This window comes from Phaseolus vulgaris, chromosome 2 (assembly GCF_051622355.1).
Source record: "Phaseolus vulgaris cultivar YP4 chromosome 2, ASM5162235v1, whole genome shotgun sequence".
Lineage (NCBI taxonomy): Eukaryota > Viridiplantae > Streptophyta > Magnoliopsida > Fabales > Fabaceae > Phaseolus > Phaseolus vulgaris.
In genome coordinates, this window is record NC_143499.1 from 42,907,369 (window position 1) to 42,962,034 (window position 54,666).

Here is a 54,666-nt window from a genome sequence, read left to right on the forward strand (position 1 = left end):
TGTTTCTTTGTAAGGCAAAAGAACCTCTCATTCTAATAGTTCGTGATGACTTTTGTTTGTATTGCAATTGATGGCTTTGTGCATGAGTCTCCAATGTCACAAGAAAGGGCTTTTGGGGGTGTGTGAGATTCTCATCATTCCAATTTTGTATCAATTATCCTCTCAAGTTCCTAAATCTCAGGATTCTATATTTGTTTTGTTCAAACTTTTGGAACTTCAAAAATCACAATCTTTAACCATCTTCATTCTAAATGTAAAGAGTCGTGAAGACATTTATGATAAACGTCTTGCTATGAGGAGGGAGATTGGTGTGTGCAAAGCTTCAGAATTGGATAATATTTGAAAATGGTGTTTATGCATTTTTTTTTTTTATGATCTTTCAAAGTGTGAATTTTGGTATAATCATTCTTCATCTTTGACGTTGATTATTTTTAATCAAAAAGTTAAGTGAGTTATTTTTTAAATCGGAAGAAAACAAAAGTTTAAGATAAAAAGTAACTTTCTAAAAGTTTTTCTATATAAGAGATCAAATTACTCGAATATAAAAAGTTAAAGATAAATTACTTGTTAGAAACATTAGATTAGGAAACAAAATGAGAAAAATAACGAAGAGTTCCATCTTAAAATTATTCTTGTAATAAGTTGATCCATCTTCTCTGAATATAAATTATTTTATTTTTATCTCACTTTCATAGTGGAGACATTTTTACCATAATGATGAGATTAGAAATCCTAATGAAATGTTAGAGAAACTTTGTATTTCATCCTTATTAGATGAGATTGAAAATAAACAAATATTGTAATTGTGGGTTTTACTTCTCAAGTCGATTAATGTTTTTTCACGTTAAAAATTCTGTGTCATTATTCTATCTATTTTCTATTATTTGTTTATTGTTTTCACAAATACACATCTTATATCTACATTAAAAGAGAGAGATTTAATTCTGAATTTTCTCAACAATAATTACTTAGTAAAAAAAATCCCTAATATATTTCCCACATAATATTGGTGTGGTTTTCTCATTTTGTTGTAAGTTTTCACTAATTCACTTAATTAAATTATTTTTTTCTCTTTAATTCTCCTTTTAAAACTGATATTTTCTTTTCCATAGCCACACATTTTTCTATATTTCTTTATAAACATATTTTCTGAACTTTCATATCAAATCAAACTGTACATGTTCCTCTCAATTAGTTATTTGATCAAAAGATGTCCTTAATTTTATTAACATATTTAGCTAATGCTTGAATTTCTTTTGTCAACATTAGGCCAACATAATGATATATTTAGAAATTATCATTAAACTTATTTTTATTAAATCAGCAATCTTTTGAAAATTTTAACTCCCTATTTTTTGACATTTTAATTATTACTATTATTGTTATCAATAAATAATTAAGTCATTTTAAACTTTTACTTTTACATTTTCATTTTTAAAACTGAAAGTTTCAAATGCTTCTATTTGTTTTAATTTATACTTTTATCATCGATAAATTTTAATATAAATACCATGCAAAATTTACTAAATTTTATAAATACCCATGGATTTTTTTTCCTGGAATGCTTTAAATTCTTATTATGTACTTATTGGGAAGTAACTTATATGTTTAAGGTAAGCCACAACTTTAAGATCAATTCGGAAGTTCTATTATATATTCTCACCAGCTTTTTACTCTATTTCTTGCAACCTCTGTCGTCAACCACAATTTGTTATTGGAGACCTTTCGGATGATGGTGTTTCGATTGTTTAATCATATTCCAATGTTTTCTACCAGAACACTCCTTCATCGACATCTACAACAGAAAGAAATGACTCTACTAAGGACTAATTGAAATATCACTATTCAAAGTTAGATAGAGTTGTGAGATGTTATTTTATGTTCAAGCTTTCTGGATTTCCTCAATCGGAGTTACAAATGCCTCTCTCCACTTGGTGAACTGTGCATCAGAGCTGAATAACTTGTGCATGGCACTTAATTCTTCAGCACTCGCCTTTTTCAATAACCCTTCTAGCACCAATTTCATCTCTTCAAAAGAGTCACAATGTCTTCTGCTGCTATCTTGTTCCAGCTTTCTCAAACCAGGACCAAGAAGTCTGGTCTTGACATCACTTAGAGAGTTACTTGAACCATGACTGAGCTTACAGTCATCAATGCCACTGTCTGAAGATTCAGAGACAACTTCTTTGTGATTCCAGTACTCGACGCATTGATGATTGGGATCCAGAGCTTCAATGGCCTGGAAAAGTTCAGAATGGATTGAAACATCAGAATCAGATCACCATAATCTAGTTCAACAAAACTGGTTAAAGGAAATATTCATGTTCTAAAACTTTATGAATATAATTCTATATTGGAAAAGATACACCCGTGATGTTATTTTAGCCAAACAAGGGTGAGTATCTTAAATATACATTTGTTAGCATTACCTGAATGATGGATGGTGAAAGGAATCCAAACATTTTATGACCATTAATGCTTTGTAGAAGCTCCAAGGGAGGAGGTTCTCTTTCACCTTGATTCCTTAGCTTCTTGGTTTCATGATTTAGTCTCTCAAGAACTGACTCCCAGCACTTATCTGCTGAAGTGTTTGTGAAGGCCTCACTTGGACGTTCTTCCATGCTAACCTGAAATATATTTTACTAAATGAGAAAGAAATATACTATAACAAAAAATGTGTCCATGCAAATATCATAACATTAAAAGTAAAATAATGAGAAATTTATTATAGCTTAGTTTCATTGATATTATTTAGCAGTGCCATGCAAAAACTTTTCGGTTCAATGAAAATTTAGCAGCAGATGAGTTTCTGGAGACAATATCCAAGAAAAAAGATGCAACAAAGAAGACAGTATAAGAGTTGTTCCTACAATATATAATGGAGAAACTATAACTTTAAAGTCTAAGATGAGAGAAGAGTTTGTTAAAAGTAGAATACCAGTGCAGCATGAAGAGACATTTTCTAGGGTGACTAGAACCATTTAAATAAAGAAAAGGAAGAATATAATAGCTCAACTCCCAAATCCTTGCAAGCTAGAAAGCAAGCACCTCGCCCCTCTAAAGAAAAACTGAAACCCACACAAAAACCTCAGAAAGCAACCTATCCCACAAACATTATGTAGATAAAGGTCTTCTCTGAAACTAGTTAGCATTGTATTTTTTTAGCAAAATGCACCATGATTTGCAGTTACGCCAACAACAAACCTAGAGAGAGAGAAAAAGGGATTGCAGAGAGATACCCTTTTTTTGTGAATAGGCCTGTACACCTTAAACTCCTATTTATATTATTAAATAGGTTATGTAGTAGATATATCTAGAAACAGAAAGTAATCAATATGATTTTAAACAGAAACAAGCTCAGCAATGATACCTTGAAAAGAGGCCCAAGAAATCCAGCATCAAAGACTTCAGAAACATAGTTACAAATTCTTGGTGGATCAAGAATGCTTAAGAACTTAACACGACTCTTGAATCCTACATAAATTTTACCAAAACAGAAAGAAATGTTAAACTCCCATAAAATAACTGAAGATATACAAGCCCAGAAAAGATCACACTAAATCTTACCTTTTGGATATATTGCATGCTTACTGCACCACAACTTACCACACATAACAATGCCCAAATTCACGGGCTCAACAGACACAATAATCTTCTGCATTAAGAAGTTTTGGTTTGTCAAAGATACACTTGTATTGGACGTTTCAACAACACCTATTTTAAATACGCCGTTGAGTTGTTCTCTCGAATCAGAATGCATCTGCAGATCCACCCCAAACAATTTATAACCATCTAGTGTACAAGAATTTTGAACGTCCCTTGAACATGATGAAAATTCCTTCTCCAAGGAAGCTATACATCCAGCCCCGGGTTTCATTTTGTCTTGTTTCTTTTTTACCTCTGAATAGCAGACTTCCCCAACATATGGAACACTCTTATTATGATGGTATTCAGCAGCATGCAGAAAATGATTTTCAGGTTCAACAAACATAACATCAATATTCAAATCCAGAGAACCTTCCTTCACCTTATTGTCCATCACCAATTTTTTTTCATTCCCGATATCTTTTTTACAATCTTTAGTGCCATACGGTGCACTATAAGTTTCGAGATGAAATTCTGAGTGGACTAACTCTGCAGAAATGTGGCTGTAAGAACTGCTAGGTATATTTGAATTTGACTTATCATTGGTTCCTGCACAATATCTTGAACTTTTCCATCCTTTGTAACTCTCTGCATCTTGTTTATAGATGCAAGCATCCTCAGCATTAACAGAAACCAGTCCGGTGTTTCTATTTGCCCACACTTCAATAGCATGTGCTTCTCCTTCTAATGCCTCAACCAATGTACTTAGTTCATTCATGGTATAACGAAACAGTACAAAGCTTTCGTCCATCTCACATGAGCAAAACAAATGTGAGTGCTTGAGGCACGAATAACTATCGGGCGAGCACTTGCAACCTACGGCAGATAGGTGCAAGTCATAGAAGCAAGAGAAACATTCTCTTTCCTCAAACAAATCAAACTCACTGTCCATCCTAAGTTTCTTTAAATGAGTGGGAAGACATTCAAGCCTCTCCTTTTCCATAGTTATCCTTGTCTGTCAGAAATAAGGGTAACAAAGGTGAAAAAAGTACTAATGGAATGAAGAACAGATATCTGCATAGGAACTAAAATTAAATAATAAATGTCAACCATAGTGCTATGAAGCTTTCTAAATATGTGGAATGGATTGTGATCAAAGATGAAAAGTATGAAAGAATCATTACCTTAATTGCCTTGGTAAGAACTCCATCTTTCCCACAAGCACTACTCCATTTTATATATTTTAGATTTTCTTTTTCATTAAGAGTTAGCCCTGCAAGGGCAGACACGGCTTCCTGAGCACATCCAAATAATAACTTGTCATGGGACAATGAAGTCTTACGGCACTGCAAACTATAAAGCTCAACAGCATTCTGACCATGCACAAGCCAATCAACAGGAGCCACATTTACAGCCTCTGCGCAATTGAAGCCACAATTGAAGCCACAGTGGTACGCCCTTGGAAAGGTGATAACAAATTCACCTGAATTCTGAACAGTGCGATGTACAGGCACCCCCTCAGATTTAAGAATTGAAGGAGATAATTGAGTCACCTGCTCAAAGATGAAAAATCATAACCACCAGAAATCATGATACAATTCCAAAATCTATGTACTACGCAGTGTGCTAAAATCTAACTCTTGTATGAGAGATGAATAGATGTGCTAAGAGAGTTCCGAAGATATAAGATGGTGTCATTTTGGACGAATTGTTGAAGTTCAGCAAACTACCCAATAAGAGAAAGGTCACAAAACCTTAAACTCAACAACAATAGAGTTGAAACTTATGCGCCATACAGAATTATACAATTAATACAAAACCAGGTATGAAACAAGTTCATAGATTAAGTCAGTAGACTGCATATGAGAACTACTGCAACAACAATAGAGCTGAAAGCTGAAAATTATGTGCCATACAGAATTCATCTCACAGGACATTTGTCTACCAGAACCAACAAGTCATTTAGACTATGCTTAGTCTTAATCAACACGTTGTCCCTACCAAACCCAGTGGGAGCTTACCAAGTAGACTCTATACTGAACTAGTGAACTTTGATTCTTGGAAAGACGAAGTATTAACACTTCTAGAAGCTTAAGTTATTAGGTGTAAATGCAATAACAATTTTATATCTACAAGATTCCTCTCACAAGGAAAACTAACGCTTGAAGTGTGCATAGTGCATAAATCCATCATACCTAGTGCAAATTGTACTTCATTACAAACAATGGGGGCACTAAGGATCAAAATCCTGATCACATGTTCATAGTGGCTCAAATACTTGGAGATCTCACATTGACTAGGAATAATGGATGCAATTCTCATCTTACAAGTCAGTTTTGTAAGGTTAAATTGGCATAAATCCACTTATTAAGATGGTACTAGAGTCTATCCTAGTCAAGTTCATTGGAGTTATTATGTCGCCTCTATCAGACTCTTATTAGACCACCTACAAATATCTAATCTTATGCTCGCGAGAGGGTGTGTTGGGGATTCTACATCTACATCGACTAGGAATAACGCCAAATTCTAATAAAAAAGTGGAGTGCAATTCACCTTATAAGTTTGTTTTGTAATGGTGAGTTAGGCATAAATCCACTTAGTCATCATGAAACTGACACTGATGATTTTAAAATGTCATCATGGTTTTAGTTTCTTAACTTTCACAAGTACATCCAAAGCTCCTAGCAAACTTCCAACAAAACAGAATAAACTAGAATCTGTGTGTTTATCAAACCTTTATATGGAAACAGAATGAAAGCAACCAAAAAACTGAAATCAGGGAACAAGAGCAATTCCGAGTAGTGTACCAATTCATTGAGTAGATTTGGTTGTTCTTCAAATAAATCAGGCAAGTGCTTTCTCATTGCATCTTCCAAACCTGGAGCATGGGTTCCAGGTACTCCATACCATACTTTTGGGTCACCCCAATGCAGATAATTAAGTGAATAGAGGTGATGGTCCTCAACATGCTTTTTTAAGGAGAAAGAAACAATAAAAGGTGTTAGTTTTTTCAAGATTGTATGAATATCTGAAACAAAAAGAAATGAAAAATTAAAGACATTATTACTTTTTTTTTATAGCTCAATATTTCAAACAAATAAACATAAAGCAGTGGAACTAGAAGTCCTGAGATAATTATGCAGTTTACAGTTACCCCTCTCTAGATTCTACTCAATGTCTAATACTAGTTCTAGCCATCTATGTTCTCCATTGATCCTTAAATTAAATTATAGTTTAAATAAAACAGGCAGATATTGAAATTTCAAACCCAGCTTTCATGAAGAAAAAAAACTTAACTCTAACTTTACAGACAGATACAGAAAGTATCTGTTATGCCTCAAACTTTGTTTCTTTAATAGATTATACATAAGGAAATGTAATTCTCGCTACTTACCCAGCAGAATGAGGAAAAGCACATTCCAACATACAGCCATGGAACTAGAACTCCTGATATATCACTTCCTTCAAAACACAACGCAGAACCTGGCAATCGCGGGAAGTTATTCAGATTCCAGCCAGACACAGCATACCTGTCTGAATCATTCTTAGTTAAGGATGATGTCTTAGGAAAGCCACTTCCAAGTGATCCAGTTTCCAGGTCAGCTCCATAATACACCTACAAAAAAAATGGAATAATATAGCATTTTTGCTTATTTATGTTATATGCTGGTAAGACTAAATGTGTTATCAATGAACCCGAATTAGTACCTCAACCTCATTAGTTGGTTGCTCTATTATTCTCCAGTATTCACCTTCAATGTCCTCCACAGAGGGCTCCCATCTCTGCCAGTGATTATAATCGCTAACTTTTCCATATTCATTGGAATCATTCAATCCAAAGTAGCAATCTTTAAAAACCTTAGCATATTGCTGAAAGTCTTTAAGTGTGAAGTCTGACCCTGATTGGAATCCAAACTTCTCCTCAGGCTCAGAAGCACCGTTAGCTTCAGAACCTGATTTGGCAGTTCTCCTACCTGTACCCATCTTTGATTGCTTTCTACGTTTTCGCTTCCTTCCCCTACTTTTCTTTCTCATGGGCTCCCTGTTCTGAAGCAAATCAATTTGCTGGATACGAGTGGGAAACTTTGCATTTTCCCATAAATCTTTCTCCTTAAGAGGGCATGGTGGTACCCAGCAAGCTGGAGGGACAATCCTACATATGCCATAAGGTTCAGCTTGGGGGCGAATCTTAGCTATGTAACCAAGTGTGTCTTCAAACTCCTGAGAAGAAGAGTATAAACAAAAAAGTTCATTTAAAATAAAATATAACCACCACCAAGAGTTATAATACTATGATAGTGATAATTATAAGTACCTCAATAGTTGGATAGAACACAGGAGCTTCATCAATTGTAGGCCGACATGCTTCAACCGGGTCCCATCTGGCTGATATCTGTCACATGACAAATATATGCATACGTTTAAATCATTTTTCTTCTGAATATCCAGACTGATATTCATAGCAAATAAGTTAAAAGACTGAAACCAGTATTTGACTTCGTTGGTATAACAAGACACCTTAACAGCACAACAGATCATGCTAAATACCTTTTTATGCTGCGGACTGGCAGAAGACTCAAATGTGATATCCATTTCTGGCTTATGCCTGAGAAGATTATCCTGTAACGTATCACATGTAAGAACGCTAAATATGTTGACTTAATAAAAATTGATAGGGAGAAACATCATAGTCTAGCTAAGTTTAACGGAAAATAGCCTTTCCTAAGGATTGATTCAAATACTGTAACAGCTTAATTCCAAGCATTTATGTTACACCAGCAAGAAATCATGTGGAAATTCTAGAGTATCTAGTAAAAGCAGAACAGCGACTCAATCATGCCATAAGTGCCGTCTAATCTTCTAAAACAAGTTATACAGCATCGATGCCCGTCACTTGCTTGCACTGGTTAGGTATCCACAGTGTATGCCATTAGACAGATTTTTAGGCTTCATTGAAGCCTCAACAAGAAGGACTTCTTATATGCATAAGCTTCCTCAAATAAATTTCCAAAAATCAGTTATCAGAGGAAGGAAAAAGGAGCAGTATTGACTTCAACATTGTTGGAGGTAGCTCTCAGAATTAAAACATAACAGGATGCAATCTTGTACAAACAAAATTTCAGTATCAAACGTAGAACCAAGACAGTTATGGTACTTTGGCATCATTCTGGTTACTTACATCGTAGTTGAATAAAAAAACACGGTGATAAAAAATATTCATTAAATTAAGTGAATCACATTTTTATGGCTAAAAAAAACGCTACCTCTCATTTCAAGCTTTAATAAGATAGACTCATAGAGCATTACAACAGTATTTTTAAATTTCAAATTCATGCAATGCTCTCGAAACCAAGTAAGTAAATGCAATTCAATACAAAAAAGGGAACCGACAAAAGATTAAGCAATTCTATACCAGACATAAACATTCGGAAAAGCTAAACAAACTAGTCACCATCCCCAGGATGAGAAATTTCCAATCTTCCAAACCCCAAAAACGAAATAAGTCATATAATGTGTAAAGGCCAGCCAACAGTAAAAAATTAAGGGTTTACAACTCCTGGGTAAAAAATTAACAGCATTCTTCTGGGGAGCAGAAATTAGCACATGAACTAAACTCTGGATATATCAAACATGACACAGCAATAGCTATCACAGGCGAATACACACAATCACAATGTCTTGACTATTAAACATAATGAGAAAAGACTAACAAGAAAGAAAGAAAGAAAGAAAGAAAAAAAGAAAGAAAGAAAGAAAGAAAAAGACACAAAGATAACATTAGTTTTGAAACTTCATAAACAAGGAAAAGATCTACAATTTGTGGTGATCCATAATAACAGAGGATAGAAAATTTCAACAGAGCAGCAGCACATGATTAAAAACGCTCTAGAACACGTACCACATTGTGAATGTTTAATAAATCACCAAATGGGAAAAATAAATGAAGGAAAGAAAAAACCAACCTCTATACGTGAAATTCTGCAGCCAATTTCAACTGTTTCATTCCATGCAAAATGCAGGATCAACCCAATTGAATAACTTAATGTGCCTGAAACAAGAACAGAGACCATTGTAACTAACCTTATCAGACTCCCAATCAACCAAATAGACATTTCACAGAACAGTTTCCCACTTATCTATTACCCAACTAACTGACCCAAACAAACCTTAAAAACTGCTAAAAAGAAAAATGCAAAATCAAATGCAGAACACAAACGTACTCAATGCAGCAAAGTTCTTCTCGAAAAGTTGTTTCCACGTTGTGAAGGAAAACACAGCAGTTGCGTACAAAAGAATTAACCAAGAAAAATCCTTCACAAATCAACGAAAACCCAAATGCAAATTCAATTGCATGTGTGTATGTATGTATTATTATTATTATTTGTTATATCTATGCATGTACCAATCAATCTAGCAAACCCCAAAAATTATTGTAAAATTGCAAAAAATAAAATCTACAAATCTTGGATTCTAAATATTATTATACCCAAAATCAAAGTTACAGAGGCAGGTAATATAAAAATAGAAACAAAAGAATAGAGTGAAATAGAAAATATATAATATATGTTGACAGGTGGAATAGGAAACAAAAATTAAATCAATATTTTTCAAAATAATGGAAACAGATACAAAGTCCCAGGTGAAAATTCAACCCTGGTTACACCTCCACTACACTACAAAACATTTAATTTCATTATTAATGATAATAAATATTTTCTACAGAATAAAACAACGACAGCATTAATTACTATTCTTTTTCTATTTAAAAAGTTAAAATATAATTACTATTTTACATAACAATATCTTTGCAAATTTAATATATATTATGTCATTAATAATTAATTTGAAAAAATTTCTGAAATGGAAAAATAAATCTTTTTGTATCTGAAGAGAAAATAAAGGGACACGAAAAGAAGTGAAGTGGCGTCTGCCGTGGCAGCAGCTAGCGGCTAAAATTCTACACTGAAAAACTCCTGAGTCTACTTCAACACTTTTGTTCTTATATTAATAACATTAATCAAATTCTCATCTCAAACACTATTAGCTTAATCATCTACTAATTAAATAATGCTTTCAAAAATGTGCATAAATACTTTCATATAACCAATCACTTGTCATTCATTCATTCAAATCTTAACATTACTAACATCTACTTTTTTTTAAAAATTACTTCTAGGGATTAAAAAGTAAAAATAGGGAAGAACATGGATAAAAATTAATTTCAATAGTGCCTATTTTTAAATAGAACTAATTATATTTTTATTGTGTCTAATTTTCTTCTCTACAAACTATTTAAAATAGGTTAATGAATAAAATTATGAAATATTTTAAAATAATATATGAATTTATTTATTTTGTGTAGGCGAAGGTTTTGTGCAGTGCGCGCAGTATTAACTGAAAACGACGAAACAGAGACACAAAGCAACGAAAGCAGAGAATGAATGGCACGTTTTGTTTGAAAGTGTTGTTTGTTTTACACGTTGGCTTCTCTACTTGCGTTTGCGACTTTTTTTCCGTTACTTTGCCAAATAAGTCCTTGTTTAGATAACTATCACATCTCTTCTATCCTATTATAACAGGAACAAGATAATTTGAAAAAAAAAATAATCACTGATAACTTATTTCAGAAATAAAATATTTAATTAAAATGAAAATTATATTATTTAATGAAAATAATTGTATAAAAGACTATGGATGGAACTTATCCTAATTCATTCTAATAATATCATTATCCAAACAAACATCAGTTAATTACAATTGCAAACATTACTAAGATTTTGTGTCACACTTGTCCTGAAACAGTTCAATATCCTTTCTATTCTCTTTGATACATTTGAGACAAAATAGAGAAGTGAAAGAAGGAGGTAAAATATAGGAGCAAAGATAGGTTATTTCATTGAAAAGTAAGTTTTTATTTTGTGTACTTTTATTATTATTATAGAAAAATAAATAAAAATATACTCATAATTATTGTTATTATTATGCTACTTTATAAAGGATATATATTTTTTAAACTATTTTCTTTTCTTATCTTGATTAAATGATTTTATTTATTTATTTAAAAAATAACTATATATTCTTTACTTAAAAATAATTATATTAATTTTGCAACAACATGTAGTCAACCCTAAAAAAAACTCTATTTCTCAAATTTATTTATTTTTTCTAAGATTTTGTCTTACTTCATCAGTTCTAAAATCTAACAACACCTTGTAGTAGACGAGAGGAAAAAAATATTTATACTCGATTTTCATATAGAGAAAATTAATATTTACTCTAAAGATCTCATATTTACTCAAATTAAGATTAAGTTATCAATTTTAATGGGATCAATCGAGATAAGTGATTCTCTCAACTTATTATATCATATACTTAAATTATGTTATGTTTGGATAACTTATTTTAGATCCCTGAATTTTGAAGTAACTCAACAAAAACTTCTTTGAAATATTATTACAAAATATTATTCAACATTTTTCAATAATTATATATTTTTAAATTATGTTGTTTCAATGTAATAAAAATATAAATACATATGTGTGGGAGGCCTTTATTTTCAGTAATATTAATTAAAAAAAATTAAAATAAACTTTATCCTATTGATATAATTACGGATGACAAAATAGATTGGATTTGTCATCATTTAAGCGAGATAGGTTAACTTTTTGAATCCATCAAGTATTATTGACCCGACTCGTCTAACACGTCAACCTGATAAGCCAGCTCGCCAACCCATCCTTTTTATGTTTGAGATTTTCAAAAAAGAATCTCATGCTTTTAAAATAAAAATTGGTGGTGGTCAATATTTTATATAGAGTTTTATTTACATTAACTTCTTTATAAATCATTTGATTAATTGAAATATTGTTGATATTTACTTTATTTTGTAAGGTATTAAACATTTTTTCATTAAAATATTAAAAAATGATTTGATTTTATCGTTATTTATTGTATTTTTATTGTAGAAAACTAATATTAATGATTATAATCAAATAAATATATATAAAAAACAAATAAAAATTACAAAATAAATAAATAAAAAATAACGCATCAGTTTACCAACTTATCCTAACAAAACGTGTTATTATTCTTATCCCATACAAACTTAGTGAATCAGTCTATTCCACCTCACTTTTAACGAGCCAAAGACAGATTAGACCAAAATAGACACAAAATGACTTGTTATGTCATTCCCGATGAAAGACAATACTAGTAATTAGTCCTTTTATTTTTTATTTTTTTAAAGTATTATTTCATTCAAACGTTATTCTTTCTCTATTTTAATTTCACTTCATCTTTTCTCTTTTTCATAGCACACCCAACCCAAAGTTTAATGTTTTATGATTTTGCATAAGTGTTTTGTATTATGGTATGGTCTATTTAAAAAATAAACAAAAATAATAAAATATTTATAAATAGTTTAGCTCATTAAAATTATTATGGATATGAAATATATTTTTCAAACAAAATATATCCGCATGCAAATATTTATTGGAATGCATACAAATTACTTTAGGAAGAAAGGCATATAATTTATGGTTAGTATTACAAAATTATGTGCTTTAAAACATTAAGTAACACCAAAAACAATAACTGAGAAAGCTAAAGCAGCAGCTGAACCTCAAAATGCCCTATTATTTTTGGGCCCACTAAATTTTGCCTATTAAAGAGTGATGAAATTTAAGAAGAGAATTTAATTTTTTTCTTTTTTAGTATAGTTTTATCCTCTAAAAAGCATATAATTTGAAGAACATGTTTACTTCATTTATGTAGATTAATTATTATTCCTACTTTATTCATTATCTAACATGCATATTTGATTATAATAATTGTTGTCAATTTAATATATTAATACACCAGGTTCTATACAGTAAACCTATAAGTCATAATCAATAATTAATTATATAAAAATTCAATATCTACATATATTATATGCAATATACTTCAGGAATCGATTATTAGTCCTTAATTAATTATGTGAGTGTCACTTGTTTATTTTTTCTATCGTATGTAAATTAACCTAATATCAAAAAGCAATAGTAAAATAGTTATTTATCCAAACAAATTTATTATCACATTTTTTATTATATCAAATCAATTATGTAGATTTGCAAATATTTTTATTCCTTTTTTTGTCTTTAAATCATATAATTTTACTCTTCCCTCTAATTTTTTTTTTTCATTTTTCACTCTCTTTCCATTACTCAATTTAGATGTTAACTTTACACAAATAAATAATTAAACAATATATACTTTAGAATAAAAACAAATTGAATTATTTAAATTTAATATCTATATTTTTCAAATTTTATGTTTGAAAGATACATATCATGTTTTTTAAAAAATAAATAGTAAAATACGGGCGTAAAATACAAAACACTTTTTAAAAATCTTATGACAAAATTAATGATAAATTAATGTCTCATTGGCTTCTTATATCATCATTCAATATAATATATTTATGAACTATCAATAAATTATACAATAAATTTTCCACAAATAAATTCAAACATAAACTTTGCATAAATGATAACTATGTATATGATATAGTTGTATTCCATAGAGTTCAAGAAGAAAGTAAAAAGTATAAAGAAAATTATCATTTTTATAAAACATTGGAAGCAATTCAAAATGATGCAAGAATTTTTTTCAAATAAAGAAGAAAGAATAATTAATCAAATTATTGACAGTAGTAGAGAACTATCATCATACCTTAACTTTGCAGATAGCTGATAATCATGTGATCTTCACTTGTGAATCTTGCTTGAGGATGATGATTCACTTCATAAAAAAAAATAGTTATGAAGAAAAATAAAAAATCACAAAAAATACACGAAACAAAAAGTAATAGAGTTTGCTTAAGAAAGATTAAATGTGTTATGAGATGTTCGAAAGGAGAATAAACAAACCTGTGATGAATTTTGAGAGTAGTATTTGCTTTTATTTTTTTCTTCACACACTGTAGCTTTTATAGATCCAGAAAGAGTAGGTTTGTCCAATTAAGAATTTATGGTTCTTTTTGGTGTTTATATTTTTTTAATGAAAAACTGACATAACTGAAATATTGTCATTAATGAAAAATTTAATTTATTCCATAAAAAATGAAAAAAAAACATGTTTTCATAAAAAAAAATGAAGTGGCAAAGTATACAAATTTAATATGTGAAAAAGTAAACAATTAGAGCATTTTTGTGCTTTAACTGATCACAAATTATTTTTAATATTATTTGAAATATAATTATATATAAAATTCAATTTAGATTGTAGTTAAATAATATTATAAAATAATTACTCTGAAACATATATTGTTTATTTTTAGATTAAGCGACAAATAGTTTACTGTTGATCTAATTTAAAAAAAACATAATAAATAAAAACCTTCAGCTTTTGATCCCTAAAAAATAGTTTTAAGGTTGGTACTAACAAGAAAATATTTTGAATTACTCAAAAAAGCTCTCCACATTAATTGTTGCAGTTTTAATTTCACAAAAACAATTTAAATTAACTAATGCTATCATTTTGTGTTGTTTTTTTTTAAAAAAAATTAATTAATTTTCTTCATGAAAATAATGATATTACTTTGACAAAAAAGTGACATGTATAAAAAAATAAGAGATATAAAATAAAAAGATTATATAAAACGACTTTTGCTTTATAAATTACTATTAAATAATGATTTTTATGGGATTATAAGATGATAAAAAAATGTAGGGGTAAATTTGTAATTAGTTTTAACATATTTTTTATTATATCGTTTTTTACTATCTGACCTGAAAAATTATTTTTCATGTCATAAGTAATTTGAAAGCATTATATTCTTATTATATGAAAACTAAATAACAATATTTTTGGATAATATAATCTAAAATATAAACATCTTTTAGAGTTATCTTAATTAAAATAGTTATATTTTTCAAATAACCATATTTTAAAATAATTATACTATTGTGTTAAATCTCATTTTATCTTAATATATTTGTTTTGCTATTTTTGTTTGCTAGTATATATGGTTGAAAATGAGAATCACTTCTGAGTTTTCGGATACCCTTATATATGTAAAAAAACATATTATGTTACAGGCTTTACAAATATTTATTTTAAAAATAATAATTATTTTTTTCAAAAAAAATATAAAGAGGAGTAACCTTAACTTTCTTTAAAATTATGTTTTTTATATGTATAATATCCCGTTACCTAATCTATATAATCATATTTGTGAAATACGTAATCCAAAATAATCTTGTTCCCAAAGTTACTTCATCTTCATTTAATTATATCTTTTATCTGCAAACGATCAACCAACTCACATGTATCCAATTAGTAATTTTGGAGCTGTAAAAAGTGAAAACCTTTTTAGAATATTTATAGACCAAAAGGACCTGTTACATGGGTTTGGTCTGGCCCAATTAAAATATAAGATAATGAAAAAAAAAATTAGAATATTTTTTAATATTGAAATAAACAAAAATATTAATATTGAAATGCAAAGAAAAAATGTCTACTTTTTAATATTAAAAGGAAGAGAAAAAAAAAATGTCTGAGATAACAAAATAATGTATATAACAAGAGGTTAAGCAGAAATCGGGAATCAGCTATTAAAGGGTGAAATGGGTAAAAAAATATTTACCAAAATTGTTAATTTTTTATTACTATTAGAATTTAGAAGTTAATGTTATTTGCTTAAAAGAGGAAGAAAACGTAAATTCTTGCATGAGTATAATTTTTCAATCATATATTTTTTATTTATAAAACTCAAATATGAACTTTGCGAGTCTAATTCTAATCAAATTAATAATATTTTTAAATTAGTAATCGATGAACATGCAACACATTAATAAATTTTCTTATATTTTTGACCATTTGCTTCGTTTAAATTCAAAGGTATCTTCTAGGAATGGAAGACTAAGAATCATTTAATTAAGTTTCACTTCTCTTTAAGAAATTTCACTATTACCAGATAATCAATAAATAAATATTTTGTTAAGAGATATTTAAATTTTGTATTTTCAATTAATCAATCTCTATCATCTTGAGTATTAGTAGTTTATTTTAGTGGAATGTTTGCTTCTAATACAAAACCTTAAATAAATAAATAAACAAATAAAATATAAATATAAATATAAACAAGGATTGTGAAGTGCGATAAGGTTAAAAACAATATAGGGTGAATTTTGTTTGACTTTTTCTTGCTTACGCATTGAGAACAAGTTTAAGATATTTCTGTATATCTCTCTCACGCATATATTGATAAAGACATATACAATATATTTACATGGATTTTATAACATATACTTTGCATGATTTTGCAAGTATGTTTGGAAAAAAATAATAGCACCTTATAAGGTAGGTTAATTTTGATTAATTTAATGAAAAATAAGAAGTTATTGATGAAATGAATTTAATTTTATTATATATAAATAATAGTTTAATAAAGAAAATAAGGGTAAGAATGTTATTATATAGATGTGTGAGGATTTAGAAAGAGGTAGACTAATAGTCGCTGAAGAAATTTCCGAAGTGTTTGTGGGATGAGAAGATGATGAGGAAATATTGGTAGCAGAAATTGAAGAGAGAGAGAGAGAGAGAGAGAGAGAGAGAGAGAGGGTTGGATTGATTTTCTTCTTCCTTTTTCCTAAGAGAATCTAATCTCAATCCTCAACCTCCTTATTGCGCATATTTCTTCAGATTTCTTCATTCCTCTTTCAACCTTTTCTCTTCCCCTTCACATCCTCGTTTTCTCCGAACAAAAAATAAAATCTTTGTTTTGTTTTCTTGTTTTTTGTTATTTGACTTGGTTGTCTGAATCGGTTGTGGCAGAAGGGTCGTGAGACACAGGTATTGTCAGATCTTTTGTTATTCCTATTACTTTTTTGTTTTGGGTATCGGAAAATAATTTGTTTTTGATTGTTTTGTTTTGTGGTGTTTAATGTATTCAAAGTTTGAACATATTGATTCCTGGGGCTGCATGTTTTCGATTTGGATCAGGCATTCGGTGTCTGGATTCCTGTTTTACTTGCAAAACAAATTAGTGGGGATTTGGTGGAATTGTGTGTGACTCGTAGGGGGTTGTATGGTTTCATTTTGGTTGATTTTGCTTGTGAATGGTCTTTAACTTTGCAGCGATGCAGAGCCAACTTGTGTGCAATGGTTGTAGGAGCCTTCTGCTTTACCCGAGAGGGGCTACCAATGTTTGTTGTGCATTGTGCAACACGATTACCTCTGTTCCTCCACCTGGTAAGCTCATTGGTGTTTCTGTTACTGAAATTTTAAGATCGGAGAACTTACAAGTTATATTTCGTTGTGTTGCCGGTCTTTTTATCTATTGGTATGAACTAATTATTCAATGTGGAACAAATGAGGGAGATTAGGCTAGAAACAAACCATGTACCTGCTGGATTTAGTATTTGCATGTAATCAGACTCCATTGATGTTTATTCTGAGGATCTTTTTACCATAATAATGCTCGTGCAGGGATGGAAATGTCTCAACTTTACTGTGGAGGCTGTAGGACGTTGCTAATGTACACTCGTGGAGCTACAAGTGTGAGATGTTCCTGCTGTCACACTGTAAACCTTGTTCCAGGTACTGCTTTTAATATGTTTCCGGACATTTGATTGAGGGTTGGTGGCTTAGTATTGCTTTTGGTGGATTGCATGTTAATTTGCTTGTTAATATGAATATTCTGTTTTATAATTGCGGTGATAATTTGTTCGATTACTTGGTGGTTGAATATAGTTAATCATGAATGGAGTTGCCAAATTCTGGTGAAGGGTTCTGCAAGGAGTGCATTAAAGTGATCCTTTTTTTTAATTTCCTGTATATTCTGTGTATATATTTTATCTTTATGTTGATTAAAGGTGGTGAAGGGGAGGGGGACTTAATGAAATGTTTGATTGTTGGACTTGAGGGAATGGAGGTTTTCCAACTTGATTATTAGAAAGAAGATTTCTCTTTTTGAGGTAGGTGATGTGACCTCGATTCAGTCTTCCTCATCTAGTATTGCCCATACCTACCTCTCTTCTAAATTCTTTTAAGATGGAATGAGATTGAGAAAACTATGTGAGATTCCTTTCACATGGCATTGCAGATTGTAATGGGTCATCTGGTTATTTTAGTTTGTTGTAAGGCTAAAAAAGGACGAGGGCTTAGTCCTTCTGGTTCTTGTTGCAAAATGGTTATGGTGATTTCCCTTGGAACTCATCTATCTTTGATACTGGAAGATTTGTAGCAGCCACTGTATTCACAGTAGTGGCTGCTGTTGGCTGGGGTTTGGTCAAAGGTTATGGTGGTTTCCTTTGGAACTCATTCATGCATGTTCAAGTATTATTCTTCCACCAAAGGCATGTTGGTGGTTTGGGCAAAAAGAAATTAAAGTCCAGAGCATAATTTTTTCACATACCTTAAATATTAAAATGACAACTTCTTTACTCTGCTTTGAGATCCTTCACCCAAACTAAATCCTAATTTCACCTTTCACACAATTTCTTTGAATCTTCTCCCTTTCTTCCAGAGACTTTGGATTTTAGTACTTCATTTAAAATTTAACTATTTTGGCTTCTTCAAATTATGTGGCAAACATCCACCATTGACTTTTTACTTGAGTTTCTGTTATTTCATCTAATCTGAATTCCCATTTTTTTATCCTGTTATTTACTGCTGGTTTTGGGGTTTATATTTATCATTCTCCACTCCACTTGTTTCAATGACTTTTTAGATTGAAGTGTTCATATAATAGTTGTTATCACCATTTTATTGTTATTGGGCCTTGTGTCATTTTACATGCACATATATGTGTGTGTGTGTGTGTATAGTTTTAGACGATTGTATTGTAGGATCTAACATCTCATGGCACTTGCCCTGTCTTATCCAAGGTATGAGCTATGGTTTTGGGCAACCTTGATTAATTCTAGGAGCTTTTGACCATCACCCTGCTTCTTGGTATAACTTTAGGGTTTAAACTCGAAGTATCAATTCCTTAGCCTTTTTTGCAAGGCTAAAATGAAGATGAACAAGCAGATTTGGTGAAAACAAAACCCAATATATCTTGGCACTGTGATTAAGACCTTGAACTCATTGGGTGTATTTACTGAAATGAGGTTTAGTTTTGCTAAAATGCTTTCCAAAATAGGTGACAATTGGTCCCCTAAGCTGATGAATGGATGTTGGACAATGGATAGCTAGGAGGAGGAGCACAAATGAAGTAGAAATGGATAAAAGGATGGGAATAATGCATGTCTTTGAAGCATGAAACAACTTTTTCAGTGAATTTCGAACCTTTTCTTTTAGTGAATTCATTTTCCAGCTTATCACATACAAAATAGGTTTGTGTCAGACCCCCCTCCCCACCAAAACAAAAAGCAGCCGCCCATATTCATCAATTCTTCCTTCATGATTAATCAATGAATATGTTGATTCTTTACATCTATCCTCGCCCCTTTTGTATTGCTTACAGTCTTGAGAAGAACAATCTTAGCCGACTGTGTAACTAAATGGAAAGCAGATGTATTTATAGTCAGCTATTTGTTAATCCAGCATTGAGTTTTATTTCTTCGTTTAAAAAAAATATACTTTCATAATAATTTTTTCATTGCCATTTTGAAATTCCAATATTAATAATTCTGAATGGCACATTAAATACTCTACTTCAGTCCAAGTTTAGTGTCATTTTCATTCTGTCCATTTTTTCTTGGCAACTGTTTGTATTGATGAGATGGGTGCAATTCATTTTACTACACTTTACAGCTTCCACAAGGACCTCATACATGCATAAAATGTTAGTTTGCATGTTACAAGATGGTGGATGCTTAGGCAGAGTTGCTTTAACTGTTTATGTTTTCTTATTCTAGTGGCAGTCCAATGATAAATTCCTTGTTATATTTTAATAACCTATGCTTCTTGTTCAATTAGTTGTTTACTGACTATCCGTTCATGGGCTTATAAAGCATCTAATCAGGTAGCTCATGTCCATTGTGGGAACTGCCGGACAGCCCTCATGTATCCTTACGGAGCTCCCTCAGTCAAATGTGCTATTTGTCACTATATTACTAATGTAAGTGTAAGTATTTATTGATAGAATTATGTTAATCTGAGGATCGATCTTTTAGTATAAAATTTGGTGTAGGGCAGTGTATGTTGCTTGTAGATATTTGTTAGGACTTAAACACAAGAGTAGAGCCCAACCCAAAACACTAGTTCATTAGGTGGGAGGGAGAATCTCAAGGCTCAAGTAACTTATCTTACTCAATGTGGTACTCCTAACAATATTCATGTATGACCTATGTTTTCTAACAGGAAAGGCTTTCGTATTTAGATAATTTGAAGATATTTAGCTATTCTGCTATTTTGTACTGTTACCTTCTGTGCCCGTGTCATTCTCCAAGAGCATGGTCATTCCAGTAATCTCATGTTTTCTTCAGAGATTGGGATCCAGCACTACCTCTTGGCTATAACTTTCTTGAATCTCAATCAATGGTTGATGCTTATGTAAAGGGTTGATATACTGAATATATAATTACGAGATTGTCATTCTCCTTCAGACTTTTCAATTTACTGAATATATATATTTGTTTGTTTAATTTTTTTAGTTGCTTTTTATATTGTTTCGTCACTTTTGCTCCTCTTTCTGTCTTTTGTAGACGAACAATGGACGGCTTCCAATCCCTGTCAATAGACCCAATGGGACAACCAATGCTGGAACATTACCTTCTACTTCAACAGTACGCTTTTATTCTTATATATATGTTTGTGTGTGTGTTACTTTTTGTGATTATTTTGTTCTGATTATGTCATTAATTTTCAACCTTGCAGTCAATGCCTCAAACTCAAAGTCAAACAGTAGTAGTAGAAAATCCAATGTCTGTGGATTCAAGTGGGAAATTGGTAATTGTTATTGCTTTTAATTTTTAATCTGGAGATGATTTTCTTTCTGCATATTTAGTTCTCCCGTTGCTTTTTAGCATAGCGAGTTTTCCCTAAAAGAAGTTGGGATGTGAATGTGTCAGGTGAGCAATGTTGTTGTTGGCGTCACAACAGATAAGAAATAGCAGCATCACACATACAAGGTACAGTACATGTCACGAGGCATTATCGCAGTTACTGTCACATGAAGATATTGTTTGTGTATATGAATATATATATGATATTGCAGCCTGCAATGGTTCAATTGGAATCAATATTTTTCCGATCCAAGAGTTGGATGGATATGTATGTATGACTGTATATGAAGCGGACAGGTTGTGAAAAGGGCATAAAAACCTGTTTTGTGTGATTGCCAGAGCCTGCTTTGTCGTTTCCTTGGTACTCAATATCCAAATCAATTAGTTCATTCAGATTATATGTTCACTTTCAAATCCTAGACTACCATTTCTTTTATGGCTTCTGAAGCTTGTGCTTTTCTTGGTGATATGTGTTTAAATATCTGTTGATGTTGTGCAAGCATTGCTAAGATAAAATTATTGATATGATACATTTTTACTGGTCATTTTGAGAAAAAGAACTTGGATAATACCCAGCGGCTTCGGAAACTGAGATATAAGATTATCTTCATTTGACTTTTAGGTAAAGTCGTTTGGTAGAATCACGTTAATGGTATTTCATAGATAATGTTTTTTCTTTGAATTTGTGTTTCAATTAACAAATGCAAAATCGATCATGCATTGTGTTAGAATTTTGATCAATTTTTGAAGATTTTATACATGTTAATCGTTAATTTGAATGTTCATGAAATGTTAGGATATGTAGTTGCTTATTTCGTCGACTATCTAAGATAACTTGGGCTCTTTGCCCCCGTTTTTACATAAAATAAAAAAATCATTGTTAGTTAATAAGTTAAATCATTATCTGTTTGGATTAATAACATTTTATCCTTGTGGAATTTCTCACTTTCTTTAACTTATTTTCACTTTTATTGGTTCATCAATTTTTTTATAAAGCTTGGTTAGAATCATAACCACTAAGAAGTATTTTTTTTTTTTTCGTGAGATGATACTGAAGTGGCACTTTTGTGTTCCTAATTTATGCTCGTATTTCAAATACCAAACTAAACCTGTAAGAGGACCATTAAACAAAAAACTATCTTCCAAGAATGTATGCATTAGTTTAGATGTAATTAATCAAAGATCAAAGAACAGTTAATCCTACTTATTATAGTCCAACGCAAGTCAATGACAAATTTGTACTTATTTTTTTTACATCAAATGTGTAATTTAAATAAAGATGAAAGGGAAATTTCTAATCATGGATATTAAACAATTAAATCAACAACTTATCGGCCTTGAAGAAAGACAGTTTCAAAATTGAATATTACAGAAGTAAGAAAATTATTAAGGGTACTAAATTGATTTTGATTATTGGTGTACACACATTAATGACTTAATTTGTTTTATTGGGAGCTAAATTTGAAAATTTAAGAATATCCAACCACTTTCGCCTTCTTACCGAATCCCGAAAATTAAAATTTTCAAAAGAATTTTTTTTAAAAAAAACTTGTATAAATGACTCAGTTTTGAATTTTTTTGTCTGATGTTGATAGTCTTCATATGAACGAAGAGATTCAAAATATATATTTTATATACACTAAATCTCAAATCTACGAGAAAAAACTCAATATCTTAAAATACAAGAGACATCTAGCAATATATTATCATTAAAGTGTAATTTAGTTTCATAAAAGTTATTTAATTATAGTTTGTAAAAAATTATTTTAATCGAACAATGAATTTAAGGATTATTTAAAAGAATATACACAAAACTGTAAGAATCATTCAACATAGTTTTAATATTTATTAAATTGGAAAGTCTAGTTTTTAAAATGAAGAGAATTCATGTACCTTCAAACCCATAAAATAATGTTCTGATTACATTATTTAAGGAACTTACACCTCAAATTATCTAAAGCCTAAAACTTTAGACCTCAATTATGAAAGGCGATGAAGGATTATAATTGTTACTCATCTTTAGATAATAACTTTTCCTCCAATAAATCAACACAAAAATATTTCTCTCCCTTCCATTAGGATGGATGACAATATTTATCTTTTAGTAAAAATTTATCTTCATTTTCTTCCTTATTACTTAATGGTATAAATATGTTCAACAGCTCATCTTCAATAGGAAAAAGTATATTCCTACTCGCATTTATAAATGTCTTCTAACTATTTTAAATATTAATTAAATAATATTTTATAAAATATAAAAAATCTAGTAAAACACATGATACTATTAGATATTTAATGTCAAAAGATAAATATTTTTGTTTCAATTTTAGAGATACATTATAATTATATAAATATCTAATAAGAGTATTAAATTAATCATTGGATAAATGTTAAATAATTATATAAAAAGTTAAAAATATCAATGTATAATCTATAAATGAGTTACGAAACTAAGGACAAAATAATAATTAATATAATATTTTTAGATTAATAAATTAAATGTGTTTTAGTAATTTAAAAAAAAAAAACAAGTATAAGGATGTATATGAGATGAGATATCATTCCTATAATAATTATCTGTGTATATTTTTGGAGGAAAGAAGTTTAGGAAACTCAAACATTTCGAATGACATGTTGTAGTATGGTCTATATGGTTATGCATCATCGAAATTTTATTTCATGATAATTGGTTGGTTTTATTTTGTATTATATTTCTTCAAAACATAAAATATTGTCAATTTGAATTGGTGTTTTATTTATTTTTAATAACAAATTTAATTCTGTTAATTTTATTAATATGTGTTTATTAAAGACTCTAGGTATATATTAACTTTAATTTTTTTTTTAATAAATACATGTTGAAAATTATTAAAATCAAATATATATATATATATATTCATTTATATTAATCATTAAACTGAATTCAATCAAAACTATGAAAAAGTAACCAATGTAAAACTTTTTTTTATAAAGCTTCCAATGTAAAACTTATTATGTTAACAATGTAGTTTTTTTATTGTATTAAAAACAAAATATCTCAACACTTATTATACAAACTAAGTATTTATAGTATTGTTTTTATTGATAGAGATAAATTATCATAAAAGCAAGCACTTTTCTAAAGATGATCACTCTACACATAATTCACCATCACAAATAATAACAAAAGTTGTTCACACATCCACAGTTTTTATTTTTGACAAATACACATCCACAACTAATTAGAATATCATAAGTGTAAATAAACTATTTGCAGAGAAGCCAATTTGTCTAGTTACGGCAACCTTTTACACATTAATGAGTTGTAACTGGTGTAAGAGGCACTTCCCCTTTTGCCCCTTCTTCCACCTTGTTCCAGTGCTTGTCAACATCCACGGAACTTTTTTGGCTCTCGAACCCTTTTGCTGTGTCATAAGAAGCATGTAGTCCCAGTAGCACATAGTATACCAAGAGGAACCCTGTCCACACCCCAAACCTGATAAATGAATCTTTATCAATTGAGCCAAGAAGGAATATGTTAATGGCAATAGATAAAGAAGGTAGCCATGGAACCAAAGGCACCCCCCATAGTTTCGGTTGCTTTGCCTGTGGAACACAAAGCCAAAGACCCCCAGTCCCTAAAATCCACAACGGCACGAAAACTGCATACCCAATCCAACCATCACTGATCGCCCAATAGCCAGAAATTCCACACGAAGACCCTAAAATCAGCACAAGGCACAGAATGAGCTTCACTTTATTCCCCTTTGTGGTCACTCCACTTGAGTAATAGCGGCGCACTAGAAGCGCCACAGCCACAAGCATGAAGATGAAGAGAGTGGAAATTGACAAGAGGTTGGAGAGAATATTAAGATTAGTGAAGAAAGCAATCACGGCTGTAGCTGCAAGCATGGAAATTGTGGCATTGACGGGTGTCCCAGTTTTCTCATCAACATGAGCAAACCAAGGAGGCATCATGTGGGTACGTGCAATGTGGGTTAGGTAACGAGCTTGACCCACCGCACTCACCAACAACACAGTGGTCATTCCCTTCAACGCCCCAAATGCAACAATGTACTTAGCCCAATCCATTCCCACAGCACTAAACGCAACCGAATAGGGAGCATCTGGGTCAATGTCGGTGTAGCTTTGCATGAGGCATAGTGTCACTGCTAGCGAGCAATATGCGAATGTTGTAATCACCATTGAGCCCACAAGACCAATGGGAATGTCCCTCGCAGGGTTCTTGGTTTCCTCAGCCATGGTTGAGACAGCATCAAAGCCAACATAGGCAAAGAAAAGAACGGCTGAAGCCTTGAACACGCCACGAACTCCAAAAGGCATAAAAGGGGTGTAGTTTTCGGTGTTGGCCTTCGTGAGGCCTGCGATGATGATGAAGGCAATGACAATTAAGTGAAAGATTGTGGCAATGAAATTGAATATTGAAGAGCCTTTGGTGCTGTACACTGCAAGGATAGTGATGGCTATGAGGACTCCGATGGATATAGGGTCAAGATGGCCATAGTCAGGGTTCATTTTGTGGACTACTATACGAAAATCATCAGGGTGATGGCCACAGAGGGTGGCGAAATAAGAAGTCCATGACCGAGCCACGGCGGCGCCGCTGACTACATACTCCAGGAGGATGTTTCCGGCAGCTATGAAGGCCACAAATTCTCCCAGTTCTACTCTTAAGTACGCAAATGATCCACCTGACAAAAACAACACATAGCCAAAATGCTTATTAGTTGTAACAAAACAAGATTAATAGTTCCATATAGCATTTTCTTCTCACACTTTAGAAAAGTCAAACTTATGTTTTCTCGTGAAATTAGGTACGTATAAGATTCTTGAGACAGATGAGTTCGTATTACCAAATTGGATTTTTTATAAAAGTATAAGTTTAATTTATTTTTTTAAAAAAAAGTTAAGCTGAAGTCAACATCAGCATTAAAGTGGTGTAAGACCAGAAGCTATTCATATCGGCAAGGAAAAGATTTTGTTGACACAAAAAGCCAAATACATACCTATGACAAATCATTATAATAATATAATAATTTTTATATTAAAAAATAAATTAAATATAATTAAAATATTAATTTATTTATTTGTCAAAGTGTATGTTTATTATTGTGGATGGTTGAATATATCATCATTCTATCAAAAATTTAAAATTAAGAAAAAATATATTTTAATAATTTATGGAACTGTATATTTATGTGATGAATTTAAAAATAAATATACATAATAAAAGGTTGGTTTGGAAATAAATTATATAAAAAATATTAAAATAATAATATTAAATTTGTTTTATATGAAAAATTAAGGTTTGAAAATGTATTATTACACAACTAAATTACACCATTTTTATGCTTTTTGAGCAGTCTAAAATATCATTTCCTTTACATATATTTTAATTACACTTCATATGTCACATAAAAGTTGAAAGGCGGAGAAATAAATAGGTTTAGAAATAAATATATATAATAAAAGATAAATTTATAGTTAAAAATATTAAAATAATAATATTAAAAGTTTTAATACGGGGTGAAGTAAAAAATTGGAGTCGTAAAATGTATCATTGTCGTAATTTGACTCTTGGACTTTATTTTCTCTTTACAGACACTGCTGCTGCTGCAATAGTCATAAAAAATAATTCCTAGACACTATTTTTTTTTTTTATCTTATTTCAATTTTAGAACCTTTTTAATAATAAAATATTTTATTTTCTTAATAAAAATTAAAATAAACAAATTTTTAAAATAAAATAATAATATATTTGATTCCTATGATTACGCGGGAGATTATCACAGATACTTTAACTTTGTAATCATCCACATTATTCAAATCCAACTCATTGGGCCTTTTACCAATTAGTCATTCATATGCACTCACTCGGTCAATTAATCACACCCTCTTATGCATAACATAGATATTCTCAAACTTTAGGAACCAATCAAGTTACCCAAACTTCACATCGACTACAACAAACTTTTTTTTATATAATAGATAACGATCATTTTTTTATTAACAAATATCACTAATACCTTCACTGTTATAAATAATTGAGTAATAATTTAAATGTTCGTTTCTGAACCTTCTTAATAACTAATAAAGACAAATGAATATATAATGTATTAAAAATTAATATTTATATTTATTTAAACTAATTGGTTTCTTAAATAATAATAATAAAAATTCTAAAATCTAACTTTTATAATCAAGGTTTTTTTATTTAAAACCCTAGATTCAAAGCAGTTATTTTTGTATATGAAGATTTAAACGTGTTCTTGTCTGAAATCCTGAAAAGTGAACCTGTGCGCAAGCAAAAGAGAGAGTGCAAGAGACGGAACCTGCGACGGGGATTTCCACCGCGAACTCGGTGTAGCAGAAGACGGAGAACAAGGCGGAGACACCGGAAACGACGTAGGAGAGCACCACGGCGGGTCCGACCTCTGTCCTGGCCTCGAGGCCGGTGAGGACGAATATGCCGGAGCCGATGACGGCGCCGATGCCGAACCACATGAGGTCCCACCAGTTGAGCGTCTTCTTCATCTCGTGGCTGCTCCGAGCCTTCATCTCCACGATTTCCGTGTGGTCCTCGGATCGACTCAGCACTCGATCCTTCAGCCTCCAGGGCGTGTCCATAATCGCTCTGGCGTAGTTCTCCCAACTCTTGAACGACTCCTCCGGGAAGAAGTCGTTTCGCCGGAATGTCAATCCCCGCCGCCGCACTCCGCCGTGAATCGCGTCCTCACCTCCCATCCTGCTGAGTGCAACGTATACCTGTGAGAGAGCTGTAACAGAAAGAAAAACAAAACGACAGTGCGTTTTAGAAAATTGAATGAAAGAAAGCCGTTTCTTAGTTTTTGCTTACTGCAGAATCGGTGTGCCTGGTATTGTGGCGTAGAGTTAAGACTTATAATGTGCATGACATTGAAATCACAATTGGTTGACTTAAATAATAATAATAATGAATTTTGCGTTATAGAAGGTATAAATAATAATAATGAGGAAAATGTAGAGTATATTTGGAAAAAAAATGCACTCACTAAAGACTTTTATTGTATCTTGGATTATATATATGAGAGCATTTGAGTGAGAAATTGTTTATTTTGGAAAAGAAAAGACAGTGTTTATAGATGAAGTTTGGAAATGCACATGGTATGATAGAGAGGAAGAAAATGAGTCACATGGAGACACGTTGAAGTCAAAGATGTAAACTACAATATCCCTCACTTCATTCACATACACAAAGATTCTTTTAGTTCATCACACTATTATATTACCAACCAAAATTTTAATTCATCTTTTCATTTTAATCAATACTTAAAACTCATCAAATTTTTACTATATACTTTTCTTTAAAAAAACATGTTAAATCATTCCCATCACATATATTTTTTTTAATCCATTATGTGATAATTTGCTTTTAAATAAATACCTTTTCTAATTAGTTTTTAATATTTATTATCTTCAATAAATAATTTTAAGAAAAAAATATTTAAACTGAATCAAAATATACAAAAAAAATTTATCATTAATATTTTTTTTTGTATGAAATTTTGAATTTGCATATTGTTGATACTTCTGTTAATTAGGATATATAGATTCTAATCTTATTCTTTAAACTTATAAAATAAATTTTCAAAAGATAGCATTATTGTATAATCAACAATTAAGTCAAAGTAATGAATTATATGGAATTGATTAATGAATTATCGTACATTGCATAAATTTTTATAATGAATTTGTCTAACTAATTTGTGTATTGATTTATTTATTAATTATTTCATATACTATATTAATACAAATACATGAATTGATGAATTTAAATCAGACTAATTTAATAACTCATTTTCCTAATTATTTTATATTAATTTAATTTTACATATATTAAAAAATGCTATATATTCTATTATACTATATAAAAATAGAGTAGTCAGTGAGTTATTGTAAATTATATTTTATTAAATGATTTTTATAATTATTAATGTGTACCGAGAGGGAAGGTAAATAATACACGTATAATTCATACAAATTATTCTATCATTCATCAATTTTAAATAAAAAATTTATACATTTTTCAAATTCACGCTTAAATTAAAGTTTCTTTCACATAAATTATATTTATAAAATTTATATTATCCAAAAATTATTTAATATCTCCTTTATATATCAAAATGTTGTAATATAATTTTTTAAAAATATACATCAATATTAAAATTGTCATCTAATTACTTGCATATTTCATAAGAATTGACATATACATGATCAAAATAATGTGTAGTTATAACTCAATACTTTAGATTGATTAAAATTAAAATTTATATGAAGCTATTAATAATGAGATAATTTGTGTAAGTTATAAGGAAAGAGATCAAATGAGATCACAACAACTTACACCATCCAATTGAAATATATTACTCCAAGTTAAAAAGAAAGGAATAGAATCTTGTTACTTTTTGTTAAAATTAATGTCCCATTATTCCATAAAATATAGAAAGTGGGAAAAAGAAAAAGGAAGCAACATTGATTTTTCTGCAACTTTAAATATGACTCCATTATATTTTGTTTTGTTATAATGGTCATCAATGGGAAGGTAGTGATATATGAATTGAAATTAAATTGAAGGGATGGCAAAATATTCATATAAAAACCCTTGAGCTTAATTAGGAAGTAAATTTTTAGGTTTTATAGTTGATTATAATTATCAAGAATTGTATACTTTAATATAGTAAAAAAATTTATAATAACTATTTTTATTTTTTTACACTTCAAATTCATATTATAACATAATATAGTTGTCATTTTCTTCAAAATTAAAAATATTAATATAACTGACTTTATCAATATTATATAAGTAAAAACATCAAGTAATTATAATTTTTAAACTTTAATGATTTTAAACATATTACATAAATAAAAAAATATTTAAGTTACTAATTTCAATATTTTAAAAAAACTAATAAAATAAAATAATTATAATTTTAAAATATTACACGAGTAAAAAAATATTTTATCAACTTTTTCATTATACTTTTATAAAATATAATAGTAGTAATAATATTGTGGTTACTCTCATTTTCCTTATCTTTTATTTTTCCCCCATTTTGTTCTCAATTTTATTTTCTTAATTCTTCTTTCATGTTGTCGTGGTAGTAGACTTATTCCAAAACATTTCTACCCGATAAATTTCCTTTCAGGCTAAATATCTTTTTAAATTAAATTTCTTTTAAAAAAATTATAGTATTTAAGTTTCACGTTGATTTGGTTAGTTGATATAAAAGTAATTATCTTATCTAGTTTGCTTCTTCATTTAATTTTAGTATGATTTGGTTATTTGTTTTGAGGTGTCTAGTATTGTACCGAAAATCTAACTCTTTAAAATTATTATTAGGATTTCAAGTAACTCCTAATTAAGAGAATTTATTTCAAATTACATTGAGTATTATTCTTATTGATATTGAATTGATGAATTGTGTATTAAAATGGAATTTAATAGAACTATTATTTTAGTCATCAACTGAATTGAACAATACTTCTCGTCACTCGAATCATCACTCAAATTAATAGTAAAAGCTTATCACTCAAATTAATAGTAAAAGCTTAACAGAGAGACAACCATATATTATTTCTTCCTTTTGAAAGGCTACTTACTTAATATCTAATTTAATTAATATAACAACTAATTATTTTTTATTTTTAAAAATTATTTTTATTTAATAATTTTATTGTAATGACGATAAAATAACCCTGGAAGTATCTCTTTCACTAAATGCACCTTTCTAATCACCAATAACACTAGCTAGTGACTTTTTTTTTAAAAAAAAAAACACTTCAAAATTAGTACCTCCCTTATAAATTCCGCCCGTCATTGAAAAGTATATAGAGACTCTACCTTTACTGTAATTGACTTATTCCAACTAAACATTACCAAAAGTTACAATAATTATAAAAAAATCAAGAAAGATAAAACTATAATAAAATTCTTAATATTATTTCAGATTAATTTGATTCAATTTAATATATTTATAAAATACAATTTTAATACTCAAATCACTTGTGATTAAATTAGCTTAATTCAGATAAAATATGATTAATAAATTAAACCGATATAATTATTTGGGTTTAGATTCTGAAATGGTAGCGTGAGTACTTGCTTTCTGATAATTCTCGCGACTTGACTATTCAACTAGATAACGTAATTCATTCCATCACTTATTATGGATTATTTGTCATCCCCTTTCTCTAAAATAATACATTTTTATACCTGTTTGAAAAATATTTATAGATTCCATTTTACAGATATTCTATTTCACTTTTATTTTTTAAGGTTTAAAAAAATAAAGTATAAATTCAAATAAAATTACATAATAAAATATTAGTATAAATAAAATTAATCCTTTTAAAATTAAATTACATACATTAAAATATATAAAAAAAATGTTTTAGATTGCAGTGATATGTAGACGTTGTAAGTGTCGCTATTTCTGAATGTTGAAAGTGATGAATAATACAAATATAGTAAAATGAAAAAAAAATGGTATAGAATGAAAGTCATCATAAAAAACAAGAATATTTATTGACATGACATTAAATCTTTCTATTTGCCAAGACTCTAATCAGAATTAGGAATCAAAACCCAAGAAGTGGCCAAAACTCTACTTCGTAAAAATAATATTATTAGTTTATCATATTATATATTATTTTTAAATATTTTTCTAATATTTATTATATTATATATAATATGTTTTACATAAAAAAAAAAAGATGTTGGACTTAAAGTGAGGCGCAGATACTAAAAAGAGCAGGCAATTACTTCACCATATATGCACCCAATTTGTTTTAGTATGAAAAAAGAAAATGTCCTTGAATAAAATAGAATTACATATAAAAATATATTTCAGATCTTCTTTTTTTTGGAGTATGTTTTTAGATTTTTTTTCTTAAATTTTTTTTTTTGTGTTGTGAATTTGTTTTTAAATGGATTTTGATTTTTGAATTTTTATTTATGAAACACAATAATCTTTTTCGTATCTAGTTTTTCATAATATATTATTTTCAATTTTAGATTTTCGTTTTTAAAGTAAGAGATTTTCGGAAATTTAAAACTATGTAAGGTGCAGGTTAAAAAAAATTGGATGTAGGAAGAATTTGTCAAAATAACAAGAGAGGAGTAAAAAAGAATATTACTTCCAGCACCCTCATATTTAATTGCACCTTGGTTTAGTCATTTTGCCGTTAGAATGAAGTGCAGTTAGTAATAATATGGGTCCAGGAAAAAGAAATCCGAAAAAAATAGACACTGATATGACCCAACCCACTAACACCAAAGAGAAAAGGAGAACAGGGATGTGTGGGTGAGAAGGAGAAGGCAGCATGAACCCCAAAAGGGCGAGAAACTGAAGAGAGAAGCAGTGAAGGACGAATTTTTACCTAGGTCTGTTCTGCATAAATCGTCACTGTGCTTCTACTTGCTCTTGCATTTGACGGCTCTTCCAATTGATTCTAGTGATGTGAAGATATATGTATCCGAAAGGTCCTAATATAATACCATGATGATTAGCTCATAAACATGTGATTTTTGTTTTTGTGGTTCTAGGAAATCGATTTCTTGTTTTAGTATCAACTCTCATTTTGTATCGAATGCTGTCTTCCTAGCGGTAGGAGGATCTTTCTGTAGCTTTTATTGGAGCGAAGTGTGGATTTCGATAACTATAAGTCCAAAGGGAATCTGCGTGTGCTAGTTTATATTATGTTCCGTGGGGTATTTGGTATTGCGAGAAATTCTGGTTTTGTTCACGGTTATGAACAAGGATACATTTACCAGCAGAAGTTTAGTCTGGTGAACATAAAATTGAAATGGGTAAAAGATAGGACATTGGATGGTGTTGTTGCTGGTCAAAGGGATGTTAAGGCAACTGGGACCCTTGTCTCCATCATACATTCTTCTTCCCAATGCTGTCTTCCAATATACCATCTTTCCCGCTACCGTGGACAACTTGATCTTCCCGGGGACCTCAAACTCTCTACCTTCATCAGAAGATATCCGAATATATTTATTGAGTCCTGTTTCCTTGATACTGGAGGCTCTCCAGTCCCATGGTTCAGTTTGAGTCCTGAAGCCTTGGATCTCCACTACCAGGAAGTCAGCATCATTCAGCAACGTCAGTTGGAACTCAGGGATAGGCTGTGTAAATTGCTTATGCTCACAAGCGATAGGACCCTTCCACTACAAACCATTGACCAGTTAAAATGGGATTTGGGTTTACCATATGATTACCAGCATTCTTTTATTCCAAATCACCCTGAAAGATTCTCATATGTTCGGCTTCCTGATGATCGTGTTGGGTTGAAATTGTTATTTTGGGATGACGAGCTTGCCATCTCGGAGTTACAGAAGAATAGTTATCTACAACAAAAGGGAGAAGAAGACATAAAAAATGGAACGTTAGCATTTTCAGTTAGTTTTACCAGGGGTTTTGGTTTGAAAAGAAAATGCATGGAGTGGTTGAAAGAGTGGCAGAAACTCCCCTATACTTCACCTTACACCAATGCCTCTCATTTGGATCCCCGTACTGATGTATCTGAGAAAAGGGTTGTTGGAGTCTTCCATGAGCTCCTTCACCTTACACTTCATAAACAAACTGAGCGCAAGAATGTCAGCAACTTGCGTAGACCCCTGGCACTGCCTCAGAAGTTTACTAAAGCTTTTGAACGTCATCCTGGTATATTTTATATTTCCAAGAAGAGTGACACCCAAACAGTTGTTCTCAGGGAGGCCTATTACGGTCAAGAACCTGTGCAGAATCATCCCCTTGTACAAATTAGAGAGGAATTTGCAAGCCTAATGAAGAAAGGGCTATTGGATAGGAGTAGGGGTGTATACAAAAGAAACAGGGATACTAATTCGGTGGATGGTTTCAGAAACGAGGCTTGCATTGCTGATGAAACTAACCAGCTTAGTTCTAAGGATAAATCAGATTCCATCTTATATGATTATGATTCAGATAGCCCTCTACAAAGCTCTTGCTGATATATGTGAATGTGGTATTTCTATTTGGCCACTGTCTTAACGTGGCTTGGATTAGTGAGAATCTTAAATCTGGCCTAGATGGGATGTTTGCATATTACTACTGTTCAGCCACCTCCTTCTGCCACCTTGTTTATGAAGATCTGTCAACAACCAAATATATCAGCAATGCTATCATCTTAACAAGGATGCCATTTTCGGATTAGATGTAATATTCTGGATTAAGGGTTACAGCTCAATCTCGTTAGAAGATTAGTGACATGGGGTATGGGTAAGACACATAAAAAGCTGCAATTCAATTCCCTGTAATAAATTTTCGGTATCACTTTTTATGGGAGTCGAAAATTTAGCTCAAAAGCTATGACATAATACAGAAGCATCTTTTTTTTTTTCAGGCGTTCATTGGAGGTGATTTTTACAAATCAAATAATCTCCCTGAAAAACAGTTCGAATGAATTTGTTCTCATTATATTTATATGCAGCAAGTAAGTTTCAAAGCCCCATCCATTAAGGCTAAATATGAATACATTAGCAACGCATCTCTATTCCTGCAATTACATCAGAGTTGCATAGTATTTTTCTCACTTCAAATTCACGAACACTAAAAATAATCGGATTCGTATCTTTACGCCCAGTCTGTTTTTGAGAAAAGAGAAAAATCTTGAAAGATAATGAGGATTATTGTAATTAAGCTGAAAATATTAATGTAACTACCTTTTCTTTAGAAACGTGTAACTGTAAGCCTTATACTACCAACTTTCAATGACCAAACTTTGGTCTAGAATTCTTCGGCATTACGATTTCATAATATTCTTCGAAAGAACGTTATAATGCATACTAATATTGGACGTCTGACCAGATTTTGTTTTCTGCGGGATTTGTTAGTTATCTTTTAGAGAACATCAACACATAAATTACTAAGCAAATATTAGGAAATTGATAAAAGTATAGAAAGGAAAGCACCATTATGCCTTAGAACATGGCATTCATATCATACACCAATTGTGATTCATGTGTTGCAAAACAAACCGAATGTGAGCAGAGGTAAAAAAATATCATATAATATTATAGCCCCCACCCATACCCTGAAAAACAAAAAAGGAAGAAGGACGCTAAGTGAGAAAAAAAAATAACAAACTCAGTGCAACCTCGTCAACTCTTCTACTCTTTTGCATAACTCCTCTACAGAAACATCCATTGCCTTGGAAATTTCATCCATCTTACTGCGGTTGAGATCAAGAAATGATTCGATCAAATCTCCATCTAAAAAGTTTCTGGCTTCAACAGTTTTCTTCTCATTGTTAAATGACCTCCATTGCTCATGGCTGAGTCCTCCAACACCTTTAATTACCTTCCTCAAATTTGACTGAAGTTTCTCCAAGAACACATATTGCTCGTGCGGAAGAGAAGCAATTACCCCAATAACACCATTAATGGTGCCAAAGATAACTGTTGGAATCTGCCCAACATCAGAATCTGGCAAGCGCATTACGAGGGAGCCATGCCGGAACCGATTAATAAATTCTCCAAGGTGATACTCACCAACCACTTCAAGACGACCTCGCTCTTCGTCAGTGGCACCTTCACTATTTTTCCGAACAGTAAACAGATTAAAATTATTTTCCGCACCAAGGTAAATGTCATCGTCAAGGATTTCAACAGCCGACATCCAATTTGCATTGTAGTCACGAGCTCTTTCCTCAATAGCACCTTCTTCATGCTAACAATAAACAACAATTTATCATTACTAAAGAACATTTTAAAATAGAAATCCGTCACTCATCCAAAACGATAAGCAGCACAACAGTTTGAAATTTGACAAAACCAGATATAAGTTTGCGTCACAACAAATAAATTTAACCAAAAAAAGACAGCATTCGAAAGGTTAGCATAAGACAAAAAAAACTTAGCTTCAAGACAATTTAGAAGCTTACCTTATAGATTAACAAGGAAATTGACTTCATCAGATCACCGACTACAATAAAATCTCCTCTAGTTTGCACATAAAGAGCTAGGATGTGTCCATGATGTCCACATTCAGACTGCAATTCATGGGTTCCATCATCACGTAGCACCCATTTGTACAGCTGAATTTTTTGATTAATAGCAGCAAGCAATTTACCATTAAATGCATTCAAGCAATAAACAGCTCCTTTTGTCTCCTTCTCAGCAATTAGCTGTAGTTTTCCATCTTCAACAGTAAAAACAAGAATTCTTCCCTACATGTTTTAAAATGGAAAAAGTAAGCAGGTGTCAGAAGCTTTTACTAGAACATGCTGAAAAATTACAAATTTATCAACTTACTTTGGTTGGTTCATTTTCCTCTGGCAATACATATGCAGTTCCAACACAGTAATAAACATTATTATCATCTGAGAATGAGCAGCTAATTATAAAGCAACCATACTCATATGTGTCAAGAGAGTAAGTTGATATGAACTCAAAAGTCTGGTCATCCAGTAAGCGGACAAAGTGCATTTCAGAGTCTTCTCCACTTGTTGGGTTGTATTTCAAACTACAAATAGCAAAAGTCCTGGAGTGCTCTTGGTGGCAGATACGCCGAGCATGCTCTCCAAGCGGTATAGAGCGAATATGTAGTTTTTGTATGTCATCAATGGTGCCAATAGTAAGCTCACCTTCTTTCGCAATTGCCAAACTGTTGGAAGTTATGAACAGTGTATTCAGTACCATCACCTTTACATTAATGCACAATACAAGATCCAAAAACAGCACAAGGTGGATATGTCAATAATTCTAGGAAGGCAAACTAACAAAAGAACCAAGATACCTGTCTGGAAAAGCAGCAGAATTGAAAGGACACATGTGACTCACTTCCTTCAGATTTACATTACTATAAAGTAATTTTTTGTTACTACTGTAGATCACAGTTGGCCGATCAGATGCAGCGAATACATGGGTAGTATTCTTCGAGGAGAACGTCCGTAGTGTAATGGGTTGTGTCCCAAGAGATACCTTTTTCCTATCTGTTAACTCGCCAGTACTTGTGTTCAGCATGAAGTTTAAGAGATGTCCATCACCGAGGGCACATAGCAAGTAAGATATCTGGAGAATAAAATTAAAAAAGTAACATTTGAGTAAGATATTTTTAACAAGGAAAATGCAATTAAACTTGTGAATTAGTAGTTTAGCCATCCCTAAATTAATCCTTGAAGGACATTACAAAAATTAACATGAGAAGAGTAAAAGAATATTAGTGTTGCTGATATATATCCCTAGCATTGGCTACATGTAAAATCCAAAACCTCCACTCCAAAGATTTAAATGAGATGAGCATTTCATGGTATTTCAGAAACAAAAGAACTAAGCAGAATGACAGAATAAAAAAACTATAAAGCACATGAAAAAATAATACAAGGAAAGCCTACCCCTTCAAAGGCACAAAGAAGAACAGAACGAGGTATGATCTCCCCTCCTAGCTGTTCCTTGGTGACGAGATTCAGGTCTGGAAGAGAAAAAATTCTAACACTTATGTCTGTCCACATTCCAACAGCTGCAAGCTGACTGTGATTGGGGTTTTCACCGATGGGATTTATGTCTAGACATGAAATCTCATACTCCAGTTGGGCATGTTTTACTTCTTGCAATATTCCATCTCCAATTTCCAGGTAAACTAAATGCCCTCCTCCTGTGGCCAACAACACCTGTATCAAGGTGTAATGATAGTTACCAATCCGACTGCAAATTCAGTGTGTATAGTCATCATAAAATCAAACATATAGATTGAAGGAAATTATATTAATGGAGACCTAGATAAATATCAAAGGCCAAGGATAGAAATTGTGGCCAACATTAATACTAGTATCTGTATACCAATTGACCCAAATTATGTTTGGCTGACAATCACAAGTATAAAACTTATTCTAATGAAAATTTGGCACAAATTATATTATTGTGTAAAATGTAGTCTGTAGCTTTAAGTGTATCAGAATCTAGAATTTTCTACCTTTTGGAAAGGGTCTTCCAGCTTTCAACTTTCGAGGAATTAAAATAAGTAAAAATTGTATGCAACTTGATGATTTAACTTTTTTACCTTCAACATTCCACTGTTATTGGATTATTGTTTTATGTTAATAAAAAACATAGGACAAACTAAATATTATAACATCTGAATTAAAATATCAAAACAGAAAACAGTAACAAAGTTATCAGTGTAAAACACATGCATGTTCATATAGATATTTAATATTGGAGCTTCACTGATCACAAAATCAATCCTGGAAGCAGGCATTAAGAAACTATACGCCTAACTAACATTAGCTGAAAACGTTCTTGAAATTTTTCATGCTTACAGAAGACAAAGTCATCACTCAACATTTTTAAACAACCATTAGCAGATGGTCAACGCTTGCAGAATCAACATTTTTTCAGCTGTCTTCCACTTTTTAGTTTTAAGATTAATCAAAGGTAGCATTTTTAGCATTCCACTTTCAGTAATTTTAGAGCTTTCTAAACACTAATTTCACCCAAATAAGCAGTGAATAGAAAAACATGGGCTCAACTCATTAAAACTAATCATAAATTGCTGCTCATGGTTCACCTACTTCCACCTTCCTGACAGCTAAAGTACATCAAAATCATTTCCATGTGAACAAGTAGGAGGGGAAATGTGACAGGCTCTGATCTGCCTCTACTGGGAAATGCAAGATTGACAAGGAAACCCATTGCAATTATTAAACCACCAAGCAAATATTTCCTATAATCAAACCTGGGTAGCATTTGCTGTAGCTACATTCACTGAATAGCCTGATGGTGCGAACCATTCATTGCGGAGCTCTCTAGTTGTGGAACTGACCAGTCTGACAGAGTTTGAAGTGACCTGTCGTAATGGTTTATTAGATAATGGCAGGTGACTGACATAAAACAAAATTAAATAAACTAAAAAAAGCATGGAGCAGAAGAGCCTCTATTTATGAACATTATTCAAAATTAACTACAAAGGAACATGCAGAACTTAGCTCGAGAAGCTTCTAGAATATTAATCCATTTGTATAAAAGTTTAAATTTTCATTTCTTTAAATTCCAGGTAATTTATTTAGGTGCGCAGAAGATTAAAAATCTCTATAATTTTATAGAAAACAAAAAAAAGGTTTTATTATTATACCAAAAAGGAAAAAATATGTATTAGTAATCAATAGGTTGTGAAACAGTTTGAAAATTAAAGGAAAGTAATCCTGAAAAAATATAAAAAGATGGCCTAACAGTAAAATTTGATTGTAAATCTATATCATTATGCCAAAACAGTTCTGCAGCCATGAATGGCTTTCTTAACAATGTTGTCAGAGAGATGTGGGAATTAAATTAAGAGAAGAAAACCAACATGGTAAGAAAATAAGGTAAGAACCTACTTGAACAAGTTGATTATGAACAGCATCATGGCAAAATAATGTCTGCACTTGAGAACAGAATCCCTCAATCTCAGTTTCTTCCAGCTCATCCTCAAGATTCATTGCTAAGATTCTTGTTTCACTGATAAAACTAACAACCAGAAAAGTATCAAAAGGATCATCTGTTGAGGATCTTAGTGACCACATTCCTTTGATACCTTGAAGCTCTACTGATGCCTGATCAAATACATGCATAAAAAATTAATATTATACAAGGAATGTGCTATTGATATAAAAAATCATTTTCTCTTTCCTTTTGAATATCTTGGGTGCAAATGTTTCACACTAGGGTGAGAGGAAGGTCAGCTGACCTGTTCATTAATTCCAATCCCATTACGAACAACGCGAAGAGAACCATCCTTGTAGGCTCCAGAGCAAGTTACAACCTGACCTTGGCCCTGCCTCTCAAGGTCTACCACACAGAAGTCAACAATAGGCCCCAAATTGACATACCTTTCCAGTACTTCCACATAAGAACCTTTTGCATCAGGCTGCAGATTTAGTTTTATAAGCTGTGCATTTTACCATAAAAAATTGTCAATATGTTAAGTCTGAATATGTAAGACTAAGTATTAAGCATAGATAGGCCACAATAAAATTCAAAGTCATCAAAACAACATGAATAGAGGAAACGGTGAAGAAAACACTCAGATATTACAAATGCTTCGTAATACAGATCCGTTTTTCCCTCCCTTAATGTTACCAAGTAAAAATATTAGAAAAAAAGAAAATATCATTTGAAAAATACTTAATTTGGGTGTACCAGCTCCTACGTGTATTGACATACTGCTTTATGTTCTTACTAATTAGTATAATATTGCAAATGCTTCCTAAAACAGATCCGTTCTTTCCCTCCCTATCTTATATTACAGAGTAAAAATATTAGAAGAAAAGAAACTATCATTTGAAAAAGGCTTAATTTTGGTGAAGCAGCTCCCTCTAGTCGTCTTACTGCTTTATGTTCTTACTAATTAATATAATATTATACTATTTAGGTGAAACTATTTTTTTTCCTTTTTAAGGAATTTGGAATTGCGAACATTTCTTATTTATACTGCTAACTTATGTTTGGGGTTTACTTAAACTAACACAACCTTGCCATTTACCACATAAACAAAGCTACACTCTCTGTTAAGCTATACTTAAACAAGTACATCTAGAGTCAACTCACAAATCTGAATACAATTAATAAGTACTCAACCCAACATAACATACAGATTCCATATTAGATAAATATAATGAAACAAATCAGTCTGCATACTCGTTCAAAACCAGTACTTGGGAAGACAGAAATTTGGAAATAACATTTTATAAACTCGCAACAAAAAATTATTAAGTAATTTTCTAGTTCATTAGCCCACCTGTGAATCTCCGTAACTTGAACCAATGTAGACGAATGCATTATCCAGGTATGATATTGTAGATGCAATGGAAGTCTCTCCAAGGGGCTCAGTTTTTAGTCCAGTAACCCTACAAAACAAATGTAAATGATAAAACAATAAGATATAACATAAATACAGATTGTTTATTCAATGAATATGCTGATACCCAAGACAGTAATAAATCTGTTAAGCCAACATGAAAACGAGAATGAGATTACATACTTTTCTTTCTCATGGGTTATTACAAGTAGGCTAAGCAACCCTGTATGATCACCAAGTAAATATCTAGAACCATCAGGATCAACTCGTCCATAGGCTTTTGTAATTGACTGAAAACACATAAGGTATAATTAAGATTGAAGGGAATCCAAAAACATGTATTGTATAAATATCATGAAAATCCAAAAAAAAAAACACAACAGATGATTTAAATGGAAGAAACAAAAAACTATTATTTAACATACAGGTCCGAATGGGATAGCCTTGAAAGCATTAGCACTGCAGTATACTATGGTCTCTTCTCCAATAATAAGCACGCCACAAAGTGGCGGGGGAACTGGTATCAATAAATCAGCCCCATTATCAAGATTGTTCTGGGACCATGGACCCTCAACAAAATCTTTATCCTTCAGTGCAACCTCATATGTTTTAACATGACGAGCATCTTTATTATCCTGTCATAATAAAATATAGTGTCAAAGCCATCAAAATCAAAATCGGTAAGCAAATGACAGATATGTTTCCAACCAAATGCATTGCATAAAGGACATGCAAAAAAAAAAAATGCATCATACATTTTTATAGATGATAGAATCATAGAAACATAGAATACACAAGATATGCTAGAATATGAATCTGTCCAGTCATAAACTGAGACTACAACAGTACAACTATGAAATCAATCTCAAACCCTCTTTGGCACTCGTTAAATTGTCTTATACCTGTGCCAACCAACAATTCTAATACATGTCAATGTGATGATTACAATTGTGTCACTTATAAAACACAAGTTACATACAGAACTTGCCTGTAAATATGATTTTAATCTTCAGTGCAATACATGCTAAATTAGAAATTGAAAGTATTTAAAAAAAACGAACAGGGTAGGTACTATAATGATTCCAACTTGACTGTACAAACAATCTTTAGACCATATGTAGGCAGGTCTACTACAGTAAAAATATGTGTGCATAATCCCCCCATAACAAATTTTGGGGCAAAAGACACCTTAAAGTGTAGGCATTCTGGTCTAACTAAACATGCCGATGGACAGCTTACACTAAAACCAGCCACAGAAATTTAGCCTCCTTATATAAAGCTCCTAATTCCTAAATGCATGTAGTGTGGACCCAAAGACTAAAATAAACGAGCAGAGGAAAGAAAGAAGCAAAACATGATAACACCGCAGACTCAATCTATTCCATCAATGTAACTAATCAACTAATAACCCCAAAACATTAGGTAGAACAGGAATGCTAGCAACACACTCTAACATACTGTTTCTAACACACTTAATTATTTGTTAAAATTTATTGAAAAATACAAAATAAAATAATTCATTAACTAAGAGGGACCCACCAAAATATGTGAATTCCAATCAATTTCAACCAATAGTAAAGAGAGTATTCAAACATGTAATACAAAATGTGTTGCCAGTCTTCCTCATAGGTAGAATAAAATTAGAAACCTGGTAAAGAACCACAATGGTTGGCTTTGAACAACCATAAAGAAATTTGATATCCAAAACTTGGAGCTCCTCAAGCCTGAAAACAAATAAATTATAATTGAAATAAACTATATCAGAAACAGAAACAAAAATGGGTAAGACAAACTAGGGGTCGAAATTACAAGAAATATTTCTAAAAATACTTGCAATTTAAAAAATGTCAACAACTGTATGTGTTTTTATTTTAAATTTTAAGTTCAAACAAGGGTTCGAGAAGATTTAGGTGCAACAATCAAGATAAGATTATTTTAATATTATTGTAAGGATTGCTTGTAATTGTATGAACTGTACAAAAATGAATACTCTCATTTATAATGAAAAAGTGATACACTAGAAGGAACAAAATCAATAACTAATAATGAGAAATATTTGAATAGATATTTTCATATTTGATGTAATCAAATCATATTTCCCTATTTAATGTAAACAACTCATATCTTAAATGCTCCTCTTCATGTTGGAGCATATGTATCATTAATGAGACCCCTTGAGAGACTTTGTGAGAAATGACAGTCAATTGGTTACTCAATAATGACAGAGATTCATGCATTAATTTAATGCAACTGTATGAAAATGAAGTGCTAAAGAATCGATGGCAAAGGGCATCGATTGGCTTAGTCAAGAGGTGGTCAACAAAAAAAGCAGATCCAATTGTGAGGTCACATCAAAGGTCTGAGGATTCATTCAGCTATAGAAAAGCAAAAAATGCTTATTAAGGGCATCACAACTGCTACAGAGCAAAATGCTCAAAGCGTAAAACTGCTAGGAGGGTGTGGTGGCCATCGAAGAGAAAAGAAACTTTGACAGCACAGCAGCGAACAAGGAATAAAAGTGTAATGGGCACGGTGAAGGTAATGAAAACTGCATCCAAACACACAAAATCTTGCTTAATCTACAATTTTGGTTCTCTCCATAGTCATCCATGGACAAAATTGCCTAAGTAGAATCATAGAAGACATCGTGGATAGGATTGTGCAAGTGGACTCTCTTCTCACATTTGCACAAACGAAAGTTTTTATATAGTCTTAAGGGGTTTCTGTTTTGGGCTAGTGAACCTCAAATGACAGCCTAAATAGCCCAACACCCACTCCTAAATTTAACACGGTTATATATGAAAAAAATTACATTATAGAGAAATGAATAGTTTCTAACTTAACCTCTCATCCTCTCCATACCAAAAAGTGACAACGTATTTTGCTTTCACAACTTGGTCTATGCTCCACAACTACAACAGCTAGACTTGGTGGATTCTCCACCGCTCTTCTCGTCGTTGTCCTACTCCAAGGTATCCTTTTGTTCTTCAACAACTCCAGATTTTGATCTATTCATGGACAGGGGCGTCTACGTGTGATCCCTACAAATGTGCATGGCGACTTGTGAAAAGGAACTAGCCTCATGGACCCATTGAGTACTCCATTGCTAAGAGATGAACTCCAGATCTAGTGCTTTCCAACAATGAGTATTGGGTTCTGCGTCATTTGATGAGACGAAGCAACCAAGTGTTTGTTAAGACTTAAGGACAACAGTGGCAGATGGCCAATGACAGTGGCTAACAGCAGACAACAATGAATGCACCAAAAATGACAAACAGAACGGGATCAATCCACTCTGATACCAACTTAAGAATGGAAATATGAAAAAATGTTCAAGAGCTTAATTATCTCTTAGTTGTTCCATTCACATATATGGGTTCTTAAATCAATAAAATTACAAAAAGGATATGATGATCTACACATAGGTGCTAGATACGTAATACAAAAGATGAGGTAACCTATTCTAACAAGTTAACCCCTGCACATAAGTTAAGCAATTTTGACAACATAAAAGTTATGTTGTGCTCACCCACCATGTCTTGTGTTGACATGCAACAACAAAAACGAGTGGAAACAAAAAAGAAGCATATACTTGAAGTTGCTCGAGGCCTTGTTCCAAAATATGGAACCAAATTATCTTTGGGAATCTTAATTGGAACACATTTGATCAATATTATGTATAGCAAATTGAACTTGAAAACTTTTGTTGTTTTCACAAGTTTTTCTTAAAATAATAGACTCTTGATCACTTTACTTCTAAGAATATTTGGGTAACTACTTACGTACATACTCATGAACCAAATAATTAAACTTTAACCTTAAGCAAAAGTGAGTTTGCAAGCTATCCTCCCAATCAGAAAGGATACAAACGCTTTTAAAACATAATCAATTATGCATTACTTCTAAACAAAACTTCAGTTAGCAAGAGAATTATGCTATATATAAATATATACATATATATATATATAACGTTTAGAATTTGTTTATTAATTATTAATATTTTATTAATCTATGTTTTATATTATAATAAAATGAATAATTAAAATAAATAAAATGAAATAAAATAATGTAGATTTTGATATTTTGTGAAAATATTTTAATTTATTATTTTAAATATAATTTTTACCAATATTTTATAATTACTATTTAATTTAAAATTTATTTTAATTCTAATTTATATTTCTAAAAATTATTTCGTATATTAAATTATTTTACAATTTTTTTATTTTCACATCATTTAAATCAGTTACAAACTTTCCATTCATTTCTCTACACTTTCCGTCAATCCAAACAACATCACTTTCAGCTCTCTCTTCTTTTTCACTTTCTCAAATCCATCCTTCAATCTAAACAAAGCCTAAATCTACTTTTGCACTTCTGGTTCAGACCCTTGATATAAACACACATGCGTAAAGATCTATTGAGAGCAAGAAGTTTCTCAAGCACCCTTTTCAAAATCTTCTATTCTCAACCCCAACTTCACAGCAAACACCATCTGTTATTACACTGTTTCCATTATGTTCTCTCTTTAACATAACCTTTTATCCATAGAGAGTACCCAAGCAATTGGCAAACCCACCCTAAAAAACTACCTACTAATGGGGGAAAACCAAACACTTAAATACTCCACCAACCATACCGTACTACTTGATGTGGTACCTAGGCACCCATAATACCTAAGTCTTTATTCATCCCCCAAGATGCATATGAAGCCTCATCATTAATAAAAAGAAGCATTTCTACCTAAATAATAATTTCTTTAAGACAAAGATATTTGAAACCCAAGGGAAATGAGGTATGTCATTTGCCTGACCAGGAGAAAGTTGGATTTTTTAAAATCATCTCGTCAATTATCCATAGATTAAATCAACTAATAAAAGTACATTCATACTTCCCTTCGTTTTTTTCAAACAAAGATATACCTAAGTTCACTATTGACCCAAATCCTTTATGCATGAGATGCAGAAACCACTTCCAATCTTATGTAAAGACACCAACAATATCTAACTTGACATAGGTTCAGAGTTCCTTCTTAGGACTGTGGTGACTGGTAATCATTACTCAACGTCATGGACTTGGCTACTAGTACTACACTTATGCATACCTGGCAAAGGTCAAATTATAAATAGAATTCATGTGTAGACCACCAAGAGAATAAAAAGAATTACCTTATATTAAATGCTTCCTTGAGCTGTCCTTTATTGTCAAAGGGAATAACCTGTAATATCAATGAACAGTGAATCATTCAAACGCTATGACACTGTAAACCAAAGCATATTGACATTTGAATATAAAATTTTAGGATAGTGGATGAGAAGTTATATACTTTGAACAAACCATCATACAAGTGAAGTCCAATCAACCTACAATCAGGATCAATAATGCCAATCTGCAGAAAGAGAATGGAGAACAGCTGAAATGCACTGAACAACTTTCATATGATCCTAGACTTATCATTAATGTTGTTACAAATATCAAAAGTTAAAGAATACAATGACTTCCAAGCTTTAATGGTAAATAGTAATAAAATAATTTAAATACCTGACCGTTATCAGTGGGACGTCCTATCCGATCAGAAACATCCCCCATTGCCCTGGATGACAATAAATTTGAGAATTAAACTGATAAACAAGACAACCATTATGGCCCTTACTGGGAATTCAAATTTTTAATATAATATACAGAAATTGAAAGCCTTGCTGATTCTTTGAGCTATTTTGGCTCACTATTTTCATTTGTTTTCAATTTATAGGAGGATTTCCTCCCTTGCCCTACATGAATATACTCTTCCATATTTAAGTAGCAGTGTAGCACACATTTAAGTTAGGAATCTGGGGTCCCATTCTTATTTTGACTTACAATTCCCAACTTAACTCCACCTCCAAAGTCCTGTTTGGGTCTCAAATGACCCAGACAAGACCTATTCAATTAAGATAAGGAAAGGTCAGGATGAGGAAAACATTCAAACATTTTACTCATAAATTTTGAGCTTGTACATTTAGGACACTACTCAAGACCACAAAGTTATCCGGAAATAATCCTACTCAAAAGAAAGTAAAAGAGGCAGCCTAATGCCCGAGGTTCAGTCTGGGAGGTCAAGCGTATGCAATTTACCAAACTAAAATTTCCCTTCACAATTTCTAACGGACACTAATATCCTTCTTCATAAGGAAAGCTATACAAAACATATCAATCTGGATTTTCTGGTCATGCAGAAATGACATGCTATGTTAAGTGCAAGCACATAGAGAATACATGTCAGAATCGTAGTTTTCTCCCCATTTCTTCATTCAACAACGTCAGAAAGCTTAGCAGTAAAAGTATTACTAATGAAGTAATTAATCTATTAACAAGGATACAGCTTCAAAGTTACAAAACTCTCTTTTGCGCATTGCATATAAAGTTACCTATTCTGGCTAATTGGATTGTTGCATTACAAAATTCACATTGAGATTGTTAGCACCCCAGCTGACAGTTTATATGCCCCAAAAAATCGTAATAATTGGTTAAGATTAGAAACAAAGTGGATTTCAATCCATTCAAAAATAATCCTGAGCATGAGCAAGTCCACTCCAAAGGAAAAAAATTGTTGCTTCCTTACACATACCGGGTAACAAGCTCAGAAGTCTCAGAATCCCATTGAAGAACACAAAATTTGTATCTTTCAGTTGCGATAAAGAGATAATCCTGTGTTTCACCCTGTATGAGACCAAAACAAGCAAAAAACAAATTACGAAAGGATAAAATAAAACTAAAACATTAGACAACAACTCAAGACACATGGATGCTTTTAAATTTCTCACATGAGGGCGGAAGAGTTCAAGCGTAGCAATTCTTCCATATATCGGCACGTCCAACATAGGCTGCAAAGATAGGTTTCAGTTTCACATTTATCCGATTCAGTTACATATGCATCAAAAAATGAAGAGAACAAAACACAAACAACGCATATTGAAAGAAAATGATTGAAACAAGTAGCGTATGAACGGAAGAGCGCAAGAACCTGCAAGCCCTGAGGCGAGAGCAAGTGAATCTCGATGCGCGTGCATTTCCTGATGAAGAAACGAAGTGAAAAGAAGAAGATGAAAAAACCCTAAGAGAACAAGAAAGGGAATAGATGAATACGCGATAATGAGGTTGAGGTCTTGAGGACTGGTGAAATTGCCGACGCAGGAGTGAGTGACGTTGGTGGGTTTGTGAGCTGTGACAACGTAGTTCCATATACTCATCGTTCTCTTCTCTTCTCTGCTTCCTCAGAGCACGCACTCTGCTTCTGCGCTTCTTCCCAATTGAATAGGGTTTGGGTTTGGGTTCGGTTCGGAACGATTAACCGCTTAGGGCGCTGTCAAAGAACGCAACAAGAACCTCACTCACACAGACACTCTCTTTCTCAGACCCTCGAGCGGCTTTCACTTTTGGCTTTTGCCCTCGTTTCATTAAGCGCCAGCTAAAGTGTGAGTAACTAAGGTTTTTTTTTTTTTTCTAACTTGTTAATTTATTTATTTTTTGTCCTCCATTTTAATTTCCTCATTATACACAATAAATTATTTAAAAGACTTAAATATATTTTTGTTTTTGCAAAATTTATGGATTTTATTTCTATTTTCAATATATTTTCCAAATTTTTACCTGGATTTTTATTTTATTTTTAAAATTGATATCTAAGTCTTTTTATTTCATTATTAAAATACTGTTTAAACAAATTTAAAAACAAAAAATAAAGTAAAAAATTAGAGACGATAAATTTAAAAAATATTATAAACTAAGATTAAAATTTGAGCATTTATCATGATCAGACACGTATTTAAGTTTATATTTTGTCCTGTTTTTTTAGTGGCATAACCATCTTTAGTTTAATTATTGTTTTATTGCTGAAATTTAGAGCTAATCCGGTTTTGGTCTTCCGTATTTTAAAATATATATATATATTAAATTTTTAGTCTAAGTTTTTGGAATAAAAAATATTTTTTTAAACTATTTTTAGTTCCTGACTATTAAATTTGAGAAACTAAAACTATGTTTTTTTCTCTGAGAGATTAAAATTGTGTTGTACAAAATTAAAAATATTAAAGTCAAACTTATCACAATTTTGAAGTATTGCATAGTTAAGCTAACATTTTTAATATAAAAACCCATAAAACATAGTGCACTCCTCTCTTTTTGTTTCTATACAGAAAATTGAACATTTACAATATTTGGAAAGGAGGAGGGAGGGAGATTATCACCCCTTCTCCTCATTACAATTAAATTAATTTATTTATTTTTACATATAAGATTACATTTGATTGAGTTTCAAACTTCTCAACATTACAGCTAAAACAATTAAATTACATTAGATTGAGTTTCAAAGTGTTTGATGTTAAAAAATTGTTTAAAACTAATATTATTATTTTTTAAATGTGTTGAATTTATAAATATTATGTATTATGTCTAGGATCGACAAATAAAATTGACCAAGAGTCAAAAGTTTGACTAGGAAGGTGAATGTCATTTTGTAACAATATCAGTAAACTAGTAACGTTCAAGTTGCCGAATGACCGGACGGTCTAATGGCAAAATGGAGTCTGCATCCTAACAAACGGATAAGAGCATTAAATCTCATTAGGGATTGTAAAACATGGTTAAACAACCATTGGGCCTAGGTAATCATTTTGTGCAAATAAAGCCCAATAAGAACAATATAAATATAAGGGGTTCCTCAAGGTGAAGGGGGATGTTATGTTTGATTCTAATACTAAACCATAAAAGTGTCTTTCATTGACTTGACCATTAGAGTATTTTTATTGGTTCTCACCCTCTTGGACATTTGAAGAAGTGAGGACAAGAGTGATTCAATATAGGATATTCGATCTCAGACAAGTTGTAAGAAATTTGCATGTTATTATGAAATTTATTTAATTTTTGAGAAAATATGCATTATTAGTAGATCATGTGATGGAGAACTATCAAGCTACCACAACTTTGGGTTAAGAAGATTGAAGAAGATAAAGTTTTAATTATAACATCCATTTCTAAGAGTTTTTTTTTTTTTCTTAGTCTTGTAAATTTGTATAGAGGACTAGTTTGGTAATTTTTTAGTAGAATTTAACTAGACTTGTACTTGAACCATGTATTGTGTTTATTTTCATGGGTCATGTATTGGACCAATTAGAATAGGGTGTAAATAATTTTTTATTTATACAATAAAAAATGTGTAATTATACTTTTTTTAATATTTTTGTCCATTCATTAATTATTTTACTAATTAATTTACCAAATAATTCTAATTAATATATTAGTTTAGTAGTTCAGAATTAATAAATTAGAACTAACTAGTTTTTGTAAACAATGTTGTGAAGAGACGGCAATGGTGTATCCCTTTACATTTACTCTTCTAACAAAAAATAAAATGATAGTATTTTGTTCTATTTTTTTAATTAAAAATAATAAATATAATCTATACCTATATATATATAAAGAGGACTTTTTTTGTAATATTTTTTTACCTAATTTTTTTCTTCTACTTTTATTTAATATATTTTATTTTATTATTATGGAATATTTTGTCATTTAATATGAATAATTTTTTTATTTAAAAAAAAAATTAATGTTAAGAGACCTTTTTATATACAAACTAACTTCCTACCTTTCTCTTCATTTTTTATTTTAAGACAACAACATAAACAAAGAGAGAGCATATCCTCACCATCATTCGGTTCCTACACCCAATCTCACATATCAAATAAAATAACTTTTATTTTCAATAACTTTTCACTCCATTTCCAATCACTCTTCACTCCATCTCAAGTAACTTTATTTTTTGGTAAAATCATCATTCTTTTGTATTTACCATGAAGTGAATCTTAATCTTACGTGAACATTGTGTCACAGTGGAAGTAGAAAAAAAAACTCGAAGAAGAAAAACTCAACAAAAAATTAAGAAAAAAGATGTTGATTAATCAATTTATCATTTTTCTTTTACATATTATTTTTTATTTTTTGTTTTTCAATTTTGATTCATCCAAAATTATTTATGTATATTAAATTTTTATTATTATAAAAATTGAGTAGGAGAGGAAAATGTAGATACATAATCACATCAGCGTCTATATTTTCGCTAGTATAATTAAAATGAATACCTTTGTTTTTTTTTCCTCCCTACAAACAAGAAATAGATGATGGAAGAAATTTATTGAAAACACTATAACATTAACATAAATTGTGTTCAATTATATTCCCTAAACACCGTTCTACCTCTTTTTTCAATAAATAAATAGTACAACTACTTTACAGTTTTAAATTTATTTAAAATGAACAAAAAAAATTTGGATAAACCAAACACAGGAAAAAATAAAACATGAAAACGAATAATGTACAAATTAAACTTAGAAAAGAGATTATTTGCATGATTAGAGATTCTTGTTCTGACCCAACATGAAAGCTAAGAATACCTTAGCAACAAAAACACAATTACAAAATGCTAACAAAGCTACATTCCCTAACCTTCCTCTAATTTCCTTTTCCTTTTGTCCACGGTTTTGCCGACCATAGTCACATCCAAAAGTTTGAAACCAGTAACACGACAACCAGTTTCGACCAAACCAGGCTTTGGCTATGCTTCTTCAACAAAGGTGGTGCAGAAGCAACTAAAGATCTATCACATGAAAATAAATACAAAATAATGATTCAATAAAATACATACAAGCTTCTCTAAATTTAGACAAACTAGCAAGTTATGGTATGATCTCATACATACCCAGATGTAGAATAAACACATTTTCCATAGCCTGAAGAAAAAAAAGAAACAGAGAAGTTCAGTATGAACATTATCTACATACACTAATATTAAAGTTCCACTCATTTCAAAATTAATCATATTTTAACATTCAAATATATTCTACACTTAATTTTCAGGAATCCAGTAAATACTGCTTAACATATGTACTCATTTTGATGACATCAGGAATATAATCCAAAGTATGCACCTACTTTACTACATACACCAACTCATTGTAATTGCTTATTCAAAAGTAAATGTTCTGGTATCTTCTAAAAGAATAGCACACAAACAAAAGTAAATTATTTGATTGGATGGAATTATAGTTGCTTAAGTTAAGCACCTGTCTTTTCAGCACCTCACACCATTCTCAAGCAAAAAGTTCAATAAATATTTAACATTATTCATCAGCATATGTAAATATATTTATATTCATCAACCAGCAAGAAATTCAGGAGTTACACAAGTAAGGTTATTCATTATTACAGATTACATCACTATGGTACCAAAAGTGAAAAGATGCTAAGTAGACATCAAAACAAAAATGGCAGAGGAAAAGTACCAAAGTTCCCAAGATCCAAGAGGCTTATATAACTGTTTGTTACTTGTGATCTTCACATAAAGCATCAACAAATTATGGTGGGGCTAGCGAATCTTAATTCCATATGTCTTACTTAGCATGACTTTTTGTGGATGAAAAAAAAGTAGTTGGAATGGAAATCCTATTAAAAGTTATCAGTCAGATTTTAGACAGAAACTAATTATCAGTAAAACTGGTAAAAGTTCAATATCACAAACATGTTTATCCAAAATATTTGTTAACATGAACATAATCAACCTGATGAGATTAGCATTTTAACTTACTGGGGTTACGTTTGGTCAAAGCAGCAGTGCCTCCAAAATTGCATGCAATATCGGAATTCCCGTTTGTCTGAAAGTAGCTATTGAAAGCAAAGGATGCATGAGAAACTAGTGTTTGTGGTTCAAAACATGGTCCACCTTGTTGGATGGCTTTGCAATTTGCCATTCCAAGTCCACAAGCCCAATCAAGAGCATTCTGCAGGTCACCTTGGGAAACACCAGCAAGAGCCACACACCAAGTTGTGCCATCGATGAATGTAGTGTTGCCTTCAGGTGGTGACAGTGTTGTCACTGGGATAGCAGCATCTGACTTCTGTTGCACCACGATTCCCCTTCCCATGGCTAAATATTTTTTCCAAAGTCATGGAACAAGGAAAAACATAATAGTATTATTTATTAAATACATAAACCACCAATGACCAAATTTCGTGAAAATCATGTGGCAGCATCAACCTCTGGTCCACAATAACTAGTGAATAAAAGAAAGTAGTCTGATCACTTTTTACACACCTGAGGCATATAGTATTTAGATTACTTTTTGGAGATTGTGGCATGAAGGAAGTAAAGAATTTTAACCCCTTCATTCTTATCCTTTCCCTTTTCAAACTAAAAACTACCAGAAAAATTGTTTAGGGTTTAAAGCCCACGCAAGAAAAAAGAAACGTTACAAATAGTGACTCAAATGGGATGCAGAAAAAATTGATCAGAACTTGATAATAATAAGAAATGCAACTCAACCAAGGATTAAAAAAATATGATATCCCTTTTACCTGCTTACAAGTATACAAGGTGAAAAGGGGTGATTGGGTGGTTTGGTTTTGGACTTTTTTTTTTTAATTAGTTCTCTCACACATGAGAAGAAAAATTACAAGGAACAGTACTAAGCATGTTTTCTCCGATTTGTTTTAAGAGTCAAAAGATTGCTCTTTTTCCACTCTAGATATGAAATCAACGTAAGTCACACTATTTTGTTTGCCTACCAGGGTAACAAAACCCATGATAAAAATGGAAAGTACACAGAAAAGAAGATGAGATTTGCTGATTAGTTAGGAAGAGACAAAGATCACCAAGATCTCTTGAAGTGAGAAAGATTTAAGAAAATGTGACCCTTTTCTAAAAAAATGATCCTGAAACAGGCACACTGCATAGCAAGACACTCAACAACCAGATTAAAATCTAAAATGAAAAAAAGAAGAAAGTAGAAACAGCAAGATTTAGCTTCCCGTGAAGAGAGAAACATAAAGATGACCAAACTAGTGAAAAAAGGGAGAAACATGACATACCCAGATAGCATTCCATAAAAACAAGGAAGAGAAAAAGCCACATTTTGTTTCTCATATTTGCAGCTCCAAATAACTCCAAGGATTATACAGAACTTAATATTTCCAAGTTCTCTGACTGACTCAGTATTAGGGTGAAGAAAGGTTGAGTGCAATTAGTGGTGCTATAAGAGTAGTAGTGTCAATGGAATCACCGGTTACTTGAAGGAAGATTATCTTTTTTCCTTTTCACTTTTTGTGATTTTAAAATGATTTATGATGAAGAAGAATGCATCCTTCTGAAGCAAGTAGTACTATCTTTGACAGACTGCAGCAGAGGATACATTTGAGGCTTTTCACGAGCTACAAAAGAAATCCAACATGTACTATAAACCCTTGTATTGTTGTGAATCAATCAACTGCAATTT

General features: G+C 31.3%; 6 protein-coding genes across 9 annotated transcripts; 2 read left to right on the forward strand and 4 right to left on the reverse strand.

The window, feature by feature from the left end:
• Positions 1–1,630: 1,630 nt before the first annotated feature.
• LOC137812278 (lysine-specific demethylase JMJ18) lies at positions 1,631–10,041 on the reverse strand. Of its 2 annotated transcripts, XM_068614205.2 has the most exons (12): positions 9,807–10,041; positions 9,549–9,634; positions 8,134–8,205; positions 7,901–7,978; positions 7,294–7,806; positions 6,980–7,201; positions 6,393–6,554; positions 4,770–5,138; positions 3,568–4,600; positions 3,371–3,474; positions 2,430–2,627; positions 1,631–2,239 (listed from the first exon to the last, which is right to left on the reverse strand). In XM_068614205.2, the coding sequence occupies exons 3-12, from the start codon at positions 8,176–8,178 to the stop codon at positions 1,883–1,885; spliced, it is 3,081 nt and encodes a 1,026-aa protein (XP_068470306.2). In that variant the 5' UTR covers positions 8,179–8,205; positions 9,549–9,634; positions 9,807–10,041; the 3' UTR covers positions 1,631–1,882. The 2 variants fall into 2 exon arrangements, with proteins under 2 accessions (XP_068470306.2, XP_068470305.2); XM_068614204.2 differs by lacking the exons at positions 9,549–9,634; positions 9,807–10,041 and having other exon boundaries at positions 8,134–8,228.
• Positions 10,042–17,114: 7,073 nt separating this feature from the next.
• Positions 17,115–21,935, forward strand: LSD1 (LSD1 zinc finger family protein). Of its 2 annotated transcripts, none has more exons than XM_068614206.2 (7): positions 17,115–17,421; positions 17,707–17,820; positions 18,058–18,168; positions 20,529–20,641; positions 21,222–21,302; positions 21,394–21,465; positions 21,588–21,935. In XM_068614206.2, the coding sequence occupies exons 2-7, from the start codon at positions 17,709–17,711 to the stop codon at positions 21,627–21,629; spliced, it is 531 nt and encodes a 176-aa protein (XP_068470307.1). In that variant the 5' UTR covers positions 17,115–17,421; positions 17,707–17,708; the 3' UTR covers positions 21,630–21,935. The 2 variants fall into 2 exon arrangements, with proteins under 2 accessions (XP_068470307.1, XP_068470309.1); XM_068614208.2 differs by having other exon boundaries at positions 20,529–20,635.
• Positions 21,936–24,635: 2,700 nt separating this feature from the next.
• On the reverse strand, positions 24,636–28,432 carry LOC137812281 (cationic amino acid transporter 1). Its single transcript, XM_068614210.2, has 2 exons — positions 27,854–28,432; positions 24,636–26,212 (listed from the first exon to the last, which is right to left on the reverse strand). Exons 1-2 carry the CDS (start codon positions 28,263–28,265, stop codon positions 24,816–24,818), a joined length of 1,809 nt encoding a protein of 602 aa, XP_068470311.1. The 5' UTR covers positions 28,266–28,432; the 3' UTR covers positions 24,636–24,815.
• A 4,399-nt stretch (positions 28,433–32,831) lies between these two features.
• On the forward strand, positions 32,832–34,926 carry LOC137812283 (Ubiquitin carboxyl-terminal hydrolase family protein). The gene has a single exon (XM_068614212.1). The coding sequence runs from the start codon at positions 33,259–33,261 to the stop codon at positions 34,537–34,539; it is 1,281 nt and encodes a 426-aa protein (XP_068470313.1). The 5' UTR covers positions 32,832–33,258; the 3' UTR covers positions 34,540–34,926.
• A 524-nt stretch (positions 34,927–35,450) lies between these two features.
• Positions 35,451–48,831, reverse strand: DDB1A (damaged DNA binding protein 1A). Its single transcript, XM_068614211.1, has 19 exons — positions 48,488–48,831; positions 48,366–48,414; positions 48,166–48,225; positions 47,970–48,061; positions 46,904–46,955; positions 46,689–46,751; positions 46,531–46,580; positions 43,011–43,086; positions 41,788–41,997; positions 41,546–41,652; positions 41,303–41,411; positions 40,253–40,453; positions 39,903–40,118; positions 39,263–39,373; positions 37,923–38,198; positions 37,325–37,599; positions 36,841–37,192; positions 36,471–36,755; positions 35,451–36,256 (listed from the first exon to the last, which is right to left on the reverse strand). Exons 1-19 carry the CDS (start codon positions 48,589–48,591, stop codon positions 35,675–35,677), a joined length of 3,270 nt encoding a protein of 1,089 aa, XP_068470312.1. The 5' UTR covers positions 48,592–48,831; the 3' UTR covers positions 35,451–35,674.
• Positions 48,832–51,694: 2,863 nt separating this feature from the next.
• Positions 51,695–54,637, reverse strand: LOC137812284 (Carbohydrate-binding X8 domain superfamily protein). 2 transcript variants are annotated; one of them, XM_068614213.2, is made up of 4 exons: positions 54,263–54,631; positions 52,983–53,321; positions 52,098–52,128; positions 51,695–51,995 (listed from the first exon to the last, which is right to left on the reverse strand). In XM_068614213.2, exons 1-4 carry the CDS (start codon positions 54,315–54,317, stop codon positions 51,893–51,895), a joined length of 528 nt encoding a protein of 175 aa, XP_068470314.1. In that variant the 5' UTR covers positions 54,318–54,631; the 3' UTR covers positions 51,695–51,892. The 2 variants fall into 2 exon arrangements, with proteins under 2 accessions (XP_068470314.1, XP_090155041.1); XM_090298915.1 differs by lacking the exons at positions 51,695–51,995; positions 52,098–52,128 and adding an exon at positions 52,229–52,840 and having other exon boundaries at positions 54,263–54,637.
• Positions 54,638–54,666: the final 29 nt, after the last annotated feature.

Coding starts and splice junctions, on each gene's coding strand:
- DDB1A (XM_068614211.1), bottom strand. CDS start 48,591: ATGAGTATATGGAACTACGTTGTCACAGCTCACAAACCCACCAACGTC. Junction 46,581..46,688: donor TGTATGATGGTTTGTTCAAA/GTATATAACTTC, acceptor TTGATATTACAG/GTTATTCCCTTTGACAATAA. Junction 39,374..39,902: donor TTCATAATCAACTTGTTCAA/GTAGGTTCTTAC, acceptor CCATTACGACAG/GTCACTTCAAACTCTGTCAG.
- LOC137812284 (XM_068614213.2), bottom strand. CDS start 54,317: ATGAGAAACAAAATGTGGCTTTTTCTCTTCCTTGTTTTTATGGAATGC. Junction 52,129..52,982: donor TTTGACCAAACGTAACCCCA/GTAAGTTAAAAT, acceptor TTTTTTCTTCAG/GCTATGGAAAATGTGTTTAT. Junction 51,996..52,097: donor TGTGTTTATTCTACATCTGG/GTATGTATGAGA, acceptor TTCATGTGATAG/ATCTTTAGTTGCTTCTGCAC.
- LOC137812281 (XM_068614210.2), bottom strand. CDS start 28,265: ATGGGAGGTGAGGACGCGATTCACGGCGGAGTGCGGCGGCGGGGATTG. Junction 26,213..27,853: donor GGTGGAAATCCCCGTCGCAG/GTTCCGTCTCTT, acceptor TGTTTTTGTCAG/GTGGATCATTTGCGTACTTA.
- LOC137812278 (XM_068614205.2), bottom strand. CDS start 8,178: ATGGATATCACATTTGAGTCTTCTGCCAGTCCGCAGCATAAAAAG. Junction 7,202..7,293: donor AACCAACTAATGAGGTTGAG/GTACTAATTCGG, acceptor TTTTTTTTGTAG/GTGTATTATGGAGCTGACCT. Junction 4,601..4,769: donor TTCTTACCAAGGCAATTAAG/GTAATGATTCTT, acceptor TATTTCTGACAG/ACAAGGATAACTATGGAAAA.
- LOC137812283 (XM_068614212.1), top strand. CDS start 33,259: ATGTTCCGTGGGGTATTTGGTATTGCGAGAAATTCTGGTTTTGTTCAC.
- LSD1 (XM_068614206.2), top strand. CDS start 17,709: ATGCAGAGCCAACTTGTGTGCAATGGTTGTAGGAGCCTTCTGCTTTAC. Junction 18,169..20,528: donor CACTGTAAACCTTGTTCCAG/GTACTGCTTTTA, acceptor GGGCTTATAAAG/CATCTAATCAGGTAGCTCAT. Junction 21,303..21,393: donor CATTACCTTCTACTTCAACA/GTACGCTTTTAT, acceptor TCAACCTTGCAG/TCAATGCCTCAAACTCAAAG.